Source organism: Budorcas taxicolor, chromosome 7, assembly GCF_023091745.1.
Source record: "Budorcas taxicolor isolate Tak-1 chromosome 7, Takin1.1, whole genome shotgun sequence".
Classification (NCBI taxonomy): domain Eukaryota; kingdom Metazoa; phylum Chordata; class Mammalia; order Artiodactyla; family Bovidae; genus Budorcas; species Budorcas taxicolor.
The window spans coordinates 26410119-26471131 of record NC_068916.1 but is presented as its reverse complement, the minus strand read 5'-3'; the positions used below and the strand labels follow the sequence as shown (position 1 = coordinate 26471131).

Here is a 61013-nt window from a genome sequence, read left to right as displayed (position 1 = left end):
GTTTTAAGTGCAGCACATAAGGTTAAGAAAGTAGATAATTTTCGATTTTCCATTAAAAATATGTGTAATATATGAACTTGGGGAAAATCAGTATAGTATCTGCCACCCTGCTCTCTCTCTTTCCTGAGGCAACCGCTCTTATCTGGAAATCTTTGAAAGTACATAGGATACTTCTGTTTGGGGAGCGAAGTTGCCTGGAGGCGGCATGCCCTTGGGTTGGGGGGAGGTAATCACCTTCCCTGGGGGCGGCCATGGCGCAGAGTAAGTGAGCTACACCCAATAACAAGGGTTCTATTCTCGCATGCTGAGGTTGCGTAGTGGAAAGGAGGGCAGTCGTGTTTCTGGAGCGGGCAGCGCCCGGCCTGGTGGCACGAAGATCTTTGGACCCAGGTGCTCCAGCAGGTTTAACTGGCGGCTTCTGGGCCGGGCTCTGGGGGGCGGGGCTCTGGGGGAGCGGGGCGGGGTGTGGGGCGGGGAGTGGGCGGGACTCAGCGCGGGGCGGGGCGGCGCGCCGGGGACGTGGCAGCCTCAGGGACGGGCGCCTCCGGTGGCCATCTTGGAGGCGGGCGCGCGCGCTGCAGGGTTTTACTTGCGTCTTGCTCGTCTTCTCACAGCCGTAGTCTTACACTCAGCCTGTCTAGCCTCCACTTTTCACTGCCACGCAGACACTATCTCGAACCTGCAGGTAAGCGTTAGTCCGGCAGCAGTGCGGGTGCATGTGGGTGGCGGGATGGGGCTCAGGCGCCCAAACCAGCGCCCAGAGGCGCCTTGCCTGAGAGGTGGGCGGGCCGGCGGGGCCGGGAGGCGAGGGTCGCTCGAGAGCTCCTCAGTGGTACAGCCCAGGCTCCCGCTGTTGGAGCGTCCAGGCTTCAGCCCACCGGTAGGCTTCATGAAGCAAGCATTCCCGCTTTGGATTTTGCGGAGAGGGGGGCCCGGGGGTCTTGGCCGGTTCTAGGGTCCAGTCCCCGGAGCCACACCGGCGCCCCGGGCTGTTTGGCTCCACCTTCTACCGCGCTGGCCAGAGGGGAGAGACCGGAGGCAGGCGACCTTGGCCCGGCCCAGCCCGCCTGGAGACGTGGCAGAGCCTGGGGGGAGGCCGCTCCCGCCTAGGAGACTCCCGGGTCAACAAATGGGGGTGGGCACTAAAAAGTAGCTTCTGTAACAGTGGGTTCCCCCATAGATGCCCAGCGCCGCTCTGGAGGGCTTTGGCACTCTGCTGTCTCTTTGTTCATTTCTGGGGCCTGCTTCGAACAAATTTGCGGGATAGCCTGTGTCCTAGATTGGCAGAATTTGTCCAGTTTAAGAGAGTGTCGTTGGAAGTAGTTCTTGAGAGACAGCCTGTATGTTTCTGCGAACATGACACATTTTGACATTCCAGTCTTTTTCCTTTACAGCCGCTATTTGGTCAGTGAACATTTATAGAAGTTATTTTTGGGATCAGAACTGGGAATGCAGAGACACAACTCAGACCTTCCTGCAGCAGTGCTGGCTAAAGGGTAGTAGAGAGCATCTTTTGAACCGGTAGTACATCAACAGTAGTAATAATTTTTAATAAGATTTTATCAGAGGTTCATTATTCCATCTCTTGCATCTTTATAAGTAGCCACCTACTTTTAAGAGAGAATCCAAGGCACAAGCAAATTGGAAGAGCAGAGTGCATCCAGAAACGAACCCAGTTTTCTAACCCATTTCCATCACTTTTTCTTCAATGCTGATACATTAATATATTTTTTGTGTTGAGACTAAGCATTAGAACCTCTCCCAATTCTGACATTTCCCTGTTACTTTTATCACAGTAACTTTTCTTTTGTAGATGCTATTATATTCCCTGCTGGCTCAGCGGTTAAGAATCCTCATACGGTGCAGAAGACTTGGGTTCGACCCTTGGGTGGGCAAGATCCCCTGGAGGAGGAAATGGCTAGCCACTCCAGTATTCTGGCCTGCAGAATTCCGTGGACAGAGGAGTCTGGTAGGCTACAGTCCAAGGGTCACAAAGAGTCAGACACGATTGAGCACATTGTTTATGAAACCAGGATTTACCCAATATTGTCATTAAGCTAGTTCTCAAACAGTCTAGCTTTTAAAGACATAAAGAGATTGACCAGTATTCCATTTTATGGGTTGTATCCATTGTACAAGTTTGTTTGCAAGTGCAGTCAGTAATGTTTATCTTTAAATTTGACTCCCACTAATCACTTTGAGGATTGGTAGTATTTGTAGTAGGAAGATGAATAACCAGTGGAAAAATGAGATGAAAAGAAATAGCTTTGTTAGGGAGTGATAAAGTCCCCAGAAGGTGGTTCTGTCCCATATTATCTATCTTTGATCTGTTGTTAACTCACTGAGTCCTGTCTAATTCTTTTCAATCCCATGGACTGCAGCCTGCCAGGCTTCCTGTCCTTCACTGTCTCCCAGAGCTTACTCAAACCTATGTCCATTGAGTCAGTAATGCCATCCAACCATCTCATCCTCTGTGCTCACCCCTTTCTCCTCCTGCCTTCAATCTTTCCTAGCCTCAGGGTCTTTTCCAGTGAGCCATCTGTTTGCATCAGGTGGCCAAAGTATTGGAGCTTTAGCTTCAGCATCAGTCTTTCCAGTGGATATTCAGAGTTGACTTCCTTTAGGATTGACTGTTTGGATCTCCTTGCTGTCCAAGGGACTCTCAAGAGTCTTCTGTGGTACCATGGTTCAAAAGCATCAATTCTTCAGCATTCAGCCTTCTTTATGGTCCATCTCTCACATCTGTACATGACTACTGGAAAAATCATAGCTTTGACTATCGGACTTTTGTTGGCAAAGTGATGTCTCTGTTTTTTAATACACTGTCTAGGTTTTCTTCCAAGGAGCAAATGTCTTTTAATTTCATGGCTGCAGTCACTATGCCACAGTGATTTTGGAGTTGAAGAAAATAAAATTTGCCACTGTTTTCACCTTTCCCCCATCTATTTGCCATGAAGTGGTGGGACCAGATGCTATGATCTTAGTTTTTTGAATGTTGAGTTTTAAGCCAGCATTTTCACTCTCCTCTTTCACCCTCATCAAGAGTCTCTTTAGTTCCTTTTCACTTTCTGCCTTTAGGGTGGTCTCATCTATACATCTGAGGTTGTTGATATTTCTCTCAGCAATCTTCAGTTCCAAATTCTTCTTCATCCAGCCTGGCCTTTCACATGAGGTACTCTGCTTATAAGTTTAATAAACAGGGTGACAGTATACAGCCTTGACGTACTCCTTTCCCAATTTTGAACCAGTCCATTGTTCCATATCCTCTTCTAACTGTTGCTTCTTGACCTATATACAGATTTTTAAGGAGGCAGGTACGGTAGTCTGATATTTCTATCTCTAAGAATTTTCCACAGTTTATTGTGATCCACATAGTCAAAGGCTTTAACATAGTCAATGAAGCAGAAGTAGATGTTGTTGAATGAAACGATTTTGCCTGTCTGGATATCTGCTTTCTACTTCCTGCCCGTAGATCGTTCATCTACACTCACAGCAAAACTTTTAAAAGTGTTGTACGTATTTGCTTTACTTCCTACCTCAGTCCAGTTGAAACTGGCTTCTATCCTCACTCCATTTTGGAAACAGCTCTCACTAAGTTTTAACTACAGTTTGGCAAATCTATTGACTTTTTCATATATCATCCTGTTTGGCTTCTGTGCAGCATTTGATACCGTTGCCTTGAAACACTCTGCTCTGGTTTTTGGACACTGCTGCCTTTTGGTTTCTTTCCTGTTTTTGTGGTCTCTCATTCTTCTCTGCAGGTGTTTTTTTCCCCTCTTCGGCTATTCTTCAAGGATTCGTTGAGCCGTCTTCCTTTTTTCACTTAGTCTTCTCAGATTATCTCTTTTCAGCACATGACTTTAGAGACTATCAGTGAACTGACGAAGCCCACATTTATGTGGTTTCTGAGCTGCAAACCAAGTCAGCTGTACTTGGTTGTTGCAAGGAGTTTGCACTTAGCATGTCCAATATTAAATACTGTGTAATCCCTTCTTTCCCAAAACATCAGACACACACTTCGACCTCCTCCAGCGTTCCTTATCTTATAGAACGGCACCACCATCTGTCCAGGTGTACAGGTCACGCCTCTCTCTTTTCTGGACCGCATATCCAGTCTATTGCTGGCTCTTACCACTTAAACACCTCCTGAGTCTATCCACTCTTCTCCGTCTCCACTGTCATCACTTTAGGCTAAACCAAAGTTTTTCAGCCTTGGCATTATTGGTGTTCAGGGCCAGAAAGTTCCTGTGGTGACTGTCCTGTGCGTTGTAGAGTTTTTAGCTGTATCCCCAGCTTTTACCTACTAGATGCTCCCCTAATACTCTCTAGTGGGTTTTTGTTTTTTTTTTACTATTTATTTATTTGGCTACACTGGGTCTTAGCTGTGGCATGCAAGATTGTTCTTTTCAGTGAATGGGTTTCTCTGGTTGTAACTTGTGGGCTCAGCAGTTGGAGCGTGCACGCTTGGTTGCCCTGCAGCACGTGGGGATCTTAGTTCTCCAACCAGGGTTCGAACCCATGACCCCTGCGCAGGAAGGCAAATTCTTAACCACTGGACCACAAAAATGTCTTCAGTTCAGTTCAGTTGCCCAGTTGTGTCCGACTCTTTGCGACCCCATGAATTGCAGCACACCAAGCCTCCCTGTCTATCACCAACTCCCGGAGTTCACTCAAAATCATGTCCATCGAGTCAGTGATGCCATCCAGCCATCTCATCCTCTGTCGTCCCCTTCTTCTGCCCCTAAGCCCTCCCAACATCAGAGTCTTTTCCAGTGAGTCAGCTCTTCGCATGAGGTGGCCAAAGTACTGGAGTTTCAGCTTTAGCATCATTCCTTCCAAAGAAATCCCAGGGTTGATCTCCTTCAGAATGGACTGGTTGGATCTCCTTGCAGTCCAAGGGACTCTCAAGAGTCTTCTCCAACACTGCAGTTCAAAAGCATCAATACTTCGGCACTCAGCCTTCTTCACAGTCCAACTTCTCACATCCATACATGACTACTGGAAAAACCATAGCCTTGACTAGACGGACCTTAGTCGGCACAGTAATGTCTCTGCTTTTGAATATGCTATCTAGGTTAGTCATAACTTTTCTTCCAAGGAGTAAGCGTCTTTTAATTTCACGATTGCAATCACCATCTGCAGTGATTTTGGAGCCCCCCAAAATAAAGTCTGACACTGTTTCCACTGTTTCCCCATCTATTTCCCATGAAGTGGTGGGACCAGTTGCCATGATCTTCATTTTCTGAATGTTGAGCTTTAAGCCAACTTTTTCACTCTCCTCTTTCACTTTCATCAAGAGGCTTTTTAGTTCCTCTTCACTTTCTGCCATAAGGGTGGTATCATCTGCATCTGAGGTTATTGATATTTCTCCTGGCAATTTTGATTCCAGCTTGTGCTTCTTCCAGCTTCAGACACTGCCAGATGACCCCAGAGGGGCAAATCACCCTTCTCCACTCCCTGTTGAGAATCACTAGTCTAGAATGTTATTTGAAATACTTGTGTATCCTTAAGGGTCTCCCTGCGTCTGTTCTGCATAGATGCCCTATGGCACGGTCTGCATTCTTTGGTCAGAGGAATGTTTTCAAAACACAAATATGAATTGCCTGAAGCAGCCTAAATGTCCTTCAGCAAATAAATGGATAATCAAACTGGTACATCTATAAAATGGAATAGTTTTCAGCAATGAAAAAGAACCAACCACCGATCCATCCAACAGCTTGGATGGATCTTGAGAGCACTCTTTTGCATGAAAAAAGCCAATTTCAGAAGGCTATATGCAGTGTGGTTTTATTTTTGTAACATTCATGAAATGAGAAAATAGAGAACAGTTGTTTGTCAGGGTGTATGGCAGATGAGAGGGTGTAACCAAGGAATAGCATGTGGGAGTTTGTTCGGGGAGATGAAACAGTTCTGTGTCCTGATTGTGGTGGTGGCTCCGTGAGTCAGTGCATATGATGAAATGTCATAGAACTGCATACAGACTCACACATGTAAACAAACAGGTGAAATCCAAAGAAGGTTTATACTTCCAGTTACTCATATTGTGCCAGAGTTAATTTCCTAGACTTTATGGTTGAACCCTAGTTATGTAGGATGCTGTCATCGGAAGGAGCTGGGTTAGGGTACTGATGAACTCTGCTCTACATTGGCATCTTTTTGTGAGCCTAAAATTCCTTCAAAGAAGTTAAAAGGCAAATACATCATCCCTAGTTTGAGTGCCCCCACAATGACTTTCTGTTCTTAGAAGATTCCACTCTTTAACATGGCTTGTAAATCTCAATACAGTCTGGGCTCCCATCTAGGTCCCCGATCCTCATTCCTGTTCCTTTCTTACTTTCTATACAGTCACTTTTCCTGGCATGTACCCTCCTTGTCTTCTTTCCCTTTCCTAATTAAATCCTGATCATCCCTTTCTGACCCCAAGTCAAAATCATTTTCTAACAAACAGAATTGTTGTTATCCTCAGAGCACATCATTCAGGCTGCAGTTCAGTGTATGTTGGTGTTATTGATTGTCTCCTGGGCTGGACTATTAAGTGTCATGTTTGTTTTTGCTTACACTCTTATTTCCAGAGGCACCAGTGTAGTGCTTGGCAAGTGGTTGACCTTTGCAGAATATTTGTAAAATGAATAAAAACTTTAAAAATGTATTTGATGTATTTAGAAGTTCTGATTTTATACTTCAAGCAGGCTTGAAAGTTTTGTAATTTTTAAGGACATTTTCTAACATTTTGTAATCCATTTTTGTCTGTTAGGAAAAATGCTTGTGGCACTTTTGCTAAAACCTGCCTTTTCTAAAAGCTGAGACCTAATCATTTAGCCATTATGTTGTTGTTTAGTTGCTAAGTCATGTCTGACTCTTGCAACCCCGTAGACTAGCCTGCCAGGCTCTCCTGTCCATGGGATTTCTTAGGCAAGAATATTGGAGTGGTTTGCCATTTCCTTCTCTAGGAGATCTTCCTGACCCAGAGATCAAACCCGTTTCTCTTGGCTTGGCAGGTGGGTTAACCATTATGGGGGTACGTTTTAGAATGTAAACAAATAAAAACTGGGACTAGGGAAGAATACTGGATGGGTTGCCTTTTCCTTCTCTAGGGGATCTTCCCAACCCACATATGGGGTTCGAACCCACATCTTCTGCATCGGCACGTAGGTTCTTTTCTCTGAGCCACCTGGGAAGTGGAGTAGCCTGTTAACAGGAGTAGCCCATGTACACTGCTTAGTGAGGAGGGAGGAAGTGTTTCAAAAATACTTTACATAATTTATTTTTGAAGTAATAGTGACTGGAATCTAGATATAAATCTAACATGCATTTCTGTGGCTGAAATTAAATTAGTAATTTACTGTTTGAAATATATTGGGTAATTACATAGCTAACATAAAATTATTTCTCAATTATGAAGTAGGTATATGACAATGTCTCAGATTGTTTGCACATTAAATAGTCTCACAGACTACTTTTTTAGAAATTTTGACAAATCCTTCACCTGGAAATAAGTAGCATTGTATACAGTAAAAACGGACATCTATCTGTTGGTTATTTATTTGCATTTGAGCTATGTAATTTTTATTTTATTTTATTGGCATATAGTTGCTTTACAATGTTGTGTTAGTTTCTGCTGGACAACAGAGTGGATCAGCTACATGAATACATATATCCCCTCCCCCTTAAACCTCCTTCCCACCCCACCACCCCGGTCCCTCCCTGTAGGTCATCACAGAGCCCGGAGCTGAGCTCCCTGTTACACTGTTTCACACTTCCCCTCCCTGTCTGTCCTACACGTGGTGGCGTGTATAGTCAGTCCTGCTCTGCCGCTTATCTCCCCCTTGCCCTCTCCCCACCCCACCACCATGCCCACATGTCTCTTCTCTGTGTCTTCACCCCTGTTCCTACCCTGCAAACAGACTCGTCTGTACCATCTTTCTAGATTTCATGCATATGTGTTAATACAGAATATTTTTCTCTTTCTAACTTACTTTACTCTGTATGACAGACTTGGGTCTATCCCTGACCCAGTCTTGTTCCTTTTTATGACTGAGTAATGTTCCATTGTGTATACATACCCCTACATCTTCTTTATCTATTCATCTGTTGATGGCCATCTAGGCTGCTTCCTTGTCCTGGGTGTTGTAAATGGTGCTGCAGTGAGCATTGAGGTGCGTGTGTATTTTGAATTATGGTTTTCTCAGAGTATGTGCTCAAATGGTGGGATTGCTGGATCATACGTTAGTTCTATTTTTAGTTTTCTAAGGAACCTCTACACTGTTCTCCTAGTAGCTGTATCAGTTCACAGTCTCACAGTGTACGAAGGTTCCCTTTTCCCCACACCCTCTCCAGCATTTATTGTTGGTAGATTTTTGATGATGGCCGTTCTAATCAGTGTGAGGTAATATTTCATTGTAGTTTTGATTTGCATTTCTCTAGTAATAAATGATGTTGAACACTCATTTGTATGTCTTCTTTGAAGAAGTGACTAGGTCTTCCATCCATTTTTTGATTGGGCTGTTAATTTTTTTGATCTACATGATTTGCTTGTATATTTTGGAGATTAATCCCTTGTCAGTTGTTTCATTTGCAAATACTTTCTCCCATTCTAAGGAATGGCTTCTTGTTTATGGTTTCCTTTGCTTTGTAAAAGCTTTTTAAGTTTTATTAGGACCCATTTGTTTATTTCTGTTTTTATTTTTGTTACTCTAGGAGGTGGGTCAGAAAGGATCCAGCTGTATTTTATGTCAGAGTGTTTTCTGTTTTCCTCTTAAGAATTTTATAATGTCTAGACTTGCATTTAGATTTTTAATCTATTTTGAGTTTATTTTTGTGATGTTGTTAGGAAATGTTCTAATTTCATTTTTACATGTAGCTGTCCAGTTTTCCCAGCACCTCTCATTGAAGAGGCTGTTTTTTCTCCATTGTATCGTCTTGCCTCTTTGTCAAAGATTAGGTGCCCATTGGTGCCTCAGGTTATCTCTAGACATTGAACTGTATTTCTGTTTTTGTGCCAGTACTGTATTGTCTTGATTAGTGCAGCTTTGTAGTACAGTCTGAAATCAGGGAGCCTGATTACTCTAGCTCTTTCTGTCTCAAGATTGCTTTGGCTGTTCGGAGTCTTCTGTGTTTTCATACAAATTGTAAAAATTTTTTCTTCTAGTTTTGTGAAAAATGGCATTGGTAATTTAAGAGGGATTGCACTGAATCCGTAGATTGCTTTGGATAATGCGGTCATTTTCAGAATATTGATTATTCAGACGAAGAACTTAGTATAGCTCTGCGTGTTTGTGTCGTCTTTGATTTCTTTCATCGGGGTCTTATAGTTTTCTGCATACAGGTCTTCTGTCTCTGCAGGTGGATTTATTCCTAGTTATTTTATTCTTTTTGTTACAGTGGTAAATGGGATTGTTTCCTTAATTTCTCTTTCTGATCTTTCATTGTTAGTGAGTGGAAATGCAGGAGATTTCTGTGTATTGATTTTGTACCCTGCAACTTTATTGGTTAGCTCTAGTAGTTTCCTGGTGGCATATTTAGGATTTTCTATGTACAGTACCATGCCATCCACAGTGAGCTTTATTTCCTCTTTTCCAGTTTGTATTCCTTTTATTTCTTTTTCTTTTCTGATTTCTGTGGCTAGGATATCTAGAACTAGCTATGTTGAATACTATTGGCCGCAGTGGGCACCCTTGTCTTGTTCTAGAGGAGACGCTTTCAGTTTTCACTACTGAGAAGTGTTTGCTCTGGATTTGTCATATATGGCATTTACTGTGTTAAGGTAGGTTTGCTCTGTGCCCGTTTTCTGAAGCGTTTTTGTAATAAACAGGTGTTGGAATTTGTTGGAAGCTTTTTCTACATCTATTGAGATTTTCCTATGATTCACCCCTTCGTTTGTTAATATTGTGTGTCACATGGATTGATTTGCATATATTGAAGAATTCTTCCATCCCTGGGATTAAACCCCACTCGATCATGGTGTGTGATCCTTTTAATGTGTGGTTGGATTCTGTTTGCAAGTATTCTGCTGAGGATTTTCGTGTCCATGTTCATCAGTGATGTTGGCCCGTGATTTTCCTTTTTATGTGATGTCTTTGGTTTTGGTATCAGTCATGGTGGCCTCATAGAATGAGTTTGGCAGTTTTCCTCCCTCTACAATTTTTTTTTTTTTTTTTGAAGAGTTTGAGAAGGATAGGTGTTAGCTCTTCTCTAAATGCTTTATTCGCTAACTATACAAGCTAAAGCTGAAACTCCAGTACTTTGGCCACCTCATGCGAAGAGTTGACTCATTTGAAAAGACTCTGATGCTGGGAGGGATTGGGGGCAGGAGGAGAAGGGGACAACCAAGGATGAGATGGCTGGATGGCATCACGGACTCGATGGACGTGAGTCTGAGTGAACTCCGGGAATTGGTGATGGACAGGGAGGCCTGGTGTGCTATGATTCATGGGGTCGCAAAGAGTCGGACACGACTGAGCGACTGAACTGAACTGATAACAAGGTTTAAAAGTATACTTTTTATTACTGTGTAATCTTTATTACATTTTAATATTTTTACAGTTTTACTGAAATTGAAAAATGATGGAAGAAAGTGGAATAGAGACAACGCCACCTGGGACCCCTCCACCGAATCCCGGGGGCCTGGCTTCTGCTGCACTGTCCTCCTCCCCGGCTCCTTTAGGTACGTGCAGTTGTCTAGCATCAGTGGGTTTTGAGGAGAGTCAGGGTACTGTCATCTTTTCTCAGAGTCATTTAACAAAAGCCTAGAGACATACCTCAGAGATACTGTGAGTTCAGTTCCAGACCACTGCAATAAAGCAAGTCACGTGGATTTTTTTATTTCCTCGTGCATATAGAAATTACGATTGCACTATACTGTAGTCTGTTAAGTGTGTAATAGATTATGTCTATGTCTAAAAAAAAACAATGTACCCACTTCAATTAAATACTTTGCTAAAGCATTGCTTTAAAATGCTGACTATCATCTGGGCCTTCAGCGAGTTGCAGTCTTTTTGCAGTGCCAGAGATCAGTGATCATGCATCACCATAACAAATACAATAATAATGTAAAGTTTGAAATAGCTTGAGAGGTACCAGAATGTCACACAGAGACATGAAGAACAAATGCTGCCGGGTAAAACGGCACTGATAGACTTGCTTGACATAAGGGTTGCCACAAACCTTCAATTAGTAAAATGAAGCAAAATAAATTGAGGTGTGCCTATATATTAAAACTTTTGTAATCTTTGCCAGGATGAAGGTAAATAGCCTTTTTAATTTAAGCCCAAAGGCAGAAAACATCTTTGTTTGCTTTAATTTTTATTTTTTGTTTTCATATTAACTAGAAATCATCTTTGTTATGACAGAAATATCCTAAAAAGCACGTTAGCTTTGTCTAATGTTCTGTGACTTCGTGGAGATTAACCTTCTGACCAAAGTTTTTGAGCCCTAAATTGTGAGGTTTTATGCTCGTATTAGCAGAGATGGAAAGCAGGTCTATTTTATTAAAAGCACAACAAAACAAACGGAAACACAAAGATCTGCAATACCATAACCTAGTTTTATATACCTGCTGTTTTTACTGATGGGAATTGAAAGTCATTTGCACTCAGTCATACTCATGTATTTTAAATTATGTATGTATGTATTTATTTATTTTTAATTAATTAATTTTTTTTTAAATTTTAAAATCTTTAATTCTTACATGTGTTCCCAAACATGAACCCCCCTCCCACCAAGATAACTCTTGGGAATAGGATCTGTTAAATTTAAAAATTTTCCAAGATGATAATGAGATACTTTGAAAACTAAGTGAAAAGCATGTCACTGAAGCGTGATTTTTCCTCCCCTCTTTCCTAGCCGCAGCCAGCACCTTCTCTTCTCCAAGCGGGTCCTCTGTGCAGAGCCTGCCGCCACAGGTGTTCTCCACCCCCCAGCCGTCCCTGCCTCCTGTGCAGCCTGCGGCACCCTTGCCCTTTGTGCCATCTTCACCGGTTCCTTCTGTTCCTCCACTCGTTACCTCTCTGCCACCTCCTGTTTCTCCACCGACTGGTGCTGCCTTCAGTCATCCTCCTTTATCCCACTTCCCGCCTTCCACCTCTGCCCCAAACACTCTCTTATCTGCACCCCCTTCGGGTCCTCCCACTTCGGGATTCTCTGTTGGCTCAGCTTACGACATTACGAGGGGACATGCAGGAAGAGCTCCACAGACACCCCTGATGCCGTCGTTTTCTGCACCTCCAGTGACAGGTATTCTCTCATTGACACTTTGAAACAGGTGGCTATATATAGGGAATGTTTTATCTGTTTTGTTTTTTTAAACAGCTTTATCGAGGTGTAATTCCCATACAATTCACTTTCACATGTACCGTTTGATAGTATTTACTATATTTACCAAGTTGTGCAGCCATCACCACAGTCAATTTTAGAAGCTTTTAATCACCCCTAAAGAAACTGCATACCTGTTAGCAGTCACTCCATACTTCTCCCAATCCTCATGGTTCTCAGAACCACTAATCTACTTCCTGTCTCTGTAGATCTGCTTGTTTTGGACATTTCATGTAAATGGACTTGTATTAATATGTAGTCTTTTGTGACAGGCCACTTTCACTTAGTGTGATGTTTTCAAGATTCATCCATGTTGTAACAGGTGTCAGAGCATTCTTCCTTTCTAGGACTGAATTATATTCCATTCTGTGGATATACCATGTTTTATTTATTCATCAGTTGATAAACTGTTGGGTTGTTTCCACTTTTTGGCTATGGTGAGTACTGATTTTATGAACCTTGGTGTGCAAGTTTTAAGTGGAAATGTTTTCGTTTCTCTTGAGTATGTACCTAGGTTCAGAATTGCTGAGGTTTTTTTTTTTTTTTTTCCTGAAGGGCTTCATTTTTATTTTTTTTCTAAATGAAGTAAAGTTGCTTTATAACATTGTGTTAGTTTCAGGTATACAGCATAGTTACTCAGTCATACATATATCTATATCTATTCTTTTTCAGATTCTTTTCCATTATAGGTTATTACAAGATATTGAGTAGAGTTCCCTGTGCTATACAGTAGGTCCTTGTTATTTATCTGTTATACATATATATAGCAATGTTTTTCTGTTAATCCCAAACTCCTAATTTATCCCCTCCTCTTCGCCTTTGATAACCATCAATTAAAAAAATTTTTTTTGGTATGTCTGTGAGTTTGTGTTGTGAATAAGTTCATTTGCATCATGTTTTTAAATTCCACATGTAAGTAAGAATATTTGTCTTTGTCTAATTTACTTCACTTAGTATGATAATTTCTAGGCCCATCCATGTTGCTGCAAATGGCATCAGCTCATTCTTTCTTTATGGCTGAGTAATATCCTGTTGTGTATACATACACCACATCTATTGAATCACCTGTTGATAGACATTCAGGCTGCTTCCATGTCTTGGCTCCTGTAAATAGTGCTGCTGTTGGGGTGCATGTCAGAATTGCTGAATTTAGTACAGCTGTCAGACTATTGTCCAAAGCAGCTGCACCATTCATTTTACTTTCTTAGCAGCAGTAAAGGGGGGTTCTTGTTACTCTGCATGAATGTTTTATTCCCTTTTCCTTGATTTTCAGAGCTTCCTATTTTCATTTAAAGTATTGAAAGAAAACTGATATTACTTAATATATGATTTTTATATGATATAAAACTTAGAACACGGTCAGTATGTGAAAGCAAAAGTTGCTCAGTCATGTCTGACTCTGTGACCCCATGGACTATACAGTCCATGGAATTCTCCAGGGCAGAATACTGAAGTGGGTAGCCTTTCCCTTCTCCAGGGGAATCTTCCCAGCGCAGGGATCCAACCCAGGTCTCCTGCATTGCAGGCAGATTCTTTACCAGCTGAGCCACGAAGGAAGGGAAATGTAAGACAAAATTACAAAATTTTGTCCTAACATTTTGTGCGGTTATAGAGAAACACCAACGTGAAGTCTGAGTATAGCTTTACTTAAAAATTATCAGGACTCAACGATCCAGGGAGTAGTTTTATTTAGCCATGTAAAAGATCAAAATCAAGTAAGTGTATGTACTGTAAGTTGGTGGTATTGGACTATTTTATTTTCTAGGTCAAGAACATCTACTTTTTTTTGGCTTCCCTGGAATGGTTGTTGGAAATCAGTATTAAAACTATATCCTGTCATATTCTTCCTATTGTTTCTCTAATTTTAGGAAAAGAAACACCTTTGTTGTAATTCTTTTTTTTAATCCAGTTTGGATTATCTACTTTAACAAAAATTTTTGCAGAGTGCAGGTATGACACCCATGTTTATGTATATGTGGATTTTCTTTTTGAGTTAAAATATTGTATATGGATATGTTTACTAATTTTTATTTGCATTTTGTATGATGAGCTTGAGTGCTTAAATCAGCTATTTTTATGCTTTAAGGAGAATCAGGCTATAGCTGTTTGCGTCCATGTGCTACACTGGGCAAACATGAAGTATTTTTGGGTATTTTTTTTGTCCATTTTCAGGGCACTAGATAATAAGCCTAAGAAGAGGGAAAGAAATTTCTTTTTTGGAGTTTGTATAATTTAGGTGATTCTTTGAATTCATATCTCAGTGTTGAAATGCCTGAGTATATAGTAACATGATTAAAGCTGTTTTGAAGTATTCATTTCGTATATTGTATCATCTTTTTTATAGGAGATATTTTATGGAATAAATTACATATGTTAACATTTTTGCCGTTAACTAGGTATTTTGCCAACTCCTATTACTCAGCAAGCTGGTTTGACATCTGTGGCACAGGGAACTGGAACCACATCAGCCATCACTTTCCCAGAGGAGCAGGAAGACCCTAGAATTGGTAGAAGTCAGGATGAAGCTTCAGCTGGTGGACTCTGGGGTTTTATTAAGGTAAGGGGTATTTACTTTAAAAACCGTGTGTAAGTTTTTAATTATAAAACTTAAGAGAATTTTGAAAATAAAAAAGAATAGTATAAGGAAAAATCATTGTAAAATATCTTTTTAGTCTTATTACATTTCTGGGCTTCTCTGATAGCTCAGTTGGTAAAGAATCTGCCTGCCATGCAGGAGACCCCGGTTTGATTCCTTGGTCCAGAAGATCCGCTAGAGAAGGGATAGGCTACTCACTCCAGTATTCTTAGGCTTCCCTTGTGGCTCAGCTGGTAAAGATTCCACCTGCCATGCGGGAGACCTGGGTTCAATCCCTGGGGTTGGGAAGATCACCTGGAGAAGGGAAAGGCTACCCACTCCCAATGTTTTGGCCTGGAGAATTCCATGGACTGTATAGTCCATGGGGTTGCAAAGAGTCGAACATGACTGAGTGCCTTTCACTTTCACTGTACTTTTCCTATAGTTCCTCTTAGTCTTCTGGATGTGCATCTCTAGGTAGATACATCTCTAATTAAAAGCAGAGTGGAGTAGTGACATGTGGACACAGTTTTGTCTTTCGTTTATCTTTACTTAGCGATCATGAACATTTTCCCAGCCATAACATATTCTTCAGTATACTTTGCCCAACATGTTTTTCATTGATTTCCCATGTTGTATTTCCCTAACCCATTGTTGGCATTTTCTAGTTGTAATTCTTATTAATAAAATTACGATGAGCCTCTTGTATGCAAATCTTTGTGTACCTTTGCTTTATCAGAGTTAATTCCTAGTAAGTATCAGTGTGAACATTTTAAAAACTACAGATATATATTGCTCTCCAGGTAAATTATACCAGAACACCCCGCTGTAAGATCTTTCACTTGTGAGAAGTGATTATTAATTGAAATATAGTATTTTCTAATTTGATAGGCAAAGAAAATAATACCTTGTTTAAATTTACATTACTTTGTTACTGAATTTGAGTTTTTTTTAAACTGTGATTTTTGACCATTTGTATTTTTCTTTTGTGAAGTCTGTATTCGTATTCTTTGCCCAGTTTTGAATTGGGATTACTTTCTTTGGTGACTTCATAAGAACTCTTAATATTTTATTTTATGCTGTCATACATTGCCATATTCTCCATTTTTATCTTACATTTCAACTTTATTATGCTTTATTGACAAAATCTTCTAAATTTTTGGGAGTCATTTCTGGGAGTTTTTTTTAAATGATCAAAATGACCTTTACCTACTACATTGTGATAATTGTTTATGATTTCTTTTAATTTTCTTACGGCAGTATTTTTTTTTACCATACCATTTGATATAGCTGATACTCTGTCTACCTCCATAACATATTAAACTTACTTTTTTTCCAACCGCTTAATCGAGTATTCTACAATTATATCCCAGTGATTTGATGTCACCTTCAGCTTAGTTACTAAATTGTGTGATAACGTCAGTTAGTGGGCTCTGTATTTTATTCCCTGCTCTGCCTGTCCTTGCAGCAGTACCACACTGTTTTAATAATTGTAACTGTTTGTTACACTAATATTTATTGAGAGCCTACTCTGTGCTGAGGTGGGGATCGGAATATCTGTTGAGTCAGATAGAAAGGTAAGTTTGCAGTCTTTGCATTCCTAAAGAGATCAGCACTTGGTTGTATAAGTTTTCTGTTTTTTCCTTCAAAATTTTTCTCTACTGGTATTTTCCATTTATTTTTCTTAACCACTTTCTTAAATGATTCCAAAGTCACTTTGTCAAGTTCTCTTCAGTATTCTGAGGGTTTGGTTGCAATTTGATTATATGTTAAACATATTTTTTAATTGTTAGGTAGTTAAACTGATTTACAGCATTTGAGCTTTATGTATTAGGTGGCATTTTTTTCTAAGCTTGCTTCTTTTTATCACTTTGTGCTTTTTAAAAGTTTTCTTTATGCAGGAACTATCACTTCTTCTTGTTAAGAGCCTGTGTTAGCATGTCAATTACCAGTTGTAATAGTTCAGCTGTACAGATTTTGTAAATAACTCTTCTAATATTCAGCACAAGATGGGTTGACAGTCTTAAATATCAATGTTATGAAGTCATTTTTAGTTTTGAGTCACCTTAGTGTAATAGTAGGCTGAGACAGATGGAATCATGGCCTGTTAGCCAGATGCCATCTCAGGAGGCGTTGCTTCCTCTAAGTCTCTTGGACTGTGGGAGAAGCATACATGGAAGGAGCTCCTCAGACCTGGTTCTTTCTGTCTAATAGTGTGGTTTTAAGAATTCAGAGGGCTAGGTCTGACTTTTTTAAAAGTGAGAGTTTGGGAACAAAACAAGTAGGAAGTAGGAAAAAAGAAAACTTTCATAGAATATAAAGTATTAAATATTAAAGTAATAAGTAGTTTTTCTGGGAAGTAGAGAGAAATTGTTTTTACTATTAGGGAACAAAATATGAGTCTTTGGAGAAACACTTGATTACAGTCTTTATTGGGGACCCTAATGGACAAGTTTTGCCTAGTCTTTTAAATAGATAACTAATAAAGAAGTGAAGTAAAAATATATGTATATACATAGAAATGAAATTAACATATATGCATACACATATGCATATATACAATAAACATACTTTCCAGGTCAGTGCTGCTTGAAATGGGGTCTGTAGGTTGCTGTCAATCCACAATGAGATAAAGAGAAGTTGAGAGGAAGCGTTTGAAATTTCATAGCAATTTGACTTTGCCATAGCCTTATTTTTCTTACACTTTAGAGAAGCATAGGTCTGCAGTGCATTGGAAACTTAAAATTTTTTTCACCATCACAGTGATATTTGCTTAGAATTAGTATTCACATGTGAATTTGTTCTGTGCAGGGTGTGGCTGGGAACCCTATGGTGAAATCCGTGCTTGATAAAACAAAACATTCAGTAGAAAGCATGATTACAACGCTGGACCCTGGCATGGCTCCGTATATCAGTATGTACTTAAACTAGAGCGCCATCTGCCATGTAAAGTATGTGCTCATGTCAGCCACCGAGTGCAATCCTACAGGTCTTGTAATCAGTGGCAATCCTATGTTCTTATGTTGATTGTTAGTCTTGGTGCTTTTAATTCATGTTTTCCTTAGTCATTGTTAAAATTTTTGAAAACGTCACAGCACGAACTTTGCAGGAGTAAAAATTATTTGAATTATTGGTATACTTGCTGATTTAAATTATAAATATGGTTAGTGTTGCTTTATATGAATTTTACTATCACTGTTGACATTTGAAGTGTTGCTTTGTTCATATTTGGCTTTTGACATTTCTCCAATTATCTATTTTAATTACATGTGTTTATGTGTAACTCAGGAATAAAATTTTTAGAGGCTGTTAGTCTGTTTACTAATAATATCTTATTACTGGGTTTGCTAGGAAAGCTATTTTAATTTTAACCACCTTGGAACCCTCATTACTAAGAATTCTCCAGATGGTTAATATACATGTCCAGTAAGTGAAATAACAATCTCTCAGCAGGATTTATGACCAATTATTAGTAAATCTATTGAAGATAATAATTAGTGGCCAAAGCTATGCACCAGGTGCTTGAACAGAGATTTTCAGTAGCAATAAAAAGTTAATAACTTTCTCAAGTCTTGAGTCTCTTGATAATTGACTGTCTAGTAAATGTCAAAAGATAAGACCTACTACTGGTAAGTACCATTTATGATCTGCCAGATACTAATTCTCATAAGAGATCTGCAAGCTAGGTGTTATTTTCCCCAAGTTTTAGATGAGGAACTTGTGTTCAGAGAAATTTATTATTATTCTCTGTCATACAACTTGGTGGAGCTAACAGCCACTTTGCTTCCCTTTAAGCAGAAAATTGAATCAAATAATTAATTCAGTTGAATTGGTCTCTGTGTTTCTAATTGTCACTATTTAGAATTGGACCCTACCATGTATATTGATTTTATACATTCATAGTAATCAAGTTTGATATAATTTGTAGTATATATATTCTTTTTACAGGATCTTATTTTTAATGAGAAGAAGAGAATTAGTATTTTTGGAGCTCTTGTTGTTTGAATGGGTATTGTGTTAGACCCATTACCTATTTGAAACATTTACCTTATTAATCCTTAGAGCAAGCTCTGTGAGGTGGCAGGAATTTTTCTATAAGGAAACAAGCTCCGTGACTTCCCCAAGGTAATGGAGCTAGTAAATGATAAAACTGGGACTCAAACCCAAGACTTTCCTCAGGCTAGTACTCTGCATGACATCTAGAAAAAGGAAAAAAAAAAAGAGAAAGATACAAAATGAAATTTCTATTATTAGCAGATAAAAAGCAGTAAGACTTGAGTGTGAAAAAGCTACTGACAACAAAAACTAGACCATTTGGATCTAACAAAACTCTAGCGGAACTTAACCATATTTTTATACAAATATTTTAGAAATCAGTATAACAATTTCAAATGTATCAAGAAAGCATAGGAACTATTAGAAATGGATTTTAACACAGTTTAAGTTTCTACATTTTTTTTGATGAGCTGTCTTTATAATCATTAAAAGTGACATGAGTCATCACAAGCTGAACAGCTTTTTGAGCTGAAGCCTAATGGAACAGTACTTTGCTTGGGTCAAGAGCTATGTCCCACATGGAGGGGAAAAAAAGACATTCTTTTTCTTTCCTATATAACCCATTGCTTTTAGGTTTCGATGACTTAAGAAATTCCAATGAAGATGGGATCTGTGGAACATTATTTCAATCAGGAAAAAGTTCATAATAAAAAGCTCAGATATTTGGAAAATACTTTCAACTGCTCCAGAAGACAGTTACTAAGGAACAGCATAGTGTTGTTTCAAGAGCAAATGTTTCACAGCTTTTTTGAGAAATTTCAGAACAAGATGTTAGATGACAGGGTGAAGCGTGTGTGCTTACCTCACATGGTAGAGTCAAAATGTACAGGCCTAGGGTTGAGTCCTGATATCACTGCTAAGTAGCTGTGTTACCTTGGGCAAGACCTTGTTGGCCTCAGTTTCCTCAGCCAATTAAAAGGTTAATCTATATCTTGTGTCGTTGTGCCAGGTTGGTACTAATGATGTCATAAAATGTTAGTGCATGTAGTAAGTATGAGAATTTCATTAATTTGAATTTTTCTTCTGGTCTTTTTAGAATCTGGAGGTGAACTGGATATTGTAGTGACCTCGAATAAAGAAGTAAAAGTTGCTGCTGTCCGAGACGCCTTCCAAGAGGTCTTTGGCCTAGCTGTGGTTATAGGGGAAGCTGGACAGTCCAACATTGCCCCACAACCAGTGGGCTATGCAGCAGGATTAAAAGTGAGTAATAGAACATCTTTTTAGGATATAGAAACTGCTGGTTTATTTTTTCATAACTTTGATGATAATTTGATGTTCTCTGTGGAGCTGTTGGGTTTTTACATGCTGAAATACTGATTTGGATTTTAATTGGACAACTCTCTAGTGTTACGACGATACAGTGGAATTTTAAAGAAACCTAAAAATATGTTCTGATTATTGGGAGCAGGGTTTTAAATTTACCTGGCGAGTCCCCCTTTTCTCTTGTATTTGGTAAAGGGACTCAGCCACTCACTGAAAAATCTTTCTTAGCTTGCTTACTTTGAGTCTTCTCTTTCCTTGTCCTTTTAACTAATTTACCTTAGAGACCCAACTACCTGGCAAGTTATAGGCACAATACCTGTGTATTTGCCAGGATCTCACCAGCATGTAGAAACGTATTAAATCTTATAATGCACTCACCAAAAGTAAGACACTGCTGAACTTTTTGGTAAAGGAAGACAACCTTGTGATTGCATCTGTAGGTGTCTATAATCCTTACATAACAGTGGCAGATGATAGAATGGCTTATTTTGAAGACAGATTTCATACACTTGCATACTCACACCTCCACGTGAATCTCACATACTTTGTCTTCTGGCCTATAATCATTAAAAACAAACAGACAAAAAACTGTCAGTTATCCAAACCAATCCTATTACCATACTAGACATAGTCCCCTCTAGCCTTGCAGGTGCTAAGTTCCAAGAGTTCTGCCTTCCCTCTCATACATGTTTTATCGTCACCATCAGTGTACAGACATGCAAGAACAAACGAACAGTTCATCAGCATACAAACACTGCTCCCACCTCAAAAAGAAAAACCAAAGAAAACCTTAGTTTTTTTACCCCTCTTTCACCATCACCTCCTACCTTAGCTTTTTGCTTCATTTTGCAGCAAAACTTCCAGAGTTGCCGACCCTTTTATCTCTAGTTCTTGTCTTCATGCTGTCCTAACACTCACCTCAGTCAGGGGGCCACCTGCCACCCCTCCACTGAGGATGTGCGCTCACGGTCGCGAGTGCAGTTCCGTCTCCTTTGCTCTAGCTCGGGCTTTAAGCCTCCTCTTGAATGGCTTCTGTGCTCGTGGGCGCCACACTTGGTTTCTTCCCTGCCTCTCTCGTTCCTTTATGCTCTCTTGGTCGGCGCCTCCTTTTCTGCCCAGCCTCTTGATGATCTCTGTCCCTTCATCTGTGCTCACTGTGCTGGTGATCTCATCCAGCCCCGTGGCTTTGAATAGCCGCTGTGTGCTCGCAGATTTGAGTTTATATCTCCAGCACAGACCTCTCATGTAAACTAGGTGTATATAAAAGTTGCCTTTTTGACACCTTCACCTGAATGTCTCAATATGTCTAGTCCTCAGCTACTTTTCTTTCCTTCTGATCTGTTTCCCCAAGATTTCTCCATCTCAATCGATGACATCTGTGTCCTTCCATTTTCTCAGGTGAGAAACCTGGAGTCATCCCTGACTTCTCTCATTACCCATGTCCAACTCATCAAGAAATCTAGTTCTCTGTACGTTCAGAGTACATCCAGTATCCGACTGCTTGTCGGTGTCTTCATTGCCGCCACCCTGGGTGAAGCCATCACAAGGTCTTGCTGAAATCTTGCATTCACCTTCTAACAGGTCATCACTTTCTACCCGTGTAGCCCTGTAGGTTATCTTCAACAGAGGAGCCAGGATAATTCTTTCAGCACACTACGTCAGCCCATGTCACTGTTCTTTTCAGAACTTTGTTTCCCTTAGTGTAAAAGTCCAAATTTCTTACCATGGTTTCCATAGCACCATATGACCTGTCTGAACTGGCCTATTTTTTTTTTTTTTTCGATTGAAGTATAGTTGATTTTCAATGTTCCAGGTGTATAGCAAAATAATTCAGTTATACCATATATATGTGTGTGTGTGTTCTTTTTTAGATTCTTTTCCATCATAGGTTATTAGAAGGTATTGAGTATAGTTCCCTGTGCTATACAGTAGGTTTTTATTGTTTGTTTGTTTTGTATATATAGTAGTGTGTATCTGCTAATCCCAAAATGAAAGTGAAAGTGAAGCCACTCAGTTGTGTCTGGCTCTTTGCCACCCCATGGCCTATAGCCTACCAGGCTCCTCAGTCCATGGGATTTTCCAGGCGCGAGTACTGGAGTGGGCTGCCATTTCTTTCTCCAGAGGATCTTCCCAACCCAGGGATTGAACCTGGGTCTCCTGCATTCCATACAGACACTTTACCATCTGAGCCACCAGGGAAGCCTAATCACAAACTCCTAATTTATTCCACATCCCCTTTTTTCTTTGGTAACCGTAAGTTTGTTTTCTATGTCTGCAAATCTGTTTCTGTTTTGTAAATAAGTTCATTTGTACTTTTTTTTTTAATTTCACATGAGCAATATCATGTTTGTATTTCTCTGATTTACTTCACTTGGTGTGATAATCTTTTAGGTCCATCATTTTGCTGCAAATGGCCATTCCACATCTTATTTATCCATTCATCTATTGATGAACTTTGGGGTGTATGTATCTTTTCAAGACAGAGTTTTTGTCTTTTCTAGATACATGCCCAGGAGTGGGGTTGCTGAATCATATTGTAATGCTGTTTGTAGTTTTTTAGGAAACCTCCATACTGTTCTCCACAGCGGCAACACCAGTGGCCTTCTGGTTTTCCTCTGGCTTCGTCTCCTCTAGTCTTCCCCCTCACTCGCTCCATGCCAGCTGTATTGGCCTCCTTGCAGGTCTTCATCCTTGTCTATCCGGCTGCTCTCTTACAGTGTTTGCACTAGCTCTCTGTGAGACACTTTTCTCACATAGCTACTTGGTTGACTCCCTAACCTCCTTCAAGTCCTTGAGTTTTCCCTGGGCAGCGAGGCCTGTCCTCACTGCCTGGTTCAGTACTGCAGGCTGCACCCACTGATCCTGCACTCCTGATCCCTCTAACCCTCCTTTTTTTTTCTTCTATAGCGTTCAGCATTTTCTGATCTACTATATTATTTTTATTTTTAATGCTTTTTTTCCCACTAGAATTTGTTCTACAGGAGCATAGATCTTTGTTTTGCTTACAGAGATGAACTCTTAGAATAGTGCCTTTTTTTTTTTTTGAATGAATGTCTAGCAGCCTTATTGAGGTAATTTGGTATCAAACCACAGACACTACAATTCAAAGTGCTAGGGTAAACTTTTCAAAGTAATTTTCTCAACTAAACAGTCTAATGCAAAAGACGTTTTCACTCTGGGGAGCTGTTTCAAAGTTTGGGGTAAACAAACCTTACCAGCAGAGATCTTTTCCTTATGAGAGCTCTAGCTGCCCATCTGCTGCCATACTGGGACAGTGCCTGTGCCATCAGACAGCGGACTGTCTTCACACTTGTCTCTGTGCGCTTCTGGTGAGACACGAAGATGGTGCAAGGTCGAGGGAGACCCAGAGAGTTTTTAAGAACTCTGCTTCTCCTCCCTCAATTTCCACATGCATTCTTTCCTAAAACGTTCTGACTGAATACATACTTGTAATGGAATCTCCTTTCTCATCTCCTCTTTATAAGCTCTGCCCTCTCCCATTAGAAAATAAAGACATACCTCATGTCCCCAGATTACCTCAGAATGTGAAATCCTCCCAAGTGTCATCCAAAGGGACAACTCCAAATAACGTTTTGGATGTTATGGACGCAGATGACACAGTGACTCAGTAAAATCTTCTGGCAAGTCATGTGGTTTCTGATTGTTCTGGGGAAAAAAAAAAAACAAAACAGAAAAAGGACCAGATAAAGTTGTCAGCTGATAAGTCGTTAATACTTTATAATGATAGATCACTACATGATTTTTGGAATATAACTCAGAATTTAATGGTTTTTAAGGCTTGAGTCTTCAATATTTTATTGTGCTAAATATCATTACGTCAAAGATACTTTAGATGAGTAGATAACTTGAAAGGCTGATGGAGATTTTTTTCTGTAAAAACCTTATTTTATGAACATAGTTTAGTTTATGTTGTGATTTTGTTATTATTTGACAGATTTGTTTTCGTATTGGTTTTTGCCCTTCAAATTTAGACATGGTTTCCTTTTCCACAGTCTTTAATACAAGCTTCAAATTCATTGAAACTGATACAAATATCGAACTGATTTGTAATTTTATCTGTTGTTTATTTTGGGTACACTAGAGGGAGCTAATGAGAAGAAAATAAAGCAGAATATTAAAATTTCAAACCAGATTTTTTTTTTCTATCCATCTGCTTTTATTTGAAGTGAGTGGTTTTTTGAACTAAACCTAAGTTTTCCTTTACTCATATGAGATTGTTTCAGTTTAGTTCAGTTGCTCAGTCGTGTCTGACTCTTCACGACCGCATGGACTGCAGCATGCCAGGCCTGCCTGTCCATCACCAACTCCCAGAGCCTGCTCAAACTCATGTCCATTGAGTAGATGATGCCATCCAACCATCTCATCCTCTGTCATCCCCTTGTCCTCCCGCCTTCAATCCTTGCCATCATCAGGGTCTTTTCAAATGAGTCAGTTTGCATCAGATGGCCAAAATATTGGTATTTCAGCTTCCGCATCAGTCCTTCCAGTGAATATTCAGGACTGATTTCCTTTAGGGTGGTCCAGTTAGATCTTGTTGCTGTCCAAGGGACTCTCAAGAGTCTTCTCCAACACCACAGTTCAAAAGCATCAATTCTTTGGCACTCAGCTTTTTATAGTCCAACTCTCACATCTATAGATGACTACTGGATAGACCATAGCTTTGACTAGATGGACCTTTGTTGGCAAAGTAATGTCTCTGCTTTTTAATATGTTGTCTAGGTCGGTCATAACTTTTCTTCCAGGGAGCAAGCGTCTTTAAATTTCATGGCTGGAGTCACCATCTGCAGTGATTTTGGAGACCCCCAAAATAAAGTCTGACATGATTTCTATTGTTTCCCCATCTATTTCCCATGAAGTGATGGGACCAGATGCCATGATCTTAATTTTCTGAATGCTGAGTTTTTAGCCAACTTTTTCACTCTCCTCTTTCACTTTCATCAAGAGGCTCTTTAGTTCTTCTTTGCTTTCTGCCATAAGTATGGTGTCATCTGCATATCTGAGGTTATTGATATTTCTCCTTGCAATCTTGATTCCAGCTTGTTCTTCATCCACCCTGGCATTTTGCATGATATACTCTGCATATAAATTAAATAAGCAGGGTGACAACATACAGCCTTGACGTACTCCTTTTCCTATTTGGAACCAGTCTGTTGTTCCATGTCCAGTTCTAACTGTTGCTTCCTGACCTGTATACAGATTTCTCAGGAGGCAGATCAGGTGGTCTGGTATTCCCATCTCTTTCAGAATTTTCCACAGTTTATTGTGATCCACACAGTCTAAGGCTGTGGCATAGTCAGTAAAGCAGAAGTAGATGTTGTTCTGAAACTCTCTTGCTTTCTCGATGTAAGGAAATCAATCAGCCATAATTAAAGTTAGGAAGCTCCCGAGACTTCTCTAATGCTAAGTATTAACTTTTACTGAAAAACCAGGTATATTTATGACCACTGTCTTTTAGGTTATATTCAACAGACATGTTGTTACTATCCATTAGAAATTATGAAAAAGTGTGGAATTTTGGTTATTTGGACCAAGTTGCTTAGTTTAAGCTCTCAGAGCAAAGTGTAAGCTCTAGAGGCCTTTCTGCATCTTATTTTAGTTCTGAGATAATTACTTCAAATCATCCAGGCCTTTAAACTACCTAGTTTTTTATTCCACTTCACTGCTAAGTTCCCTGGTAGCTCAGACAGTAAAGCATCTGCCTACAGTGTGGGAGACCAGGTTTGATCCCTGGGTCAGGAAGATCCTCTGCAGAAGGAAATGGCAACCCACTCCAGTACTCTTGCCTGGAAAATCCCGTGGATGGAGGAGCCTGGTAGGCTACAGTCCATGGGCTCACAAAGAGTCGGACATGACTGAGCGACTTCACTTTCACTGCTGAAAGATAAAGTTAAAATTCCCTTCTCAAAAGATGGGATGAGTATTAAAGTGTCTCTACTTGTGATTCTAAAAGATGTGCATTTAAGTAAATGCTGTGGTCAGAGGAGGAGAGAGGCTGATTTACCCACTCTGCGTTTTCTGGATTCCATGAATAGAAACAAGAAGTAAACTCACCATCCTGTCTTTCATAGGTGCTAGTTCATTTCAGGTAAATATTTTGTGAACCTTATGCAGTATCAGCCTTGTGCTATAGAGTAGTTAAAAATGAACGGACTGAGTTTCTGTTTCCTGGGAGCATGAAATTTAGGGCTATTTTTTTATGGTACATAGTTGAGATACCATCTTTAAAAAGGTGCGAATGAATTAAACAGCCCATTAATCCCCTAATAGTTTTTACTGAATTAACATTTATTTAAACATTTTTATAATAAAAATTAGCCATAACTACCTTTTGGGAGGAGTGAATTAGGCAGATTTACTTTATCCCATACAAAGAATTAAGTTCATCTTAGCTGTTGTATTTTCTTCCAAATTCAGTAGTGACGTCCTTATTCAATTTGGTGATGCCATATTTACATACTTAGATTCCTAATGTTAGCTCTGTAGGCCTTGAGAAGCCCTTGATGTTTCTCTTGTTCACTTTTTCACGTTGTCAGTTCTTACTGAGTACCTGTTAAGTTAGATGCTATGCTGGGTAGCCGAGATACAAGAGTAAGCAGAAATGCAGCTTGATTCCGTTCTAGTTTAAGTCACATCTTTCGTCTTTCATGTTTAGCAACTAATGACAAGTTGGTTTGCATGTTCTCACACAGTTGTCACTTCTTTTTTTTTATTTGTCTCTGAAGTAGATTCTGTTGTTTCTAAAAGTGCCTTGGCTTTCTTAATTCTTGTTTTTGAAGAATTGACCTCATAATCTCATTCACTGCTTAGTCCTGCTGTTCATGATAAAAATAGGTGTATTATCCATGACTAATTTTACTCAGAAGTGTTTTATCTAGCTTTCTGAGCTCATTCTCACAACATCATTCATGAGTACTTGTATGAAGTGATTGAAGTGATTAAAATGAAAGTAGTGAATGGCAGCCTTGTCCTCGTTAATCCAGCTTTTAGTTTCCTACGATAGATACATATTTCATTCATCATTTTTGAGTTATCTGTTAGTATTCTCAGCCCCTCAGTTTTATTTCATAGATGGCAATTATTTTCTTGAATAAGCTTTGGTGTAATGAATACACTGCAGTCAAAAAGACTGTCATTTTGGTGCATATTTTAAAAGTGAAGTCACTCACTTGTGTCCGACTCTTTGCAACCCCACGGACTGCAGCCTACCACGTTCCTCCATCCATGGCCGTATATATAAAAGGACTCAGAAGAGAAAAAAACATATTTACTATTGATAAGATTGCTTACCTAGAAAAATTTGAGGGAATCAACCAAAGAACTACTAGGATTGAAACATTTAAGATGGCCTCTTGCCAGATAAACATTAAAAAGCACATAGATTTCTTATATTAGTAATAACCAATTAGAACATGGAATATAAAATTATTCATTTCACAATAGCAACCAAAATAATGCGTATAAGAATGGAGGATGTGTTGCAGACTATCAATACTAAGGGGAATATGAGCGAGCGTCTTCACTATTTAGTCTCTGTTGTTCTGTATATTTGCATGTTTATAATGAGTATATATGTATTTGGGTATAAATGTATTCACATATTACTTACATAATCATCAATTAGCATATTTCATACTGATTAACTTGAAATAGTTTCTAATATACGCTGTTTCTATTCAGGGTGCCCAGGAACGGATAGATAGCTTGCGTCGGACTGGAGTGATTCATGAAAAACAGACTGCTGTGTCAGTGGAAAACTTCATTGCGGAATTGCTTCCTGACAAGTAAGTAAAAAAAAAAAAAAAAGCATAGTTACAAGTGTTTTTTTCTTATAAAGAGAACTTTCATGACAGGATCTTGTCATCTTTTCTCTTAGCAACTTTCAAATATGCAAAATTCATTATTAACCCCACGCTGTACATTACATCTTCATGACTTATTTTATAACTGGAAGTTTGTACCTTTTAATCCCCTTTATCCATTTACCCTGTCTCCCACTCCTGCCTCTACATCCACCAATCTGTCCTTTGTATCTGTGAATTTACTCCCCCCCCACCCCCTCCACAGGTAAGGGAGAGCATATGGTATTTATCTTTCTCTGACTTACTTTAATTACCTTAATTCCATCCATATTATCGCAAATGGCAAGGTTTTCCTTTTTAATGGAATAAGATCCTATTTTATATGCACATGCATATAAATATATATACCACACCACATGTACGTATATGTGTGTGTGTTTGAATGTATATATGTAAATCACATTTTGTTTTTCATGGACAAACACTTAGGTTGCTGCCATGCCTCGGTTGTTGAAAATAATGCTTCGGTCTTAGTAGATTGTGTGTGTTTTTAGGAATTTATGCATTTCTTCTAGGTTGTCCAGTTTGTTGATGTATAATGGGTTCAGTGAGTGGCTTATTACATTTCTCTTAGGAGCAAAAATAGAATTTGCTCACACTGAATGTCTAGTAAAAAATGTATCTTATTTTAGAACTAGACAGAAAATATGTTATGGTCTAGCTGTATCATCTCATTATGTGACCTGTGTAGCCTAGCTCACATTTCTACTCTTGTTTTCTCCTTTTTAATTATAAAATTTACATTGTGTTGCCTGAATTCTAAGACTGTGTTAATTATCAATTAAATAAGATACAGTGGTGTGGCTTTGACTTGAATGCTGACTTGGGTAACAGACACAATCATCTTGCACAGCTGTCAGGGTAATGGGAGGTCTGGCAAGATGGCCTAGAGGCAGTCACCAGGTTAGAGTTCTGCTGAGCACTACCTCTCATCTATGTAGGTTGGGAAAAACCTCTAACAGCATGATTTGCCATTGTTTTTGAGGGCATTAAACTTTTAATAGATGGATTTTTTGATCGGAGAATTTTTTTTAATTTGCAGAATTGCCTTATATTAAAATAACTTCCCAACCGTTGAGAGCTACCTTCTTCCTATTTACCGTGTGATTTTGTTGCTTTGGGGCTTCCCCTGTGGCTCAGCTGGTAAAGAATCAGCCTGCAATGCATAAGACCTGGGTTGTATCCCTGGGTTGGGAAGAGCCCCTGGAGAAGGGAAGGGCTACCCACTCCAGTACTTTGGCCTGGAGAATTCATGGGCTGTGCAGTCCAGGGGGTCGCAAAGAGTTGGACATGACTGAGCGACTTTGACACATTTAATTTTTGTTTTAGTATTGAGTAACACTGTGCTTAGTACTTTGTAGCTATAGTATACAAAAATGTACTGCAACTTTGAGGGTCTATTATAGACCAGGTGAAAGAGAAAATATATACACAGATAAACAGTTTTAAATGACTCTGTAGGTGTGTAAATCTTTACTTACAGGAAATGTTACATACATTTTCACTGGAAATAATTTGGTGTGAAATAGTGTCAGATAAGAGTCATGAATGATTGGTACTTGAACTGAAGTTTGAAGAGTAGTTAAAATTTGGATAAGTGAAAAAGAATAAATAGGACATGCTATGTGGAGGAAGAGTGTAAAGATGATTAAGATACATTTGGGTGTCAGGGATTATATCAGGTTGGCTGAACATTGTTGGACAGAAAGTCAGGAGTAGTTTGGGGACAGATTAAAGAGCTTTGACTGTTCGGTTGGGAAGTTTGAACTTTCTGTATAAGCACCAAGCAACAATCCACTGATCATTATTATTTCATTTTTTCCCCTCTATTAACCTTTTAATATTGATGTAAGGGTTACCTTGGAGATTCCATCATGCCTTTTCCATGTGTTACATTACCGTACAAATTATGACTGTTGATAATATGATTTACCCCCTACATCTTGTGCAGTATTGTAAGTTATCTTAATTGTGCATATATTTTAAACTCAAGATATTGTTAGTATTCTGTGCATTCTGTTCACTTACATTTATTCTTTGAAGACCATCCTTCATTTTTGGTTTTAAGTCTGGGATCATTCTCACTGTGCTTAAAACCATTCTTTGTACTACATTAGACTTTAGCCACGAGTTCTCTAAGCTTTTGTCTGAAAATACCTTTACATACCTTTGTTTCCGTAGGGTGTTTTCTCTGGAAAAGATGGGCAGATTCTTCTTATGTAATACTTTAAAGTTGCCATTGTACTGTTGCTGGCTTCCATCATTTCTGCTGCATCAGCTGTCCAGCTTGTTGTTTGTGTGAAGAGAGTGTGTTGTTTTCCTGCATTTACGATTTTTTTTGTCACTATGTCTTTGCAGGTTTACTATGGTATGTGTAGGTGTGCTGTGTTTGCTTATGTTTTAAACCTCTGTGGATTCACCGAGCTTGATTCTTTCTTTCACTAGATTTATGTCTTTTGTCCGTTTTGGAAAGTTCTTAGCCATTTTACATCAGCATTGGCTTCTGGCCCATTTTCTCTTTCTCGGACTCCAGTGACACATTGTTCACCTTCTGACTGTACCCTACTTTTCTCAGGTGGTCAGTCCCCACTTCCCTCTACTTGCTCACTCTAGTTTTCCTCTCTATTCTTTAGCTGAGGATCGTCCATTTACCTGCCTGCTGCTGTGTAGCCTGTACACTTTTTTGATAGATTCAGTTTATCTGCTGAATATATCTTTTCTTCTGTTGTGACCGCCTTTCCCTCTGTTTTCTGTAGTGTGAGTCAGCAAAGATCCTTGTCTACTGAGTCCAGTGTATGGGCCTCATTTAGCCTCCGTTTGGTGTAACGATACGGCGCTGTCTTTGTCGATGCCTCCTTTCAGTCTTTTAGAGCCGGGTATTAAGCAACTCAAGAGTCTTCAGGTAATCCTGAGAAGGTTCACTGTTTGCTGTAGTAAACAGTAGTGAGGTGTATGAAGGGTGGTTTGGTGCACTGCAGTCACGACTGACCTGAGTCCAGGCTGGGTAGTGCTCAGCATCAGCTGAAGGTCTTAAAGGGTACCTTTATAAAGTTGTCTCTGTCGAGAACGTTACTCCATTTTGTCTTCCTTGCTCCTGCAGCTCTCGGATACCTTTGGTTATAGTTTATAACCTCATCCAGCTTTTCATTGGTCCACCATCAACTGCACCATCATATCTAGACATGGTATTTTTCCTGCCAAATATTAATGCTTTTTTGGGCAGAAGAGGAGCAAATAAGTAGTGCATGAGAGCAAACTCACAACCCTTGATAGTTTGCTTTGGCTACTAATCTTTGTGATGTTCCCATAGGAAATAAATGCACAGAAGATAGAGAAATGCATGCTTATAACAAAGGCAAGAAAAGACCAATATTGTTTGGCCCCTAACAGTGCAGAGCCTAACAGAGTAAAGATCTAGCTATCTGTGATGACCTTTGCATCAGTTCATGCTGCATGGGGAAAATGAGCATCTTGTGTACCAAAATGGAAGAATACCTATGTAAGCATGAACTGTCCTTATTCTGAAATTAACCTATCAAGTTTAAAAATATTTGGGTTATGTGTGAAATGGATTAAAATGTCCTTTTGGGAAGTAACCGGTGATAGTGGATAGTCTTTCTTTGGTAAAATACAAACTGGCATACCTGTATCAGCTCCTCAGGTTCTCTTTCGATTTTTTTCTGTTACATAAAATCCAGAGTCTTGGAACTACCATTCTGCTTAAGTCCAGGTGACTTCCTTATAGGATTTGGCCAAGTCTGCCTTATTTCACCAGCCACAAGGAGAGGGTGAGGAGGAGGAGAGAGTTCCTTGGTGGCTGTCCTTAAGCATGAACAGTGGAGACCGCCACTCCTCCTCCTCTGGGTGGAGAGTGGAGGTTGGGTAGGACAGGAGGGCGGAGGGAGAAGGTAGAGTTCCTCGGCCAGCAGCACCAGGGAGAGGTGCTGAAGAGGTCTCCGTGACCATGACAGTGCTGGCACTTTAGATTTGAGTTGGAGCAGAATGGGATGCTCAGGTAGACACACGGGGCATGAGAGCAGTGTGGAGACGGGGAGTGTGCTCACAGGCATCGTGCGAAGACTGCTCGCACCTTCAGGAGCGCTGCTTTCCAGGAAGTCCGTGCCGTGCCTGGGGGCTGAGTCACTGCAGTCCTCTGCTGTCTGCACGATACACAACTGTGTACAATCAAATACTGAGTCATATCCCAAATAAAATTATGATTCATATCCCAGATACTTAAAATAATGATTCATATAAGGTAATTATTTAAGGCTCTCGATTTGAAGCAGTTTTGGGATATGAATACTGTAGACATAATGAGCTGCCATTTTACCACTGAAGCAAAGTTGTTATTCTGTTTACTGTTTTGTTGTTTCTTTGAATATGTTAAAAAAAAGTTTCCTAATCTGTATTATATTTCATAGCACTTTAATCTGCATATTTTGAAATTTTCTTGCTCTGTATCTTCTCATCTAAAACCATGATTTCCTGCTTCTGGTTAATTAAAATGCTGATGATGTACTGATAACCTCACCTAAGTCAGTTTTAAAATTTTTCACTTTTTAATGTGTATCTTAAAATGGAAGAAATTTTTCTTGATTTCATGAAGCTGTCCTCAAAGTCTGATTCATTGTGAACAATTCAGAGATTGTGATTAGAAAAAATTTACCAGGAATGAGGAGAGGATTTGTTATTTCCTGAATGAGCTTATTTTTTAAGTCAGCTAGTAACTTTGCAGCTTGGGTATATACGAATCATAGAGTTGGTAGTATAAAATTTCCCATATATTAGCAAATGATGTTTTTAATTATGATAAGCTATTTGCATTTTCAGATGAATAAATTTATCTGTTGCATATTTGAGCACCACTAATTGACATTCTTATCCCTAAATCTTAGCAAGAAAAGGAATGTTCCATGATGCATGGTTTTCAATTATTTTTGTTGTTCTTCCCCATTTTTCCCCCTCCTCTTGAAATTAAGCCAACAGGGCAATTTTATATGTTGCTTTTATGATTTATCTTTTAATCAGTCTGCTAGTGTTTTATCCAAAGGACAGTACTTTACCAATTCATAGAGCTTACTTAGCACATACACAGCTTGAAACGCATACATTCTGTTGCAGGTGGTTTGACATTGGCTGCCTGATCGTTGAAGACCCTGTGCATGGCATTCATCTGGAAGCATTTACACAAGCCACACCAGTACCCTTGGAGTTCGTGCAACAGGTTGGTTTTATCCTTTTTCATTATGCTCCAGAAAAGCTTGAAATATTGTCCTCAAAATAAGATTTTTATTGAAAATATGGTATATTCTTGATTTTTCTTCCCTCTTTGTCCTTTTAATCTTTTCTCTTTTTCAATTTTCTGTCCCTTTCACGTTGTTTCAGTACCTCCCTACTTTTACTTTCCAGTGGTCTTTGCAAAGGTAAATCTATTACATGGTTAGATCCTCTTTTCTTCATTGGTTTGCTTGTTTGTTTTTATGACTGTGTTCATTACCTTTGGGTTAGAAAAAAATTTACCTATTCTGATTTTAGGTTAACCCTGCATATATTGTCTCATTTGTCTCACATTGTCCTTTTTCCTGGTTACTCTAGTTCCTTTTTCTTTGTCCTCATCTTCATCTTTAATTTGTTCATCGTTAAAGACATGTGGAAACATATTTAGCAGCAAGTTTACAAACCTTGGATGAAAGGCAAATGTCTTTTCAGTCTGCTGAAAAATGTTTACTTATCCACATAGTTTCCAGAAGAATGTAAGCATTAATCTATAATGAGTTTCATTCCTTCTACATTTTTGTTACTTTTAATCCTTTCTTGAACAAAATGGAATATAAGAGTTTATTTACATTGGACTCTTTATACTCATAAATGTCATTTCAAAACTCTCAAAAGTTATTTGGGACCTTAGGTTTTTGAGAATTCTCCTGGGATTCTCCCCCAAGAGAAAGTATGTATGATGTATACACTCACATATAAATTTGGCTTATGTGTTTATGGAGCCCCTTAAAGCAACCTGTGACCTTCTTAGGGCTTTACATTTTAGATGGGAAATAAGAATTGATGCTTATAAAGTTTTGTTTCCATAATACCATACCACTGATACCATAATTTTTACCACAATTTCTCTTCAGAAGTTGAAGAAAGCATTTTTATATACACGGTAATGTTAAATTCACTCCAATATGAGGGTCGTTAAAATATTGTAAACAAATGCTATGCCTACTGCTATACCAATAATTTAGAAAAATTACATACTGTTGTTGATTTTCTAGGAAAATATTCTTGAATTAACAGTGGCAGTTTATAACTATTAGGTTGAACCGTACAAAATTGCTTTTTGAAGTTAACAGCTACATGTTGGCAGTTTGATGTGATTTAAGTTGACTATCTTAGTGAAGCCTTTTAATGCAAGAATTTCACCTAGCTCCCCCAAAATTGAGTTGTAAGATTAGCCTAGCCGGCTACAGTTTATGGCATTGCACAGAGTCGGACACAACTGAAGCAATTTAGCGCGCACACACACACACACACACAGTGGTGGTATAAGTGAGAGTGGTGTTATAAGTGAGGTATAAAAGATATTCAAAGAATAGATGACTGATGCATCTAATGCACAGAGGTAGAAGTTTTCCAGTTTATTCTGTGAGTCTGGCTTGTAACCTAACCAAAAACAGTAATACAGTATCACTTAAGAACTAATTGGTAAAATTAATAAAATTTAGAAACAGAACAGTAAAAAGGGTTTTGAAACCAGTTCCTCTGTGTGTGTGAGGAGGTGAGGTAGTTCTTCCCACACCACCAAGCTGTTCTCCAATACCTGCTGGATATCCTATAATCCAACCCAATTCTGACACTGTCTACCTATAAAGAGTGTTGGATCCCGCAGATTAAGGGGTCAGTACAAGTCCAGATCTCATAAGTGGTAGCATATGATCTCATGTACATTTTAAAAAAAGAGAAAGATACAAATGAACTTATTTAGAAAACAGAAATAGACTCACAGACATGAAAAATAAATTTATGGTTGCCAAAAGGGAAGGAGTTGGGGGCAGGGATAAACTAGGAGTTTGGGGTTAGTAGCTGTACACTACTGTGTATAAAATAGATAACAATATGGACTGGACTGTACAGTACAGGAAACTACTCAGTGTCTTGTAGTAACCTATAGTGAAAATGAATCACTGTATACCTGAAACTAATACAACATTGTAAATCAACAACGTCTCAATTAGAAAACAAGCAGGAGTGCTTTCAGAAGTAAGATATGGCTTCACCCTTTCAAACATACGGTATAATGCTCTGAGTCTTTTTTTTCCCCCCCCTTTTTTCCTTCATTCGTACTCAAATTTTTCTACCTTTCGAAGTGACTTAGGTTCAGCCTCTGGGCCAGTCTAGATTACAGACAGCAGTACTTAGTCTGGCAAGTGCCTCCCCCTCATCCACTTCTCAAACAAGGTAAAGTTACAGGGGTGCAGAGTGGGCGGGCTGTCTTTACCACCAGGCCATATAGTGGCAATCACTGTCAGCCCTGGTTTTGCTCGATGGAGTGAAGGTTCATCCAGGCCCTTAGGAACTGTAACAAAGATTAAGACACATATTTACAGTTTCTGGCTTAGAAATCATCTCTGTTTCTTGCACTTGCCACTTTGGTCATCTCACTGCTACCTCAGAGGGAGAAAAAGGTTGAGGTGATCTGAGAAAGAAAGAAGAAAAGTTCTTACCGCAGTGTCCTCTGCCCTTGGTAAGAACTGCCTGATCACACTAGCACCCTCCGCCACCTCCTCCCTCCCAGAACCACGCTGGACCCTACCCTGTGCAGACCCTCCTCTAGCTCTTCTTGTCCTGCAGGCCAGCCTCTCACACCTTTCTCTCCCCATTTAGACAACCAGGGTTTCGGTTACCTGTTCAGTTCTCTATCAGACTCTCTCTGAGGGGCTGCCTTTACCCACTGGACATTATGGGCTGTACAAGTATTTTCCTTATTCTGAAGAAATGGAGCTCAGCCATCCAAATTGGTGCACTGTCTTCTGTTCCAGTTCTCTTACAACACTCTGAACACTTGCCTCTACCACTGGGTGAGAAAAGCCTGGCCTGGAGTCAGCAAAGTCACCCAGGGCTACCTGGTAACTTGCCAGAGATGTTCAGGGCTGGGAACATATCTGGGAATATGTTCCCGGGAAGCTGCCACACAGCCATCTGCAGCCTCTGTCCTTTTTTTGCTGGCAGACAGAACAGTTCAGTTCTTCTTGGCATTTTGTGCATCAGCGTGTACAAGAAGAGTGTGTCTAGGTTAAGCCAGTCTCACATTGCTGCACTAACCCCGTATCCACTTACTTCTTGGATGCAGGTGGCTGTCTCAGGAGAGCACAGGGGGATATCTGCCTGTGATTCCATTCACCTTCCAAGCCTGGAAAGGAGTTCTTCTGATGGGCATCAACATGTCCTACTTTAATGCATCCCTCTAATTCCCACAGATGTCCACAGGGCTATGTGGCCCATATGGACATCCCTTTTATAGGCCAGGTTGCCACTGCCCTCCTGTCTGACCATATGGCCAGGCCATTGGCCACTGCCCATGAGTCAGTAAAAGTCAAAGATAAGGGATGTTTATCACCATTCAGTTCTTTCATCACTGCTGGGAAAACAGCATGCATTTCAACCTTACTGATCCAACTGATTTGTTTTTAACTTCCCCAGTCAGAGTGGTAGACTTCCAAATAGGATGTCATCTATTCACCCTGGAACTGCCATCCGTAATCCCAGCAGCTCTTGGTTGTTCACTTTAGAGCTGTTCATAGTGTGCTGTCTACCTGGCAGTTGGTTCCAGCAGGTCCTCTGTTGAATCCAAAGTCTGTCCTAGAGAAACAGCGACACTGGAGCTGTGAGTGTTTCCTCCTAATATTCCCCAGAGAGCATGCTTCTTTATAAACCATTTCCATGTTATTACGGAACACTTCTAGGCACTGCCTTCCCTATTTGGGTGTTTCTCCATCATCCCGGATGTTATGGGTATTTCAGATTTCAAGATCACTTTATGTCCTTTAGTTTATGAGTAGCTTTAATTAATAATATCCTAGACTAGCAGTAAACACCCTTTAAGTAGAAACTCTCTTGTTTGAAGTCTAAGACGTCTTTGCTGGGAGGCACTCAGATTTTTGCCATAAGCCTCAGTCTGCCCTTCACATAGGACTATGGCACAGAGAATTTTGTCCCTACCAGCACTGCAGCTTCTATTCTATGCTGCGGGCTCAGACAATATCACTGGTTTCAAATAGCATGTTCAGTTAAAAATGCTTGAAGCATGGTTTTCCATCCCTTCTGTTTTACAACAGTAGCTAGAGAGGAACCATTCTCCAATGAGAGAGAGTCTCCATCCTCAAAGTACAATCAGGTTAAAAAGAGACAAAACACAGTCACTTAACAAAACCTGCTCAAACACCAATTCTACAAACTTACACATATTGTGATTCCATCATCACTTATGTTCCTCACTGCACTGACCACTGAGACTTCATCAACAGGTTTGGTTTTGTAATACTAGATAGGGGACATGTTCCCCAGCCAGACATGATATCCGTCCAGCTGTGTAAGAGACCCAGCTTTGTTATACCTGCTTAAATATTCAACTTCATAATCACATCAACAATTACATTTTTATTTTCAGTCTAATTGTAGCACATTTCAGACCTTCACCAGTGGACTTTGGTAACACAACTCAAGGGACTCCCGTGTCAAGTCCTGGAAACTTATGTTCTCCACTCTTGTACATACTGATTTCCTACTTAGTTATCCTGCACGATTTAGCTCTTTCACGTATAAGCACATTATGAAAGTGAAAGTGTTAGTCACTCAATTGTGTCTGACTCTTTGCAACCCCAGTGACTGTAGCCCACCAGGCTCCTCTGTCCATGAAATTCTCCGGGCAAGAATACTGGAGTGGTTGCCATTCCTGACCCAGGGATTATCGAATCCAGGTCTCCTGCATTGCAAGCAGATTCTTTACCATCTTTGCCACCAGGGATGTGCCACCATGACCTGAGAAACAGGCATATTATATGAGCAGGTGAATAGCTTGGTCATCACAGAGCTGGTCGCACATGGCCTGCATAGGAGGTATATTGGCTGCTTCATCTGGGTGTTCCACTTGACTTTTATAATGGCATGATGGACAGACCCCTCTCAGGGTAAATAAACCTTACAGTGCTTTTATCTAGTTGACCAGACTGGCTTTTCCTTCAGAAGTAGTCTCCTGTGTGTCTGGATCATATATAATTGTCTCTAATGGTTCTGCAACAAACTGTGGGTCCTGCATTATTGCAAACATGCTATTCTGTTCTGCAGCATTAAAAACCAAAGACTAGCCCCTAAATTAGTTATTTTCATGATCTATTTTAGCAAAGGTTAACTATTACTGAATCCATAAAATGAACTGGCTCCTCCACACTGTACCCCTGGTTTCACAAGTTTCCTGATTTTGACTCCCCTCCCTAGTGACTATCTGTTTAGTGACCAGAGGTCTTAGAGATCTTTCTTTCTGTTGTCCCTGGGCAACTTCTCCCTGGGGAGGAGATGACTTTTAGACAAGTGACCAAAGCTCAGACTAATCAAAATCTGAGCTTGGTCTGTTTTCCAAGGCCCAAACCAGCATTTTTTTCTTTTAGTTTAGCTGTTGTACATAATAGTAACCAAGGATTGAATAGTTACCTTTTTAAAAAAATTAGTTCTCATTTCTTTATGCATTCAGTGAGCCTGCTCCCCAGGAGTTGGATGCATCTCTACACTCCATTATCAACTTTTTTACCTTGAATAATTGATTGCTGCACAGCTGCTGCTCCATACCACCCAGAAATCAGGTTCCTCATCCCCGTCTTTCATCCATCCTTCTCAAACCACACAGTTCTGTGAGCCAGGCTCATTCTTGAAAATACTACTTCTGATAGCAGTTATGTAGGTTTTAAATCCAATTCTAATGTTTGGGAGGGTTTTATCCCCCACACTACCAAGCCATTCTAGAACATAGCTAAGTGTACCATAGTTCAGTATTGACATTGTCTACCAAGAGATAGCACCAGAAGCCGAGGGTTCTGTCTTATAAGACTGTCCCCAGTTCCCAGATGCCAGTAGCAAGCCTAGGCTATCACCTGGAATTCTCACTGGCATACTATATATAGACTGAGGGTTGCAGTTACCTCCTCCTTGCTAAGTCACTTCAGTTGTGTTCGACTCTGTGCAACCCCATAGACGGCAGCCCACCAGGTTCCCTGTCCCTGGGATTCTACAGTCAAGAACACTGGAGTGGGTTGCCATTTCCTTCTCCAACCTCCTCCTTAGGAAGTCCATTTACTCACTAAATCACCAATTTCTTCAAAAGAATATAAATCAGGAGCAGCCAGATGGAAGAGATGGATAGGACAAGGTATGGGATAAAGACATACAGTTTCTTAGCCGTCTCTGACCCCCATTCTTTTCAAATCTTCACATGTTCACCAACCTGGAATCAGCAAATCCTCTGCTTTAGAGTTTTTATGGAGGCTTTATGACTGATTGAACCTCAAGCCTCTGTCCTCTCCCCAGAGGTTGGGTGGGATGCAGGTTGTGAACAGGAATGAAAGTTCCAACTCTTGTCACAGAGTTGGTTCCCTTGGCTACAAACTTCTGTCCTTAGGTTACCTGAGAGCTTTTCAAATATCCCCTCAACACAACAAAAGATAACCTTTGTATGGCCCTTATTGCTTAGAAAGTCCAAGGCAGCTCATTGTCAGAAACTGGGGACAAAGACCAAATATGCATTTCTTAAATTATAAGTCACAGAATCCCAAACATTATATTCTGATCAAGGATTTGTCCCAAATTGGCCAGTTGGTTCAAATGCCCGTGAATCAATTTATGGAGGTGAATATATGAACAGATTAAGGGAGAAAAAGGATTTCATTAGTTGGAATTTGCTAGAGGTAACAACCATGCTTGGAAATCAAAAGAAAGCTGGAGTAGCAGTACTCCTATCAGACACAATAGACTTTAAAATAAAAACTGTTACAAGAGACAAGGAGGGACACTATATAATGGCCAAGGGATCAGTCCAAGAAAAAGATACAAGAGTTGTAAACATATATACACATAGCATAGGAGCACCTCAATATATAATGTAAATATTAACAGCCATAGAAAGAAAAATTGAAAAAAATAACAATATTAGGGGGGATTTTTAACAACCCACTACTGGTTAGATCATCCAGATAGAAAATTAATAAACACATGCCTTAATTGACCCATTAGACCAGATAAACTTAATTGATATTTATAGGACATTCCATCTGTAAGTAGCAGAATATACTTTCCTCTCAAAGTGCAAACAGGACATTTCTCCAGGATGGGTCACATCTTGGGTCACAAATCAAGCATCCGTAAATCTAAGGAAATTGAAACCATAGCAGACATCTTTTCTAATCACAACACTATGAGGTTAGAAATTAGTTAAAGGGGAAAAAACTATAAAAAAGCACAAACACAGAAAGATTAACAGTGTTACTGTGTTACTAAATAACCAGTGTATCACTGAGGAAATTAAAAAGGACTAGAGAAATGACAGCAAAACCACAATCCAAAGCCTGTGGGATTCAGCAAAAACAGTTCTGAGAAGTTTATAGCAATACAGTCTTACCTCAAGAAATAAGAAAAACCTCAAATAAACAACCTAAGCTTACACCTGAAGGGACTAGATAAAGAAGGAGAAACAAAACACAAAGTTAGCGGACAAAAGAAATCATAAAGATCAGAGCAGAAATAGACAGAGACAAAGCAATAGGAAAGATCAATGAAGCCATAAGCCAGTTCTTTGAAAAAATAAACAAAATTGACAAAGCTTTAGCCGTCAAGAAAAAGGACTCAAATCCATCAAATCATAAATGAAAAGGGGGAAGTTTACAACTGACACAGCAGAAATAAAAAGATCATGAGAGACTGCTGTATGCCAATAAAATGGATAACCCAGAAGAGGCAGGCAAGTTCTTAGAAAGGTACCACCTTTATAGACTGAACTAGGAAGGAACAGAAGATACGGCCAGTTCAGTCACAAGTACTAAAATTGAAACTATGATTTTAAATCTTCCAATAATAATAATTAAAAAACAACTTCAGAACCGGATGGCTTCACAGGCAAATTCTATCAAACATTTAGAGAAGAGTTATCACTCATCTTTTTTAAAATCTTCCAAAAAATCCCAGGGGAAGGAACACTCAGACATGTTCTGTGAGGCTACCGTTACCCTGATACCAAAACCAGACAAAAATATCACAAAAAAAGAAAATTACAAACCAGTATCACTGATGAACATACACACAAAACTCCTGGACAAAATACTAGCAAACTGAATCCAGCAATACCTTAACAGGATCATAGACCATGATCAAGTGGGATTTATCCCAGGGATGCAAGAATTGTTCAATATCTGCAAACTAACCAGTGTGATACACTGTATTAACAAATTGAAGAATAAAAACCATACGATCCTGTCAGTAGATGCAGAAAAAGCTTTTGACAAAGTTCAGTACCCATTTATGATAGAAACTCTCCAGAAAGTGAGCACAGAGAGCACCTACCCCAACATAATGAAGGCTATATATGATAAACGCACAGCAGTCATTCTCAGTGGTAAAAAATGGAAAGCATTTCCTCTAAAGTCAGGAACGAGACAAGTATGTCCACTCAGCACTTTTAGTCAACTACATTTTGGAATTCCTAGCCACTGAAACCAGAGAAGATAAAAGAAATAAATCCAAATTGGAAAAGAGTAAAACTGTCACAGTTTGCAGATGACATGATACTATATATAGAATATCCTAAAGATGCTATCAGACAACTGCTAGAGCTTATCCATGAATTCAGTCAAAATATAGGATGCAAAATTAATACATAGAAATCTGTTGCATTCCTATACATTAGCAATGAAATATCAGAGAAATCAAGGAAACAATCCCAGTTACCATCGAATCAAAAAGAATACCTAGGAATAAACCTGCCTAAGGAGACAGAGACTTATACTCTGTTCTTCAATCAACATCTTACAGTTCTCAAAGACGACACAAACAGATGCAGAGATACACCATGTTCTTAGATCGGAAGAATCAATTTTGTGAAAATGGCTGTAGTACCCAAAACAATCTACAGATTCAGTGCAATACATATCAGATTATCAATGGCATTTTTCACAGAATTAGAACAAAGAATTTTACAATTTGTATGGAAACGCAAAAGACCACAAATAACCAAAGCAATCTTGAGAAAATAAAATCAACTGGAGGAATTGGGCTCCCTGACTTCATAGTAATCAAAACAGTATGGTATTGGCACAAAGACACACAGGTCAGTGGAACAGGATAGACAGTCCAGAGATACACACACACACCTATGGTTACCTAAGCTATGACAAAGGAGGCAAGAATATAAAATGAAGAAAGGACAGTCTCTTCAGTAAGTAGTGGTAGGAAAGCTGGACAACGGCATGTGAAAGAACGAAGTTAGAATATGCCCTAACACCTTACACAAAAGTCAGCTCAAAATGGATTAAAGACCTAAATGTGAGACTGGACACTATAAAGCTCTTAGAGGAAAACAGGCAGAAGAGTCTTTGACATAAATCGCAGCAGTACCTTTTTGGATCCACCTTCTAGAGTAATGAAAATAAACAAGTGGAACCTAATGAAACTTAAAAGCTTTTGCACTGCAAAGGAAATCATAAATAAGATGAAAAAAACAATCCTCAGAATAGGAGAAAATATTTACAAATGACAAACTGACAAGGGACTAATCTCCAAAATAAACAAACAGCTTTTGAAGCTCAGTATCAAAGAAAACAACCCAATCAAAAAGGGACAGAAGACCTAAATAGACATTTCTCCAAAGAAGACGTACAGATGGCCAACAGGCACCACAACTATTGAGCCTGTGCTCTAGAGCCCGGGAACTGCAAATGTGCCGTGGCTGCTGAAGCCCGCGCACCCTAGAGCCTGTGCTCCACAGCAGGAGAAGTCACTGCAAAGAGAAGCCTGCACATGCAACTACAGAAAAGCCTCTGTACCAGTGAAGGCCCAGCACAGCCCCAAAGAAACATCTTTAAAAATTTTTTAAAGATTTAGATTGTATTTTAACCACGAGTTTAGTGTGTTAGTGTGGGCATTTTAAATCAAGTACATGTGTGCAATTTTTTTTTTTTTTTGCTGCCTTATAATTTCATACATTTGGCAGCATAGCTGTGTTTCTCATGGGTTGTCATAATCTCTACTAAAAGTCACTTGAGGGACTTTGAAATGTCACTTAGAGCTAGTTCCAGTGATTTTATTTTTAATGTATTAACAAAATCTCAATTTCTTTTTTCTTGAGGCTCAAAGTCTGACTCCCCAGGACTACAATCTGAGGTGGTCTGGCCTTTTGGTGACAGTGGGTGAAGTCCTGGAGAAGAGTTTACTCAATGTCAGCCGGACTGATTGGCATATGGCTTTCACTGGCATGTCTCGTCGGCAGATGATCTACAGCGCGGCCAAAGCGATAGCGGGCATGTATAAACAGCGCCTGCCCCCCAGGACTGTGTGAGAAGCCTGGCCCCGGGCTACTGACACTTGCTCACTTGGAGCTACTGGTAGAGAAGAGACAGACCCTTAAACCGGACAACTTTAGTCAGTCCAGCTGTTCTGATCATTTCCTGTAGGCTGCAGTTTTTCTTTTCTAGAAAGGTGTGGTATCATTCCAGTAGATGAAAAGAAACAGGTCCTTTTTATGATTATATAATTTCACGTACCATAGTTCTCAAAAAATGCATAAATATTTTTATAGGACAGTTTGATATACCAGATTTATAAGGTGCAAATTCATGTGCTGAGGTATTTAACTTAATGATGTGTACTTGATTATTATTTTGTTTTTTAAGAAATAGTTGACTAAAGAACATGTTTACTGAATATTGTTTAAAGGCATTGTTTCTTTTAATTCATGATTAATATCTTCCCTGCCAGTCTTTGAAGCTTTTCGTGTGTGCATGTGATCAGGTCTGATGCTAAGCTGTGGGCTCACCAACAGACTGTAAGACACCTACTTGTAGGGAGATGGTGCACTTTTCTATGCATATTTTTAACATGGGCCACAATAGCAGAATTGATATTTTCTTTTTGGTTATCATACTATACACATATGGTCTGAAAAATTCTTTGTTTTTTTTTAAGTAAGTTTCAGCATTTCACATTCATACTAATGCTAAACATTGGGATGATACATTTTATTTTTTCATTGATCTGTGACAACTAAGTGGCAAAGGATTCCAGTCTATTTAAATTAGAAGCATTGGGTATTTTTTGCATAATACTCTTCAGCACTTCCAAGTAAACTCTTGACAGCAGCCATTATTTCTGCTTTAACTTATTTCTCCAGCTGTAATGGATAAATTTTTGAGAGGAAGTTATTGTTTATGAGATTATACGACTTACTTTAAGGATATTTCTTATTTAGTTTGCCTTAAACACTGCTTTTCTAACTTTGTGCCCTTCTGCCTTTACTTTTTATGCAAGTTTTCAAAGAAACGATTTTATAGTGAACCTGATTTATTCAGTGTATTATGTTTGTATTTAACGAAAGCTTTTTTCCCCCCAAATAATATATTTTACCAATTTTGGATTTATACAAATCAAAAATAAATACTTTGTCATATACTTTTGAACTCTATATATGAAAGTTTAAATAACTTTTGAAGATTGTTTCTTATATAAATGTAATTTAAATTTTATTTACTCTTCTATATAATTCTTTAGAGGTAAAAGAAAAATTAGCACAATCTTATAAAATCTTTTAAGGTGTTGAAGCTGTTATCCTGTACTGTCGTTATGTGTCATGTTTGCTTTGTTTTAATATCATTTCAAGTACTTATTTGACTTCTGTTTTTTTTAACCTGAGGGTGATAAGATTACATATTAATTTCCCACCTATGTTATGTGTTAATTTCCATGCCCTGTATAATGACTGTTGAGCGCAATTCAGATATCTTGTGTCATTAAAATTAATGAGAGAGAGAGAAGAAAGATGTGGCCAGTTGCTATAGCATAACAGGAACAGAATACTTATTTTCCCTTTTTACTGGTATTTATGGAACACTTCATCTGTGTTTTCTCCATCTTCCATGATTAAGGGAAGCCTTTCTCTAACATTTATTTTAAAAAGCTTCCCTTAATCATGGTGTCAGACTAACGACACATCACTTTTAGGCATGAAGGAACATATGCCCATACTTCATATTTCTGCTTTTTTCCCTTCTGTTATAGGGAAATTTTACAGATCCTAAAAATAATCCGAGTTTTCCTTTGATTTTACCAAATGTCAGATATCTTAATTGATGTTTTTGGGGATTGTTTTCATAAAATAACTAACATTGACATCCCATTAAAGGAGAGTCTTCAGGTCATCAGATAGCAATGCGAGTTATCCTGTGGTTTGGGTGCAGCTGATTTCCCAGTAGATGGTAATTTGCACCTTCTGCTCTTTGTGAGTGGGTAAGGACTAGGGAAGGGCAGATGGAAAAGATGAATACATAATCTCATTCTGGCCACTTATTCCTTTTTTGGCCCAGAGTTACCTTTGAAAGGCTGATGCTCATGACTGATTCCACACAGTCAACTTTCCCAGCTTCTTGTTTATTTTTTCATGTTTGGATTTCCTTGTCGTAAAAGGTACAAGAAAAGTAATCTCTCACACACCACGGCATCCTGGGCCAGGCAGTCTTTTACTGTTGGTAATGGCACAAGACATGCTGCTCATCAGCCTAAGGCCCCACATCCCTTCACCAGTTATCCAGCCATCCTGTTATGTTCCTGCTTGCTTCCTCATAACTCCCCAGTAGCATTTTTCAGGGTGAGTTGAGCTGAGACTCTTTCTTTCATTTTACCCTCAAGCATGTTGGGACTACTTATCTTTAACACAGTTCTTTGCCACTACTGTTTTGGTCATGTTTGTGTGTGTGTGTGTGTGTTTTGTTTTTTTCTTTTGAAGTGCTCCCAGAACTACTTACTGAATTTGAGAAGTTTGTATACTTTTTAGTTAAGAAGTGTGAAAGAGAATAGGAAAAAAATGCAGGACGAGTAATTTTACATCAACCTCAATTGACAGAAGGTACTCAGATTACTCATATTAATAGCATCTTGTTACTAAGTATATTGGGTAACCTAGAGCTGGGCCCCAGATTCTGAGTAGAAAAGATTGAGCCAGTATCAGTAGTTTTCTCCTCTGAGTCTCTTATTATTACTTCCCCTTTCTGTGTGCTTTCTCTCAAAGATTAATGAGGTAGAAAATTGAGATGAATGGATATAGACAAAATGGTAGTATGATAGTAAATATAAGTAGATAACAGATGAAAGTGTATTGTATACATAAATTCAAAATCATGCAAGTTACTAATACACTCAGGGCCAGCTAAATTAGTTTAAGATGCTGTTGAAATTTACTTTGTTCCTTGGCTAGAAAAATTTTTAGACAGGAATTTGTGTTCTGTGAAGCCAAACTGGTAACATTCTATGTTCTAAAAGATGTTGGGTTATACATAAACTAAGAAACTTGGATTTTTACTCCCAGAATACGGAGAATAAGCTCTGGGAGTTGGTAATGGACAGGGAAGCCTGGCATGCTGCAGTCCATGAGGTCGCAAAGAGTTGGACATGACTGAGCGACTGAACTGAACTGATGCAGGATGATGTATTGGATAAAGCCAATTTTGTACATATGTAAATATGTCATAAATAAATAATACCTCAACTTATATGCCAAGTGATTTTTCAAATGTTAATCATATTCATGTTATATTAGAAGGGCCCATTTTCCTTTTTGTCTCAACTTGCTACTGGCTGCCAAGAATTACAGAATAGCAACTTTGCCCATCTTTCAAGTGGAACGGTAACATTCAAATACAGCTGACCCTTGAACAATGAAGGCTTTGGGGAGCTGACCCCTAAACATACAAGTCCACATCAAGTCCACATACTTTATAGTTAGCTTTCCATAGCCATAATTTCACATCAGAGATCAACCAACCACTGATTGTGTAGTACTGTTCTGCATATTTATTGAAAAAACTGTGTATAAGTGGACCTGCACAGTGCAAACCCATGTTGTTCAAGGGACAACTGTGTGCCAGAGTTTCTAACTTCAAGGTTAAAGAAATCAGGATATTTGGGGGAAAAGGATACATTGGAGGTAGAAGGCAAGAAGTTAAGGCTGTTTTCATGAGGAACCCTCTCTGGTCATGAGTTTAATTTACCCGTGACCTCCAGGAGTATCCTCCTTAAAAAAAAAAAAAAAAAAGTTTATTTCTTACTCTGTTTGCTCTTCTGAGTCTGTGTTCCCAAGATAAGAGATTTTTCTTTTGTTTTGGTGGGGAGGGGGTACATGCCAAACACAATAGGATATTGATTTGAGGGCTTTATTTGCCAAAAGGCAAACTCCGGGGCTTCCCTGGTAGCTCAGCTGGTAAAGAATCTGCCTGCAGTGCAGGAGACCCCAGTTCAATTCCTGGGTCAGGAAGATCCCCTGGAGAAGGGAACAGCTACCCACTCCAGTATTCCTGGGCTTCCCTGGTGGCTCAGCTGGTAAAGAATCTACCTGCAGTGTGGGAGACTTGGGTTCAATCCCTGGGGTGGGAAGATCTCCTGGAGAAGGGAATGGCTACACACTCCAGTATTCTGGCATGGAGAATTCCATGGACTGTATAGTCCATGGGGTTGCAAAGAGTCAGACAGAACTGAGCGATTTTCACTTTCAAACTCCGGTGCAGCCTGGTGTGCTACAGTCCATGGGGTGGCAGAGTTCCAACACACTTAGGGACTGAATAACAACAAAGTATTGTTTTCAGTAGACAAGAAAAAAGCAGTTTGGAGCCCAGGAAAAGCCCTGTTAAATTCATACTTTGGAACTGGAAGAGGGGAAAAAATATTTGGCAGCAGAAACAAAATTGGCAAAGTCATTATTAAGGAAATTTAATAATTTAAGGATGAAGGAAATCTTCGGAACAATCCATAAAGTGAACTCATTTTAAGGATTTAAAGCAGTCAGAAAGGAAAGAGGAGCTAACATTTATGAGATAAGTACCTACAGTTTGACAATAGAGTAGACACTTAACTTTTATAGATGACATAACAATCATACTAAGCTGCTTTTCCAATATCATCACAACAAACAAGTTACAAAGATAGAAGTCAAATGGAGGGTGTGACTGCTCAAACATTTTCTTCCAAGACAGCCTGAATATTTGCTTCAGGAAATTAATGGGTTAATCACTTACAATTACTTGTTGAATCTAACTGAATTCAAATAGTGGCATGAGGACTTGCCCTAGTGTACTTTTGATAAAGTAAAGTGATAAAGTGAAGTCGTTCAGTCATGTCTGACTCTTCGCGACCCCATGGACTGGAGCCTACCAGGCTCCTCCCTCTATGGGATTCTCCAGGCAACAGTACTGGAGTGGGTTGCCATTTCCTTCTCCAGGGGATCTTCCTGACCCAGGGATCGAACCTGGGTCTCCCGCATTCCAGGCAGATGCTTTAACCTCTGAGCCACCAGGGAGTGGTAGTGTACTTTTAATTTTACAATATTATGTTTAAGGAAAACTATACCTTTATTTTTCGTTTGAGAGGGCTATTTTGGGCTTTGCTGCTGGTAGGAAAATATATTTCTGATGTCTGATTATTCTAACTCCCCAAATTAGGAAACCGTAAACTAGGTTTACCTTTGAGTATCATTTTTAGGATAAATGCCAGAGATGTCATTGTTAAACTAGTTTTCAAGAAAGAATGACCACATATATTATTAAACATTATAAAAAGACTTACAGGTGCTTTAGAAATATCTTTTTGAGAATCACTGCTATAGTATAAATCCTGACTCATTCTGCGTTTACTAAGATATTTCAGAGACCCATGTCACCAAGATGGCAACACAGGTTGTTCTTGACTTTGCCTCCTCTCACAAGAAGACCAGCTAAGAATTATTCATGGACAAGCTACCATTAAGAGAATCCCAAGTCGTGGAGATGAGGCTTGAGCATTTCCCAGTGCCACAGAGACCAAAACACCACATTAGATGGTAAAAAGGAATGGCTACACACCAACTGCACTGCTCCTCTCCTAGGCTGGAACAGCACCATGCTGTGAGCCGGTGGTAGGAAGAACGCCTAGGAGTGACACCCAGTATTGTGTGTGGTTTTGCGGAAGCTGCTACTCTGGTCTCCACTGGAGGGTGCAGGAGAATCTTAAGGGCGTGACCCACTGGGAATCTGATTGTGATGGAGAAGGGAGAAGCAAGAACCAGATCTTAGGTCTTGGGCGACCGAGTTCATGCCTCTAGCACTCAAGTGCTAAGAGCAGCTTTGCTTATCTGCAGAACCAAGTCAGCGGGGCCGTCTGACCAGGGAGCCCGCAAGTGCAATTCAGGTCCTCACATGAAAGGACTAATCAGTCGTGGAACCTGCTCTGCCCCAGTCCAGACCAAGGGGTTTAGCCACAGGCCAGGAGACAAGGCCTGCCTGACCAGAAAGGCTGGCATGAATGCCTGGAAACTGAACAGCCCAGCAATACTTGAGCAGAGGATTGGCAGGCAGAGCTTAGAGTGTAGAGCAAGCCAAGTGGTTCTGTTTAGCCAGAGGATTTTGAGCACAGGACAACCTGAGTCATGATCACAAACTAAGAGCCTTACTGGCCTTGAGGTTTGGTTTCCCACTGTGTCCCGACAGGGAAACAAATTTGAAGCACCGCCAATTCCTGGATACAACCATCAGCCTACTCAAAGGGACCCTAACTAGAACACACAGGAAGCTGTGTAGTCCATCCAACAGCCATGCTTGCAGTGGAACTTGACACACAGAACACAGCCCATGGTTTTCCCCATCTGCAAGCAAAGGCACTGGCCCCACCTGACCAGGGAATTCATTTAGTCTTGCTTGATTTGGGTCTCCGGAAAACAAGCTGTACAGGCCCTGGGGTCTGTTCTGCTGTCCTGCCGTAGCAAGGAAGCTAACTCATTGCTCCATCTTTGCTGAGTATATATCCAACCCTGACTGCCTAATAAGCCTGACCAGAGAATCCAGATAGCCGCAGAGCCCATCCTGTAGCCTCACTTGGACAGAATATCAGGCCAGAAGTTTTATCCAACTGTTTTCAGCCAGTGGCACCCTCATACTGAGCCTCACAACTTGGCACTGACTTCACCCCAAAATATACCTTGATAGCAAGTACCGCCTGCCCAAGGATGTTACCAGCAGACATGGCCAGACACTCAAACTGAGCTGACCAGTGATGAACTTTCTCTGCCAATGTGGACCTGTAAATTCTGGAAAAGAAGACGGCTTACTCAAAGGCACAGATTCCAATGCAAGGAATCAAGGATCACATAAATGGAGGTAAACATAACACCACCAGAGGAAACATACATACATAAATGGTAACCATAAAGAAATGGAGATTATGAACCATCAGACATAATTACGAATAATCCTCGAAGAAGTTCAGTGAACTGTAGAAACAATGACAACTAAACCAAGTTAGGAAAACAAAGCTTGAACAAATGAGAAGTTCAAAAAAATGGAAATCACTAAAATAAATAAGCTGGAATCAAGATTGCCGGGATAAATATTAATAACCTCAGATATGCAGATGACACCACCCTTATGGCAGAAAGTGAAGAAGAGCTAAAAAGCCTCTTGATGAAAGTGAAAGAGGAGAGTGAAAAAGTTGGCTTAAAGCTCAACATTCAGAAAACGAAGATCATGGCATCTGGTCCCACCACTTCATGGGAAATAGATGGGGAAACAGTGGAAACGGTGTTAGACTTTATTTTTTTGGGCTCCAGAATCACTGCAGATGGTGACTGCAGCCATGAAATTAAAAGATGCTTACTCCTTGGAAGAAAAGTTATGACCAACCTAGATAGCATATTCAAAAGCAGAGACATTACTTTGCCGACTAAGGTCCGTCTGGTCAAGGCTATGGTTTTTCCTGTGGTCATGTATGGATGTGAGAGTTGAACTGTGGAGAAGGCTGAGCGGCGAAGAACTGATGCTTTTGAACTGTTGTGTTGGAGAAGACTCTTGAGAGTCCCTTGGACTGCAAGGAGATCCAACCAGTCCATTCTGAAGGAGATCAACCCTGGGATTTCTTTGGAAGGAATGATGCTAAAGCTGAAACTCCAGTACTCTGTCCACCTCATGGGAAGAGTTGACTCATTGGAAAGGACTCTGATGCTGGGAGGGATTGGGGGCAGGAGGAGAAGGGGACAACCGAGGATGAGATGGCTGGATGGCATTACGGACTTGATGGATGTGAGTCTGAGTGAACTCCGGGAGATGGTGATGTCCAGGGAGGCCTGGCGTGCTGCGATTCATGGGGTCGCAAAGAGTCAGACACGACTGAGCGACTGAACTGAACTGAACTGAAAATAAATAATCCAGAAATCTTAGAACCGAAAAGCACAATAACTAAACTGAAGATTTAAATTCAGAAGCTCAAATGCAGACTTGGCTGTGCAGAATAATCTAGAAGACAGGACACTGAAATTATGGAGTCAGAGGGCGGAAACGGAATGAAAAAACCTTCAGGAATTATGGGATGCCATCAAAAGAAACAGTATCTGCATTATGACGATTTCAGAAGGAGAAGATAAAGGACAGAAATTACATTTAAAGTTGCAATGGTTGAAAACTTCCCAAACCTGGGGAGAGAAATGGACGTCCAAATCCGTGAGCCACAAAGGACCCCAAAGAGGTTGAACCTGAATAGGGCTCGACTGTGACACATTATCATTAAATGGTTAGAAGTTGATGGAAATTTTGAAAACAGTAAGCGAGAGAGACGTTACATACAAGGGAATCCCCATAAGGTTACAGGCATATTTCTCAACAGAAAAATTTCAAGCCAAGACAGAATGGGATGTTATGTTCAAAATACTGAAATAAAAAACCCGGTCAACCTAAAATTCTTTATCTGATAAAACTGTTTTTCAGAAATGAAGAAGATAAAAGACTTTCCCAAATAAACGTAAGTGGAGGGAGTTCATCACCACTAGACCTGCTTACAAGAAATGCTAAAGGGAGTTCTCTGAATGGAAGTATAGATGCCAATTAACATGTTTAAAAAATATAAGGAGGTAGTGTAAAACAAACTGGCAATGGTAAGTATATTGTCAGAGTTAGATTTTGTAATATGGAAAAGGTGGTGCTTAATGCACTTGAGTTCTAGTATAAAAGTTTAAAAAATAGTGAAAGTAACCATTAACTCAAATAATGATTACTATAATAATTTGTTGATATAAAATATTAATGACTATTAATAACAAAATATTTTATTATTAATAAAATAACACTAATAATGGTGTTATTGGTAACATCAGTAATCTAAAGTGTGCAGGGAAGGAGAAGGGGTCAAGTTTAGGAATGCTATCAAAAGTTATCAGTTTCAAATAAGGTGTTATAATTTTAAAATATTTTTTGTAAGTCTCACTGTAACCAAAAGGGAGAAACCTACAGTAATTACACAAAACCACATGATAAAGAGATCAAGCATATGGATACCAAAAGAAACCAAAATGAAGTCAGCAGGATAAGAAACCAGGAATGATTCTACACAACAGCCATAAAAAATTAAGGAAATGACAATAAGTAAGTCCTTACCTATCAACAATGACTTCAAACATACATGGATTAAATTCTGTAATCAAAAGGCATTAAATGAGTGCATTAAAAAATAAGATCCAATGATTTGCTGCCTATAAGAGATTTTTTTTTAAAAGACAGAGACTCCTAACAGTTAAAAAGAAATAAATAGCAATGTAATAATAATGGAAATACATCCTATTCTCATGGGTTGGAAGGATTAGTGTTCTTACAAAATGGCCCTAGTCCCCAAAGCAATGTACAGATTTAATGTGATTTCAATTAAACTACCCATGGCACTTATAGAACTAGAACAAATAGCACCCCTCCCCCCAATTTATATAGAACCATGAAAGACTCAGAAATGCCAAAGCAATACAGAAGGAAAAAGTCAAAGCGGAAGGCAAAAGGCTCCTAGACTTCAGACAATACTGCAAAGTCAAACTAGCATGTGAAGTGAAGTGAAGTCACTCAGTCGTGTCCAACTCTTTGTGACCCCATGGACTGTAGCCTACCGCGCTTCTCCATCCATGGGATTTTCCAGGCAAGAGTACTGGAGTGGGTTGCCATTTCCTTCTCCAGAGGATTTTCCCGACCCAGGGATTGAACCCGGGTCTCCTGCATTGTAAGCAGATGTTTTACCATCTGAGCCACCAGGAAAACTAGCATGGTGTTGGCACAAAAACAGGCATGTGGATTAATGGAACAGAATAGAGAGCCCTAAAATAAATACAAACACCTAGAATCTATCTTTGACCAATATAGCAAGAATAGACAATGTGAAAAAGACAATCTCTTTTAACAAATGGTGCTGGAAAAGCTGGAGAGCCCCATGAAAATCAATGAAGACAGAACACACTCTTAAGACCATACACAAAGATTAAATCAAAGTCATTTAGATTCAAATATAAGATGAAACCATAAATCTCTAGGAAAAAAAATAGGTAAAACACTCTCTGACATAGATTGTAACAATTTATGTCAATTGTAACAATTGACATTGTAACAACTGTAACAATTCTTAGATCAGTCTCCCAAGGGAGTAGGAAAAAAACAAAAATTAAAAAATGGGAGCTAGTCAAACTTACAAGCTTCTGTACAGCAAAGGAAACCATAAACAAAACAGGCAAAAGACCTAAGTAGACATTTTTCCAAATAAGACGCACACATGGCCACCAGAGAGCAGTGTGGAGTTTCCTCCCAAAATTAAAAATAGAATTACTTCATGATCTACCAGTTCCACTCTGGGTATTTATCCAAATGAAAGAAGAAAGAAAGAAAACACTAACTCAAAAAGTTATCTGTACCCTCATATGCCTTGCAACATTATTTATAATAGCCAAAATGTGGAACTACCTAAGTATCCCTGATGCATGAATGAATATAGATGTGATACATATAGGAAATAGAATATTAATCCATTTAAAAAGAAGGAGAATCTTGCCATTTACAACAACATTGATGGACCTTGAGGGCATCAGGCTAAATAATACAGGCCACAGAAAGACAAATGCTAAATGATGTCGCCACCACAAAACAACCACCAGCACAATAATAGCAACCACGAACTCCTCATAGAAAAAAAAGATCAGATTTGTGGTTACCAAAGACGGGGTTGGGGGAAGGGACAACTGAATCAAGATGATCAAAAGGGACAAACTTCTAGTTATAAATAGTTACTAGGGATATTGTATAAGAGAGTGACTGTACTTAATACTGCAGTATGATATATATAAAAGCTGTAAAGAAAGTACATCCTAAAGAGCTATCATTAAAAAAAATTTTTTTTTCTTTTTGGCTTCCTCTTTTTAATGTTTCCTTGGTGAGATGAGGGATGCTTAGTAAACTTACTGCAGGGTTCATTTCACAGTAAGTCAAACCACTGTAATGGTTTATATCTTAGATGTATACAGTGGTGTATGCCAATTATACCTCAATAAAACTGGAAAAAAAATTAACAAGTGTTGGCAAGGATATGGAGAGAAGGGAACACTTGTGCACTGTTGATGGGAATGCAAATTGCTATCAAACAGTATGGAGGTTCCCCCCAAAGTTAAAAATAGAACTGTTGCATGGATCCCTCAGTTCTACTTCTGGCCATTTATCCAAAGTAAATAACAACAATAGCTTGAAAAGCTATCTGCACCCTCATGTTCATTGCAGCCTGGCTCAGAGTACCCAAGACATGGGAGCAACCTGCATGTCCATTTGATTTGACAGATGAACGGATAAAGAAGTTGTAGTGCTGGGTTTCCCTGGTGGCTCAGTGGTGAAGAATCCATCTGCTGATGGAGGAGACACAGGTTCAATCCCTGATTTGGGAAAATTCCACATGCCTTGAAACAACTAGGCACAGGCCCCATGACTACTGAACCTGTGCTCTAAGCCTGGGAATTGCAACTGCTGAGCCCACATATCACAACTGCTGAAGTCCATGTGCCTAGAGCCCTTGCTCCACAACAAGACTAGCCACCAAAATGAGAAGCCTGCACACTTCAGCTAAAGAGTAGCTGCTGCTCACCGCAGCTAGAGAAAAGCTCATGCAGCAATGAAGATCCAGCACAGCCAAAAAAAATTTTATTTTAAAGAAACTGTGGTACATATATTCAATGGAATACTATACAGCAATATAAAAGCCTGAAATAATAACATTTGCAGCAACAAGGATGGACTTAGTGATGATCATACTAAGTGAAATAAGTCAAAGAAGACAAACACCATATGACATCACTTACATGTGGATTCTGAATGATGCCACAAATGAGCCTATCTACAAAAAACTCACAGATAGAACAGATTTGTGATGAACGAAGCAGGGGGAGGAAAGATGGAATGGGAATTTGAGTTTAGAAGATGCAGCTATTGTACATAGAATGGATAAACAACAAGGTCCTCCTGTATGGAACAGGGAGCTACATTCGATATCCTGTGATAAAGCATAATGGAAAAATATATAAAAAGAATGCGTACATATGCATCACTGAATCACTCAATATGCCAGCAAATTTGGAAAAGTCAGCAGTGGCCACAGGACTGGAAAAGGTCAGTTTTCATTCCAATCCCAAAGAAAGGCAATGCCAAAGAATGCTCTAACTACCGCACAATTGCACTCATCTCACATGCTAGTAAAGTAATGCTCAAAATTCTCCAAGCCAGGCTTCAGCAATACGTGAACCATGATCTTCCTGATGTTCAAGCTGGTTTTAGAAAAGGCAGAGGAACCAGAGATCAGTTGCCAACATCTGCTGGATCATGAAAAAAGCAAGAGAGTTCCAGAAAAACATTATTTCTGCTTTATTGACTATGCCAAGCCTTTGACTGTGTGGATCACAATAAACTGGAAAATTCTGAAAGAGATGGGAATACCAGACCGCCTGACCTGCCTCTTGAGAAACCTATATGTAGGTCAGGAAGCAACCGTTAGAACTGAACATGGAACAACAGACTGGTTTCAAATAGGAAAAGCAGTACGTCAAGGCTGTATATTGTCACCCTGCTTATTTAACTTCTCTGCAGAGTACATCATGAGAAACGCTAGACTGGAAGAAACACAAGCTGGAATTAAGATTGCTGGGAGAAATATCAATAACCTCAGATATGCAGATGACACCACCCTTATGGCAGAAAGTGAAGAGGAACTAAAAAGCCTCTTGATGAAAGTGAAAGAGGAGAGTGAAAAAGTTGGCTTCAAGCTCAACATTCAGAAAACGAAGATCATGGCATCTGGTCCCATCACTTCATGGGAAATAAATGGGGAAACAGTGGAAACAATGGCAGACTTTATTTTTTTGGGCTCCAAAATCACTGCAGATGGTGACTGCAGCCATGAAATTAAAAGACGCTTACTCCTTGGAAGAAAAGTTATGACCAACCTAGATAGCATATTCAAAAGCAGAGACATTACTTTGCCGACTAGGGTCTGTCTATGGTTTTTCCAGTGGTCAAGTATGGATGTGAGAGTTGGACTGTGAAGAAGGCTGAGTGCCGAAGAGTTGATGCTTTAGAACTGTGGTGTTGGAGGAGACTCTTGAGAGTCTCTTGGACTGCAAAGAGATCCAACCAGTCCATTCTGAAGGAGATCAACCCTGGGATTTCTTTGGAAGGAATGATGCTAAAGCTGAAGCTCCAGTACTTTGGCCACCTTATGCGAAGAGTTGACTCATTGGAAAAGACTGATGCTGGGAGGGATTGGGGGCAGGAGGAGAAGGAGACAACAGAGGATGAGATGGCTGGATGGCATCATGGACTCAATGGACGTGAGTCTGAGTGAACTCCAGGAGTTGGTGATGGACAGGGAAGCCTGGCGTGCTGTGATTCATGGGGTCGCAAAGAGTCAGACACGACTGAGCAACTGAACTGAACTGAACTGAATCACTTTCTTGTGCAGCAGAAACTAACACACATTATAAATTAACTATATGCCAATTAAAAATAATCATAAATGGGACATTAATACTCCATTCTCAATAATATTTAGGTCATCCAGACCGAGAATTCATAAACAGGATTTGAACAACACTAGAGACCAAAGAAATCTAAGAGACGTGTATAGAACATCCTATCTGACACCATCAGTTTACACATTCTTCTCCAGTGCTCATGAGCCATTTTTTAGGCTACATCATGTGTAAGGCACAAAATAAGCCTTAGCAAACTCAAGAAGGGTGAGGTATCCTCTCTGACCACCATGGCATGAAACTAGAGATCAATAGCTGGAGAAAAATGGGAAAATTCATAAATGCATGGATATGAAGACTCTTCTGAGCAACCAATGGATCAAAGAAGAAATTAAAGGAGATATAAGGAAATTCCTAGAGACAATGGAAATAGAAAGACAACATACCAAAACTGAGATAAAGCAAAAGCAGTTCTAACTGAGAAGTCCATAGCAATATATGCCTACTTTAAACACAAAAGTTATTTAAAAAAAAACTAACCTAACTTAATGCATTAAGGAACTATAAAAAGTAGTACAAACTGAATTCAAAACTGGTTCAAGGTAGGAAATAAGATTAGGGCAGAAGTAAGTGAAATAATAAGAGAACAAGAAAACAATAGAAAAGATAAATCTAAGAGCTGGATCATTGAAAAGATAAAATTAATAAGCCTTTGCTAGACTAAACAAGAAAAAAAAGAGGATCGAAGTCAATGAAATTAGAAGTGAGAAATGAGGCATCATAATTGATACCACTATCAATTGGTAACAGCCACTATATGCCAACAAGCTGGCAGTCTTAAAGAGAAGTTCATAGACAAATACAACATACCACGATGGAATTAGAAAGAACAGAACATTTGTAAAGACCTGTAAGGAGGCTGAATTAAGCACCTGAAAACCTCCCAATGAAGAAAAACCCAGGACCAGATGTCCTCATGGGTGAATGTTAGCTAACATTTAAAGAAGACTCAATCCCGATTCTCAAATTGTCTCAAAAATTCTTAGAAGGAACACCACTAAAGTGATGTTGTGAGACTCTGTTACCCTGACACCAAAGCAAGAAAAGGATGCTACCAGAAATGTACAGGCTGATATCTCTGATGAATATAGATGCAAAGATGCTTACTTAAATACTAGCTAACTGAATTTGGCACCACATTAAAAGGATCATTCACCTTGATCCATTGTGATTTATCCCTGGGATGCAAGGATGGTTCAGCATACACAAAAATCAACGTGATATATGTCATTGATAGAATGGTAGGGTTGGAGGAGCATATGAATATCTAAAAAACTGATGAAATTCAACATCTGCTCAAGGTAAAGATTCTGGATAAATTAAATATAGAAGGAACAGACCTCAATTGAAGGTCATAACAAGTCCACATGTAACATGATACTCGGTGGTGAAAGATTGAAAGCGTTCCTTTAAAATCAGGAACAAGAAAAGTGCTCCCTCAGCATTTGTATTTAACATAATATTGGAAGTCCTACCAAATAATACAGGCTACAGGAAGAAATAAAAGTCCTCAGAATTGAAAAAGAAGGACAACTGTCTCTATTTGCAGATGACATTATTTTATATATGGAAAATCCCCCCAAAAAATCTTGATCTAACCATCCACATGAGTAAAGTTGCAGGACAAAAAATTAACATACAAAAATCAGTAATGCACCCACGCATTAATGATGACTATCTGAAAAAGAAGAAAACGATTCCATTTATAACAGCACTACCATGTTCATGTACCCTCTGGCGGATTAGGGGGTAAAGCATCTGCTGCAGTGTGGGAGATCCAGGTGTGATCCCCTGGGTTGGGAAGATGCTCTGGAGAAGGTAATGGCAACCCACTCCAGTACTCTTGCCTGAAAAATCCCATGGATGGAGGAGCCTGGTAGGCTACAGCCCATGGGGTCGCAAAGAGCTGGACACGACTGAGCGACTTCACTCACTCACCATGTTCATAGCAGTATTACTTATAATAGCCAAAACATGGAAGTATCTAAGCATCCACTGCTGGATGAATGGATAAAGAAGATGTGATGCATATATGCAATGGAATATTATTCCATTTAAAAAGGAAAATCTTGCCATTTACAACAACATGGACCTTGAAGGCATTAAGCTAAATAATAAAAGTCAGAAAAAGACAAATACCATCCATATATGGAGCCACAAAACCACCATCACCACCACAACGATAGTAACCACCAAACTTCTCATAGAAATAGAGATCAGATTTGTGGTTACCAAAGACAGGGCATTGGGGAAAGGAGGAATTCAATCAAGTGTCAAAAGGGACAAACTTCTACTTGTAAGATATATGTACTAGGGAAAAAGTGTACAGGAGGGTGACTGTAACTAACACTGATGTATGATACACATAAAAGTTAAGAAAGTATATCCTAAAGAGTTATAGTAAAAAAAAAAAAAAGAACAGGAGCTTTTTTTTCCTCTCTGGCTTCCTCTTTTTATTGTTTTCTTAGTGATATGAGGAGTGCTAACTAAACGTAGTGTTCATTTCACAATACAGATAAGTCAAACCATTGCAATGGTTGATACTTTAAACGTGTACAGTGTTGTATGTTAATTATACCTCAGTACAACTGGAAAATAATTATCAAGGGTTGGCAAGGACATGGAGAGAAGGGAACACTTGTCTCCTGTTGATAGGAATGCAAATTTCTGTAGCCATTGTGGCAAACAGTATGGAGGTTCCCCTCAAAATTTAAAATTGAACTATTTCATGGATCCCTCACTTCTACTTCTGGGCGTTTATCCAAAGGAAACAAAAACACTAATTTAAAAAGTTATCTGCACCCTCATAGTCTTTGCCTAATTATTTAAAATTGCCAAGACATGGAAGTAAACTAAGGCCCCACTGATTAAGAAGAAGTGGTATATATACATAATGGAGTATTATTCAGTCATAAAAATGAAATATTTTCTCTTAAAACAACATGAATGGACCTTGAGGGTATTATGCTAAGTGGAAGACAAATAGAAAGACAAATATATTGAGATCTCATTTACGTGTGGAATCTGATTAAAAGAAAAATGCTAAGAAAATCAAACTTGTAGAGAACCTATTAGTGGTTTCCAGTGTTGGAATGTGGTAAGCAGATGATAATGGGTAATGTTCAAAAATTAAAACTTACAGTTATTAAATATGCAATTAATGGGCACCTTTATTATGTAAGTAATATGTAGCATGACGACTATGTTCTTAGTCATATGACTTAGTTCTTAACACTATATTGCATATGCTAAAATTACTCAGAGAACAGATTTTTTTGTTCTCTAAGAAAAAATTTAACTGTGTGGTGATGTATATTAACTAGACTTATTGTGGCAATCATTTCACAGTATACGCAAGTTCTACATCATTATGTTGTACACTTGAAACAATGTAATGTTTATTATAGTGTCAATTATATATTTTATATATATGTCACTTTTATCCTAATTTTAAAAATGGTGGAGACAGCTTTATGGACAGGGAGAGGACTAATGAAGAGTTGAGGAGGCTGAGTTCCGGATAAAGAACAAAACTCAGAATGGTCAGGAGAATGTTACAATGAGCTCTTCCAAGGCAGAGCAGGGGGCTCATTCAAGCCGAAGAGAAAAACATTTGCTGAACTGGAAACCAGTGCGGTATACTCCAGAGATTGCTGTTCTCATCTGTATTTGTGATTTTGCATTTGGTTGCTATCGGTAAGTTGGACAAACCGGTGCGACTTCTAGTTTACAAAGACAATATCTACCCAGTTACCATTTTGTTTAAGCTAATTGCTACTGAAATGTGGATTGTAGCAGAATA

General features: G+C 39.4%; 1 protein-coding gene and 1 non-coding gene across 2 annotated transcripts; one reads left to right on the top strand and one right to left on the bottom strand.

The window, feature by feature from the left end:
• The first annotated feature begins 582 nt into the window (after positions 1 to 582).
• PRRC1 (proline rich coiled-coil 1) lies at positions 583 to 44225 on the top strand. Its single transcript, XM_052643987.1, has 9 exons — positions 583 to 685; positions 10543 to 10663; positions 11842 to 12231; positions 14706 to 14866; positions 17696 to 17798; positions 19977 to 20140; positions 27902 to 28005; positions 33208 to 33310; positions 43466 to 44225. The coding sequence occupies exons 2-9, from the start codon at positions 10561 to 10563 to the stop codon at positions 43673 to 43675; spliced, it is 1338 nt and encodes a 445-aa protein (XP_052499947.1). The 5' UTR covers positions 583 to 685; positions 10543 to 10560; the 3' UTR covers positions 43676 to 44225.
• A 4378-nt stretch (positions 44226 to 48603) lies between these two features.
• Positions 48604 to 48676, bottom strand: TRNAS-GGA (transfer RNA serine (anticodon GGA)). Its single transcript has one exon. It is a non-coding gene; the product is annotated as a tRNA-Ser (tRNA).
• Positions 48677 to 61013: the final 12337 nt, after the last annotated feature.

What these genes read in the sequence shown, in the direction of transcription:
- PRRC1 (XM_052643987.1), top strand. Translation starts at nt 10,561, where the DNA reads ATGATGGAAGAAAGTGGAATAGAGACAACGCCACCTGGGACCCCTCCA. An exon ending in TGGCATGGCTCCGTATATCA is followed by an intron (nt 17,799 to 19,976) that starts GTATGTACTTAA and finishes TGGTCTTTTTAG; the next exon opens with AATCTGGAGGTGAACTGGAT. An exon ending in GCGGAATTGCTTCCTGACAA is followed by an intron (nt 28,006 to 33,207) that starts GTAAGTAAAAAA and finishes ATTCTGTTGCAG; the next exon opens with GTGGTTTGACATTGGCTGCC.